Source organism: Dromiciops gliroides, chromosome 5 (assembly GCF_019393635.1).
Source record: "Dromiciops gliroides isolate mDroGli1 chromosome 5, mDroGli1.pri, whole genome shotgun sequence".
In the NCBI taxonomy this organism is placed as follows: domain Eukaryota; kingdom Metazoa; phylum Chordata; class Mammalia; order Microbiotheria; family Microbiotheriidae; genus Dromiciops; species Dromiciops gliroides.
Window position 1 is genome coordinate 182,056,853 of NC_057865.1, and position 72,089 is coordinate 182,128,941.

General features: G+C 37.4%; 1 pseudogene; it reads left to right on the forward strand.

Moving 5' to 3' along the window:
- Positions 1-21,070: 21,070 nt before the first annotated feature.
- LOC122728879 lies at positions 21,071-56,764 on the forward strand (annotated as a pseudogene).
- The last annotated feature ends 15,325 nt before the right edge of the window (positions 56,765-72,089 follow it).

The following is a 72,089-nucleotide window of genomic DNA, read 5'->3' on the forward strand; positions in this document are numbered from 1 at the left end:
CATGTATTCCTCTTGTAATTGGATGGCACCTTGGCCAACTGGCATCTGATAACTCAGAATAAAGGCAATTAATGTCTTAAATGATAAATTCCCATAATCCAAGTCTCATATGGATTTAAAAATTGAGGATAATAAATGATTGCAAAAAATGTGAATACATCTTGACTCAGAACACAATATATAATTATGCAACAATTTCAAATAATACCCCTTTTGTTTTACTTAGTATACAATTACTTTTGTGAAAAATCAGAACACATTTAAATACAAGTTAAAGCATAACAGAATCTCAAAGAAAACTTTTTTTTTGAAAAAAGAAAACTTTTACAAATGTTCCCCTCTTTTTTTTTTTTTTTGGAATATGCTTATTAAAAATAATACTTCTTTACACTTGCCATGGCAACCAATTTGCCAGGGAAATGCTTTAAAGAGTTTGATCAAATAATCAGTTGAGAGAAAAAAAAAATAACAAAAACAAACAACTCAGAATATGAGAGCACAATACTCCTAGAATTAACATTGTATAATAAAATCAAAACCATCTTGCAATTTTTTAAAATTAGATAAATGTATAGAAGAAAATACACATGGAACAATAAAAGACAGTGAAATTCAAACTAAGGAAATCTAAATGAGCATGAACTTAATATTAATGAGTATTATGAAATATAAACTTGATCACATGACTATAAAAAACTTTTACAAATATTCTCCTTGTTTTAGAAACTAAGTATAAGACACAATCTCAAAAGCATGAAAATCTCTATGAAAATAAACCCATACCATTAATTTCAAAATGTATATGTAATGGCATAGAAATCCTATATAACCTCTGAACTGACATTAATACTCTGAGTAAAGTTAGAACACTTTTGATTCCGATATCTAAAATCCCCAATACTCATATCAATACCTTGCTGCTTACTTCCACATTTCTGTAAAATATATACCCTCCCATGGCAAAAGAAGCAGAGTCTTGAACTATGTTGATTGTCATTCTTATTCAGCTTAAGTTTTTCTTCTTTAACCCCTCTATATTGTCTGTCGGGCTTTTCACCATACAAATGCTTTATAAGATTACTAATTAAAGACAAAAGCAGGTTAGCAAAATTATGAACAAAACGAGCATATCTGGAATTTAAAGAGTTTTCTAAGATTGTCTCAAAAGCACAGTCAGGCAGGGGAAGGGCTGAGCCTGAAGCTGCAAATGCAGGTAGAAAAAGTTGAGCATGCGCATCAGATCTCTGGACTTCCCAGGCAGGGGAAGCTATGGGCTTGGCCATAGGAGGAGTAGAGGGTGGGGTCTGGAGAGGAGGGGAGGGATCAGAGCAATTTGAATCAGACTTGATTTTGAACTCAGGCCTGGATTCCTCTTCCCCCACTTTGCCTCCAGGTGCTAGGGGAATAAAAGCTTCTAGAGGGTGGGTCATTGCCTCCAGGCATGCAAAATTAAAGCAACAATTAGTGTTAGAACTGGGAAAAGCTGCAGGAATCTCTTCAGGTTTCTCTGAAAAAGCATGGTTGGGAGAGGGGGAGATATTTCCTTGTGTGAGTAAGTTGCTGGCTCTTTTAACAAAAATAAAAAGAAAAATAGAAAATCCACAAAAACAAAGCATTAACATGATCTTATCTCCCATTTGTCTGGTTAAACAGACTAAAATCAAAAATAGGATAATTAGGGAGTTTAAAAGGTCCATTTGAAAAAATTTAAAGGGAAAACACAGCCAGTACGCCCGTACTTAGCAATTTAAAGGGTAGGGGAAATTTCTTACCCAACCAGAAGATCAGAAGAAGACTGAGGTTTAGCTTTCCTCTTCGTGGTCAGCCATCTGTTAAGGGCTAAAATTCTAGCTAAACTGTCTAAAATATCTAATGAGTGGTCGCCAATAAATTATAAGCTTTAGCAAGAGTTAAACTTTTAAGCATTTATTAAGGAGAATAAGAATTTGGTAAAGAGAGAGAGAAAGGCCTAGATTCCTATCTATTAAAGGGAGAGCACATTTCTAGCTCCGCTCTCCACCAGAGTCCAAAGGAAAAAGCCCCAGAGTCAGCGCCAGTCTCTTCCTTCCTCCTCCCACTAGTCCGCGTCACTTCCTCCCACCAAAGAAAAGACTCGTGGTCTTGCCCTCAAAGACCTTTGCTTCATGGGCAGAACTCTTCTACAGTAAGTATCCAGCAGGTGGCGTCATTCCAATCGTTACAGTCCCCCCTGTTGTTCCTCAAGAAACAAAATGTTTCCTTGACGGAACAGTAAAAACAATATAATAACTATTGCTAACTAATAATATGTGAACAACAATATAGAAAAGGAAGAGAGGAAAGTTTTGTCCAGAGGGGCGATTTTTTTTTTGTCCTCATGAACCGACGCTTTGACATTAGTCTTGCAAAGGGAGGGCCCCTGCAGAGAATACATGTTACAGATGGTGTATATTATAACAGAAAGAGAAAAAAAAACAACAAAAACAACAAATCAAAACTGTTCATTTAAAGTCTCTGAAAGTCTTTTCTCAGATGTCCTCTAGGTGTAGTCGTGGAATGGAAGTCTTTTCAGGAGTTGATGTGTGGATGCTGGTAATCAGCCAGGAAAATTTCCTACAAAATTGAGCTTAACACAACTTTAAAATAGCTTTGTCAATAATCAAATCAAACAATGAAAGTTCTCAAAAACATGTCTAAGGGAATTCAGAATCTTAGTTGTTACACATGAAACATATAATAAAACAAAAATTGAAACATTCTTTAAAATTATAATATTACTATAGTCCCCCCTTATGGAGAGTAATTGAGAAGACAATTGCTGCAATATTAATTTTTAAAAATAATTTTTATCTTTGTTTCATCACTTTTTGCATCATCTGCCTAATTATCCTCATGCCATTATGAGAAATTACAAATCTAATATAATTGGTAACAGATGTCAAGGCCAAATTCAACACTGTTATTTATCATGACATCTGAGATAATTATGGGGGTTACCATAAAAGAACAGAGAAATGATGGGATATGAGCATTCCCACACTTGAGCAATATATACTGTCCATGCAGTATGCCAGGCTTAAAATAGGTGGATGGAATACATGTCCATGCCACCAAACATATTGGAGGAAACTGAGTCAGACTTAATCAGATGCATGGGATTCAGATGTCCATGGCATCAGGCATATAGGAGGGAGCATAGAAGCCAGGTGTAGAAGTGAGATGGGTGGGATGAATACTTCCAGCCATCTGTACAATATTGTGGGGAAAAAGAGAATAAAATATTAAACCAAGAGAATCCAACCTCAACATTTGTCAAAAGCTGTTCCCTCGGCCATACCTTGACTTCATGCATGTCTCCCCTCATGTGACAGTTCAGTGTCTGCTCTTGCATGTATTCCTCTTGTAATTGGATGGCACCTTGGCCAACTGGCATCTGATAACTCAGAATAAAGGCAATTAATGTCTTAAATGATAAATTCCCATAATCCAAGTCTCATATGGATTTAAAAATTGAGGATAATAAATGATTGCAAAAAATGTGAATACATCTTGACTCAGAACACAATATATAATTATGCAACAATTTCAAATAATACCCCTTTTGTTTTACTTAGTATACAATTACTTTTGTGAAAAATCAGAACACATTTAAATACAAGTTAAAGCATAACAGAATCTCAAAGAAAACTTTTTTTTTGAAAAAAGAAAACTTTTACAAATGTTCCCCTCTTTTTTTTTTTTTTGGAATATGCTTATTAAAAATAATACTTCTTTACACTTGCCATGGCAACCAATTTGCCAGGGAAATGCTTTAAAGAGTTTGATCAAATAATCAGTTGAGAGAAAAAAAAAATAACAAAAACAAACAACTCAGAATATGAGAGCACAATACTCCTAGAATTAACATTGTATAATAAAATCAAAACCATCTTGCAATTTTTTAAAATTAGATAAATGTATAGAAGAAAATACACATGGAACAATAAAAGACAGTGAAATTCAAACTAAGGAAATCTAAATGAGCATGAACTTAATATTAATGAGTATTATGAAATATAAACTTGATCACATGACTATAAAAAACTTTTACAAATATTCTCCTTGTTTTAGAAACTAAGTATAAGACACAATCTCAAAAGCATGAAAATCTCTATGAAAATAAACCCATACCATTAATTTCAAAATGTATATGTAATGGCATAGAAATCCTATATAACCTCTGAACTGACATTAATACTCTGAGTAAAGTTAGAACACTTTTGATTCCGATATCTAAAATCCCCAATACTCATATCAATACCTTGCTGCTTACTTCCACATTTCTGTAAAATATATACCCTCCCATGGCAAAAGAAGCAGAGTCTTGAACTATGTTGATTGTCATTCTTATTCAGCTTAAGTTTTTCTTCTTTAACCCCTCTATATTGTCTGTCGGGCTTTTCACCATACAAATGCTTTATAAGATTACTAATTAAAGACAAAAGCAGGTTAGCAAAATTATGAACAAAACGAGCATATCTGGAATTTAAAGAGTTTTCTAAGATTGTCTCAAAAGCACAGTCAGGCAGGGGAAGGGCTGAGCCTGAAGCTGCAAATGCAGGTAGAAAAAGTTGAGCATGCGCATCAGATCTCTGGACTTCCCAGGCAGGGGAAGCTATGGGCTTGGCCATAGGAGGAGTAGAGGGTGGGGTCTGGAGAGGAGGGGAGGGATCAGAGCAATTTGAATCAGACTTGATTTTGAACTCAGGCCTGGATTCCTCTTCCCCCACTTTGCCTCCAGGTGCTAGGGGAATAAAAGCTTCTAGAGGGTGGGTCATTGCCTCCAGGCATGCAAAATTAAAGCAACAATTAGTGTTAGAACTGGGAAAAGCTGCAGGAATCTCTTCAGGTTTCTCTGAAAAAGCATGGTTGGGAGAGGGGGAGATATTTCCTTGTGTGAGTAAGTTGCTGGCTCTTTTAACAAAAATAAAAAGAAAAATAGAAAATCCACAAAAACAAAGCATTAACATGATCTTATCTCCCATTTGTCTGGTTAAACAGACTAAAATCAAAAATAGGATAATTAGGGAGTTTAAAAGGTCCATTTGAAAAAATTTAAAGGGAAAACACAGCCAGTACGCCCGTACTTAGCAATTTAAAGGGTAGGGGAAATTTCTTACCCAACCAGAAGATCAGAAGAAGACTGAGGTTTAGCTTTCCTCTTCGTGGTCAGCCATCTGTTAAGGGCTAAAATTCTAGCTAAACTGTCTAAAATATCTAATGAGTGGTCGCCAATAAATTATAAGCTTTAGCAAGAGTTAAACTTTTAAGCATTTATTAAGGAGAATAAGAATTTGGTAAAGAGAGAGAGAAAGGCCTAGATTCCTATCTATTAAAGGGAGAGCACATTTCTAGCTCCGCTCTCCACCAGAGTCCAAAGGAAAAAGCCCCAGAGTCAGCGCCAGTCTCTTCCTTCCTCCTCCCACTAGTCCGCGTCACTTCCTCCCACCAAAGAAAAGACTCGTGGTCTTGCCCTCAAAGACCTTCGCTTCATGGGCAGAACTCTTCTACAGTAAGTATCCAGCAGGTGGCGTCATTCCAATCGTTACAGTAAATGTCTGAGACTGGATTTGGACTCAGGCGTTCCTATCTCCAGGGCCACTGTTTTATCCATGTTAACACCTAGCTACCTCATTTAGATATAGTAGACATTTGTTAGTTACTCAATGGGAAACAGAATAAGTATATGTGTCTCCATTTCTGTTTCTGTTTCTATCTGCCTATATATGTATATACATAGATATTATGTATATATGTAGGGATATATGTGTATGCATTTTATATATGTGTGTATATTACATGTATATATCTTCAGCTCTCAATAGAACCTGTATAACCATATGCCTGGTCACAAGGAACTCATGGACAAATGCAGAAAAGTGTAGGTATTAATAAGGGAATCTGGAAGAAACATTTCAGAATTAAATACAAATTAAATAATATAATCCTCAAAATGATAGGGTTAAAGAACAAATTTTAGAAATAATAAATCATTGAAGAAATAAAGCAATGAAATAAAATACTATAACTTAGGGGGTGCTATTATAGTATTCTATAGGAGGCAGTTTGTATCTCTAAACCCTTATATGGACAAAGAAGAAAAAAAGTTGATGAATTAAGCATGAAAGTAAAATAACTAGAAAAAAATCCCAATTAAAAACAAAAATAGAAATTCTTTGAACTGATTGTTACAGGGGTTGAACAAACAGAAATCTACAAAGCTGACCTTTCTGCTACTTGCTAATTATTTTTGCCTGACTCAGCCCTGAGTAAGCTTTGTGCTTTGAGATGAGATAGATCATCATTGGCTGATGAGCTGAAAGAGCTGATTATTCAGTGAATATTTAAAAAGGGATGACCCCAGTATCAATGCTACTGTCACTTTTGGTTGTGGATTTTGTCAGGATAATTTCCAGCTGTTCCCACTGTGGGGATGGTGAGCAATGACTTGCCTTACCCTTCATCCCAGGTCTACATGCAACCATAAGCACATGGCATTGCAAGCCCATGTCCTACCTAGGCAATCCTGAGATTGTATTTTAGTCTTCCTCTTTTGTGCTTGTCCTTTCCTGATCTTAGGTAAATGAATATTTATCTTAAGTTGGCAACTTTCTGAGTTTAAGAACTCCAGAAGTCCTGGGTCCTTCTAGTAGAGTTGACTGGCAGGAAGAGTAGAGTCCCTAAGAACTTTTCCTGTACTTTTAGAGAAAATGAGCACTGGTGGGAGAATGACCTGAAAGCATGGACTTGAACGTTGGGGATTTTATGTGTAATTTTTTGTGAAAAAAAGGTGAAATGTAATCTGTACTAATTGGAAAGGAAATTCATGACTCCTGAAACTACAGAGTCTGAAAGTTCATTTGTTCTTTGTAATATCTTCACAGTGAGTTTCCAGGGACTGCTTCTCATCTTGGTTTTGCTCTCAATTGCCAGAAGTCTCACTCTCTGAATTTGCTTCCTCTCAGATAACTATCTTTACCTGGAGTATGTTTCCATTCCCCTCTGGATGCATGGTTTCCTTCTGATCCAATGACTTCAGTGACATGTGATATGGTCAGTGGGGAGGGAGTAGAAGATAAATTCTCCCCTTGCTGCTTTCTGATATAGGTATAGGGGTCTCCTCTACAACTGATTATAGCTTTTAAACTTTCAAACTTGTCCAAAGTCCAGCCAGCTGCCAATGAATTAACCAACCTGCTTGCTCATCCAGTCTCACTGTTTTCTTTTCTTATCACAACATTCAAAGCTCATAAAAGGGTAGATAAATACTCAAAGGAATTCAAAAACAAATTAAAAAGTCAGAGAGAGAGAGATACAAAATTTATTAAATGCTCACTAAGTGTTTAGAGATATAAATGCAAAGAAACAAGAAGGTCCTTACTCTCAAGGAGCTTACGTTCTAATAGAGGAAGGCAACACAAAAAGGGGAGCTAAAAAGAGGAAGGGTAGCGAGGAGGCAGCTGAAAATGTGGATCAGTCTAAAGAGTGTGTGAGCAGGAATAAAGTGGACATGACCAAAGAGCTTCAAAAACTGGTGATCCTAGCCTGAGAATTACCAATTAGGAGAGCAGGCCCAAGGGCAGAACATATACAAGAATATTTCTCAGTCATAAGTTAGTATTTAAATAGTGTTTAAGGTTTGCAAAAAGAATGCTTTATAGATGTTATCTCATTTCATCTTCACAACAACTCTGTGGAACAAGTGCTATTATTATTCCCATTTTACAGATGAGGAAATTGAGGCTGAGATAAGTTAAGTAACTTACTTGCCTATGATCACTGTTTGTAAGAGTCTGATTCAGAATTCTAATTTGTCTTCCTGACTCCAAGACCAGTACTCTATCCATCTATTTGTTCTCAAAGGTTTTTTCCTTACATTTGTTTTTGTAGTAGTAGTGGTTGTAGTAGCAAAGAACTAAAAGCAAGGTAGGTGACCACTGTTTTTTTAATAAAATGTGAGCATAATCATATGAATCAATGAATATTGAGAAATGGCTTTGATTTCTTCATTTCCTATCATCCTATTTAAAAAGTTAAGAGAAGTTTGGGAAGATAAATATAAACTTATGGAAAGTGAAGGAAGCAGAATAAGGAAGGATAATTTATAATATGACCTCAATAATATAAGAGAAATCAACATTAAAACACATCTAGATTCTTAGAGTCAATCAATGTGGTGACCAGTTATAACTTTCAGTGACTGATAGTGAAGCATACTTCCTTTCTTTACACAGAGAAGTGGTGGTACCCACAGGCATTCAATAAAGCATATCTTTTCAGACATTGCCAATGTGATGATTAATTTTTGCTTAACTTTATTTCTTTGTTGTATAGTATTCTATTGGGAAGTGACAGAAATATATTTTTTAAAGGATAGACAAATATAAAATACCAATATCTGTTGTGTATTGTGTACCTAATCTATTCCACTGATCCACAAATCTTTTTCTTAGCCAGTAGCAGATTGTTTTCAATTGTGTCCAATTCTCTATGACCCCATTTCTTGGCATCCTGGAGTGCTTTGCCATTTCCTTCTCCAACTCATTTTACAGAGGAGGAAACTGAAGCAGAGTTAAGTGACTTCCCAAGGTGACACAGCTAGTTAAATGTTCAAGGATGAATTTGAACTTAGGAAGAAGAGTCTTCCTGATTCCAGAATCTACACTCTAGTCACTATAGCACCTAGCTGCCCATTTCACCACCTAGCTGCCCATTGTGCCACCTAGCTGCCATTTGTAAGTAGTAAATGTTAACAAGCCAAAATATTAATAAGATACGTGATTTCTACCTGTAGAAAATAGGAAAGAAAAGAATCTTCTAATGGCAAATAGGAACAATAAGGACTTAAATCCAAGCAAGATTTAATTCAAGACTTTATGAAAAAAAAATTTTTTTGAATTAGCACACTTAAAGGAGCGGCAAGGAAGTGAACAACCCAAATTGAGACTGAAGATTGAAGTGGTATTTACAGTAATAGTACTAACCAAAGCAAAATAATTATGTAAGGAATCAATGAGAGTTATTTGAAGTAACATTGCCCTCTAGACCCAGACCATGTATTTTTGTAATGACCTTTGGTACCAGAAATTTTATTTTTGAAATTTCGGGCTACATTAGGCATTTTTAGCTTTCTTTTTTTTTTTTGCAGGGTGGGACTTTAAAAATTATTTTTTCTTTATTTTTCACCATTTATGAGATATGATTTTTCACATGTAAAGTAAATTCATTCCATATATATATATACTTCATATGATGCTATAGTGTTGTTAAGTAATTGTGACTTTTGGTCCTCCCTGCATAAACCTTTATTCTAAAATAAATTGCAACATAGAATTTTGTCAGTTTGCATTGAACTTTTCCTTCTTTGACTATAACAATAATTAATTTTAAAGAAAAATATAAAAGCCAAAGAATTTGTGTTATTATTAACATTGATGTGACTCATTTTCTTTTTCATGAAATTGAAAGTTAAAGGATATAAAAGTTTTTTTTTTTTAATAGTATCATAGGAAATGGAGAAATCAGGAGGCAGCTAGGTGGCTCAGTGGATAAAGCACCGGCGCTGAATTCAGGAAGACCTGAGTTCAAATTCGGCCTCAGACACTTGACACTTAATAGCTGTGTGACCCTTTAAGATTGGAGGTAGGAAAGAAGATTCCCATACACAGTAGAAGAGTTAGACAGACTATTTAAAAGAGTTAGGGGGGGCAGCTAGGTGGCGCAGTGGATAGAGTACTGGCCCTGGATTCAGGAGGACCTGAGCTCAAATCTGGCCTCAGACACTTGACACTTAATAGCTGTGTGACCCTGGGCAAGTCACTTAACCCTCATTGCCCGGCCAAAAAAAAAAAAAATTTTAAAACATTTGGTCCCTTCTACCTCAATGAGAAGGATTCAACCACACCTTGAGGAAATGAAGAAATCAAAGCCATTCCTCAAGAATGTTGTACTTTATAAGTAATACCTTGAATAATTTAAATTCCAGACACAAAAGGTACCTGCAGATTTCAAACTAGCAAGTTCATCACATCTTTATATAAAGCCATAGCTAACAATAATGTAAAATAATATTGATTTGTTCTTCTGAACATCTTTTCAACACAAATAATCCCACACTTCAAGCTCTATTTATTTTAAAGTTTCAGGAATAACAATATAGTAATAATTTTTTTATTTCAGGTTATCAGATTATATTAGAAATTCCCTTTTTTGCTTTTTATATTTTTTCCTACAGACATTTTTGCTCAGTTTATGACTGTGAAGATTAGACAATATAGTAAAATCCAAATTTCTTATGAAAGAATCTGAGATAGAAAAAAAACACTCCCTTCTTCACAAAAAAAAAAAAGATCACTATCTGATTAGGTGACTAACAGACCTGCACCAGCCCAGGATGGGAGAGGGGAGATGCCTCTAGCCACCAAGGAGCCCTACATCTAGACTTATATTCAATACTGGGGCAACATGGGAAAAAATCTCTTAGATTTAGAAAAAAATCTCAAGTCTAGTGTATTCGGTATATATAAGGTATTGAAAAGATATTTATTTTCCACACATACACAAAATGCTTAAAACATAAAAGACTCATAGGTACATATTGACAAAAACTTCAATGATATGGTAACCCATAATTCATATTTTACTATCCCTGGAAATTGATACTCAAAAAATTAAAGTATGAAGTGCTTTAAAAGACTACTAAAGATAAATTTTTCTTTACCTCAGTTCTCTACTATATGAACAACTTCCTCAAAGCCTTCTGGCAAGCAAGGAATAGATTGGACTCATCACCCTCCTGCCAGTGGTCATCTCAAAGAAGGGTAAAGAAAACTCTCCTGATGAAGGATCCAAGTTCTCCCAACTTCTTGAACTCACAAGGTTATCTCCAAGGGTAGAAAGATCCATCTCAAGATCACTGTTCTGTCACCTATAATCAAGGAAAGAAATATAAGCAGAAGCAGCAGCCAGGTACCCCAGTTTAAGCTCAGGATCCCCTATGTAGCCCATGTGTCTGTTGTCTTACATAAGCAACATTACAGCTGCAAAAGAAGAGAGAAGTCACCTTAGCCCATGTCTAAAGTCTAAAAAGAATCCTTCATGTACCCTTACTGCTACTATGGAGATCAAGGGATTATAATGTCTTAATACAATTTCTCTGTCTTTTGCTTTGATTTTACTAGTAAAAGTTATTTTTTCAATTGTTTTAAAAATTAAGTCCTTTAGGAAAACCACCATACTATCTATAAATAGATATAAATTTGCCTCTATCTATGCAGATACATGGGCAGCTAGGTGGTGTAGTAGATAGAACACTGACTGGCCTTGGAATCAAGAATGCTCATCTTTATGAGTTCAAATCCAGTCTCAAATGTGACCCTGGGTAAATCACTTAACCGTGTTTGCTTTAATTTCCTCAGCTATAAAAAGAGCAAGAGAAGGAAATGGGAAACCACACCAAGAAAACCCCAATGCTGTCAGGAAGAATCAGACATGACTAAAAAACAAAGACTAAACTGAACTAAAAAGAAAGCTAGTTTTACAAATTTCTTCTTATCCTGTTACTATAACTAGAATTTGAAGCATTACATCAAATAGTAGTAAAAATAATTTACATCCTTTCTTTATCCCTTGATCTCACTGGGAAAAGTTCTATTATTTTTCCTTAACAAATTGTGCTAACTCTTGGTTTAAAATAAAGTATTTTGATCATACTAAAGAAAATTCCATTTATTACTATGCTTTTAAGCCTACTAACATAGATGAATGCTTTAGTTTTTCAAAGGCTCTGCACATATATTGTTATGATAATGTGAGTAATTTGGGTATTAATATTATTTATTATGATTTAATTTTTAAATACTAAACTATTCTCAAATTTCTTATATAAATCTAAGTTTGATAAAGTGAATACCTATAACATCTTCTGTAGGTGTTTTATTGATTAGTTTACCAATACCAATAGTGATATCATTTCATCGTCTTATTTATTTTCTTTACCTCTGCATGTTTGGGGCATCAGGACTATATTTATTCTCGCATATAGGGAGTCTTCTTTTTCTTTCTTTGAAAACAGTTTTTATACTTTAAGAGTTCTTTATTCTTTAAATGTTTGAATGAATTCACTTATATAAACCAGATGTGATTTTCATTCTTCATTGAGGACTTCATTTATGATTTGTCCAATTTATCTAAAATCAGACTGTTTATAGTCTCTATTTTCTATTTAACTATTTGGAGTATTTAATATTTTTGTAAATATTCATTCATATAAGTTTTCAATCTTGTTGGTATAAGATTGAGTGTAAGAGATTGTTATTTTACTTTGTTCCTGCTCCAATTACTATGAATTCTCTTCCATTTTAAATTTTTATATTAATCTCTCTCTGTGCCTACTCAAATTTCTGTATTGCTGAAGCTTTAAAGGAAAGACAGGCCCTTTCATTTATCATTTATTTCTCTATTTTTTAAAAATGTGTTTAAAGAGAATAAATTTTACCGTGAAAGTTGTTTTAACTGCCTGAAACAAATTTTGGTATGTTGTATTTAATGTTATAATTTTTGTTCTTATTATCAACAATTACAATAATATCTAGTATTGTAATGGAACTTTAAGCTTCCCAAAGCTCTTTAATATTTTATCTCATTTGATAAGTAACACATTTGCTTATTAATTAAATATTTTGCTTTGTTTCTACTCATTACTTAAGATTATATTATTTAATCTCCATTTCCATTTAAATCCTTTATGCATATTTCCCTGACATTTCTATTTTGTCATCTATAAAAAAGATTTAATATTTCTACATGTTTTCACTTGTTTATGAGTTCTTCATGCTCAGATACATGAATAATTTTTGTTATGGTGCCAGAATAGCATACTCTAGGAAAGATCTAATTCATACTGAACCTAAAAGAAATACCATTCTGTGTTATTTTTCCATGTTATGAACCTGTTTTTACATTTCAACATTATCCTGTGGTTTTAAATAGATGACTTATCTAGTAGTGTGACACAAAAGTCTTTAGAGACTTTAAAGATACATACCTAGAACAGAGAGTTACATATGTAAAGAAAAGGTATAAATGCCACCTAAATATCTCCTGTATGTTGTGTGTATTTGCAAAGACAGTAAATGAGACAGATCTTCCCTGGAAAGCTTTGTTTCTAGTTAGCAAAGGATAAAACTTTTAGAAAGTTTGAGTTCTAGGCCCAGAATTTAAATTTATACTGCTGGAGAGTTATTAAGTGAAGGTTAGAACTAACCAAGAGAGAAGAGGCAGAGTAATACTTGGGAATGAATAGAATCTGCTCCACTAACTAGTTGTTTGATCCAAGATTAATCATTTGATTCCCCTTCTAACAACTATAAAATACTGCCTCAAATCAAATTTTGGAATGGCACAGCCAACAAAAAGTCAGGATAAGATTATTTTTCTGACTTAAGGAAATAGCTAGGCAGGGGAAATCTGTAAAATGAATGTGGAAGTTGTCTCAGCAGCAGTGACAGCAGCCATAGCAGGAGCAACTCCAGGAGCTCTGAGCCCAGAGACATGGACTAGGTCAGCCAACTGCTTAGAAAGAGATTACAGGGGACTTTTTCTGGCACTGGGTACAACTGGTGGTCACTAACAAGGGAGAAGGGCCCTGGTCACAGTACCAAAGCAGAGAAAAGCTCTAGTGTGGGCAGATGGATCTACAGGGGACCAGGGGCACTTCTTTGGTAAAGACCAGAGCTCAGACCATGACAACAGTGACCAAACCTCTGCCAAGATAACACCACCCTGGAAAAACTGAAAATTTTCTGATGATCCTCTCCCCTGAGCTAGCTCTGAAATGAGCAACACAAAAAAGCCTGAAGTTCAGAATAGTGACTCCCCATCCTGAGGTGAGCTGATCTCAACTTTAGTATAAAGTTTAAAGTCAAGAAATAGGCTTGTCTTTTGTTCTGGCTAAGAACTGGAAATTAAAGGAATGCCTATCAATTGGGTTATGGCTAAACAAGCTGTGGTATATGATGGTGATGGAATATTATTGTGTTAAAAGAAATTACAAGAAAGATGATTTCAGAACAGCCTGGAAAGACTTGTATGAACTGATCTATAGTGAAGTGAAAAGAACTAAGAGAATGTTGTACACAGTAACAGCAGTATTGTTTGATGAAGAACTGTGAATGACTTAACTGTTTTCAGCAATACAATGAGCCAAGACAATCCCAAAGGACTAATGATGCATTATACTATCCACCTCCAAAGAAAGAACTAATATTGATTGAACATATACTGAAGTATACTATTTTTCACTTTCTTTCATTTTTTTCTTTTATTCGAGTTTTCTTGTACAAAAAGACTAATATGGTAATATTTTACATAATTTTCCATGTATAACCTATATTTGATTGCTTATTGCCTCAGGGAGGGGGCTGAGAGGGAGATAAGGAGGAATAAATTTGTAAATCAAAACTTTAAATGAAAAATGTTCATTATTTTTAAAAAGGAAATAGGCTGGAAAAATGAACAAATAACAAAAGAATTTGACCATAATAAAGCTACTATTGTGTCAGGGAAGACCAAGACAAACTCAGAAGAAGATAACAAAGTGAAAACAGTTACCAAAAATGTCTCAAAGAAAAATACTCATTGGAACCAAGCCCAACAAGAATTCCTGCAATTGTTAAAGAAATAGATAAGACTGGTATTAGAAAAATTCTAAAAAAGAAATTAGAGTGATGCAAGAAAATTATGAAAAGAGAGTTAAAAGCTTGGTAAAAGAGAATAATACTGAAGAAAATACAACTTAAAAATAGAACTAGACAAATGGTAAAAGAGGCATAAAAATTCACTGAAGAAAATAACTCCCTAAAAATCAGAATAGGTCAAATGGAAAAAAATATAGAAAAATTCACTGAAGAACAAAAATACCTTAAAAATCATAATCAGTCAAATGGTAAAAGAGGTACAAAAGAACACTGAGCAAACTAATTCCTTAAAAATTAAACTTGAGCAAATCAATTGGGAAATGACTTAATAAGCTGTGGTATACGATTGTAATGGAATATTATTATGCTAGAAGAAATAACAAACAGGAAGGAACTGAAAAAAGTATATGAACTGATGTATAGTGAAGTGAACAGAACCATGAGAATATTGTACACAATAACAGTAATACTGTTTGATGAAGAACTGTGAATGACTTGGCTATTCTTAGCCCAAATGACTAATGATGAAGCATGCTCTTCATCTCCAGCAAAAGAATTGATATTGACTGAACACAGATTAAGGCATAGTACTTTTCACTATCTTCAATTTTTACTTTTATTCGAGTCTTCTTATATAAAAAAGACAAATATGGAAATGTTTTATGCAATTGCACACTTATAACCTGTATCTGATTGCTTATCACTTCAGGGGAAGTGGAGGGAAGAGACAGAGGGATAGAATTTAGAACTCAAAACTTTTAATAAAATGCTAAATAATAAAATAATAAAGCCAAGAAAGAAGATATATTATTATCTGCTTTGCTACTGCACTCTAAGGACAACAAGACTTTTCCCTCTGACTTGCAACTGAAACTGTCCATATGTGTCAGCTCCCTAATTAAGAGTCACTTAATTAATTAATTAATTAATTAATCAGGGATTCTCTTACTTTTTTTATTTGTATCTCCAGTTTATCACAGTGCTTTGTACCTTGTAAGGGTTAATAAATGTTTCATTCATTCATTCCATTTAGCTTTGGGCTGGATTTTCAATATACCCTTGCTAAACAAAAGGGATATGGGTAATAAGGTAAAAATTAAAATTGAGCAAATGGAAGATAATGACTCCATGAAATATAAATAAAAAACAAAACAAAGTCAAAAGAAAGAAAAATAGAAGAGAATGTGAAATATCTCATTAAAAAAAACTGACCTGGTAAATAGGTTAAGGAAATATAATTTAAGAATTATTGGACTGGGGCAGCTAGATGGCACAGTGGTAATGCACTGGCCCTGGATTCAGTAGTACCTAGTTCAAATCCGGCCTCAGACACTTGACACTTACTAGCTATGTGACCCTGGGCAAGTCACTTAACCCTCACTGCCCTGCAAAAAAAACAAAAACAAAAACAAAGAATTATTGGACTGTCTGAAAGCCATGATCAAAGAAAGAGCCTAGACATCATATTTCATGAAATATTAAAGAAAAACCTCCCTGATATCTTAGATATAGATGGTAAAATACAAAATGAAAGAGTGCACCAATCACCTCCTGAAAGAGATCTCAAAATGAAAACTACCAGAAATATTATAGCCAAATTCAAGAATTCCCAGATCAAAAAGAAAATTACTTCAAGTAGTCAGAAACAAGTCAAATATCATGAAACTACATTCAGGATCACACAAGATTTAGCAGCTTTCATCTTAAGACAGTGCAGGGCTTGGAATATGATATTATGGAAGGTAAAGGAGCTAGGATTATAATTAAGAATAACTTGTCCAACAAAACTGAGTGTAATTCTTCAGGGTAAAAAAAAAATGGATATTTAATGAACTAGAGAACTTCCAAGAACTCATGATGAAAAGACCAGAACTGAATAGCAAATGTGACATTCAAACATGAGATTCAAGAGAAGCATACATGAAAGAATACACATGAAAGAGTAATCATAAGGGACTCAAAAAGTTAAACTGTTTGTGTTCCTATACAGGAAAATGATACAGATAACTTTTAAGAACTTCACCATTATTAGGGCAGTTAGAAGGAGTTTACATAGATAGAGATAATGGTTGTGAGTTTGGAATGATCTCCAAAAAAAAATGAAGGGGAAAGAAAGAGCAATGCCTTGGGAGAAGGGAGAGAAAGACTGGGTAATTTTTTCTTGCATAAAAGAGGAACACAAGAAAGAGTTTTTAAGGTGGAGGGAGGAAAAGAGGAAACAGGCAATGCTTGAACCTCACTCTCATAGGAATAGGTTCAAAGAAGGAAAAATATATTCACAGTCAGTTGTATATAGAAATGTAACTTTTCCAATAGGGAAATTAAAGGATAAAGGGATATAAGAATGGGGTGGGGATTGTAAAGGGGAAGATGGATTAAGTGAGCCAGTGGTTAGAATCTAAAGAGGGACAGGATGAAAAGAAAGAGGAAGAAAGAGAGGATAATGGAATTGATTAGAATGCACAATAATCATAACTGTGAATGTGAATGGGATGAGCTCACCCATAAAATGAAAGCAGGTATCAAGATAGATTAGAAACCAGAATCCACCAATATGTTTTTTACAAGAGAAACATTTGAATCAGAAAACACACACAGAGTTAAACTAAGGAGCTGGAACAGAATCTAATATGCTTCAGTGGAAGTAAAAAAGTCAAGGGTAGCAATCATGATCTTAGACAAAGCAATAGCAAAAATAGACCTAATTAAAGAGATAATCAGAGAAACTACATTTTCCTAAAAGGTATCAGACCATGGAGTAATATCACAATATTTTACAACATGTTTCTCAAATAAAGACCTTGTTCTCCCAATGTGTACTGAGTATAGAGTATAAAACTGAGTGAAATTTATAAAAATAATAGCCATTCTCCAAATGATAGATAGTCAAAGGATATGGACAGATGGTTTTCTGAAGAAAACATCAAAGTTATCTATAATCATATAAAAATGATCCAAACCATTATTGATTAGAGAAAGGCAAATCAAAACTGCACTGAGTGCCCCCTTATACCTATCAGAAATTACAAGTACTACAGGGGATGAGCTTAAAAATAGGTATACTAATGAACTATTCCAACCACTGTGGAAAACAATTTGGAACTATGCCCAAAGGGCAAAAAAACTGAGCATACCCTTTGTCCTAGCAATATCATCACTACTATGTTTGTATCCCAAAGAGATCAGAGGAAAAGGAAAATGACTTATATGTACAAAAAAACTTATAGCAGCTCTTTTTGTGGTGGCAAAGAAATAGAAATAAAATTAGTGCTCATCAGCTGGGGAATAGATGAACAAGTTGTAACATGTTTTTGATGGTGTACTATTGTGCTATAAGAAATGATAAAGGGGGTGGTTTCAGAAAAACATGAGAAGACATGTGAACTCAGCAGAACAGTAATAGCAATATTGTAATGATGATCAATTGCAAAAGACTTGGTTACTCTGATAAATACAATAATCCAAAATATTTCCAAAGAACTCCTGATGAAAAATGCTATCTACCTCAAGAGAGAGAACTTATCAAATTTGAGTGCAAATTTAAATACAATGTTCTCATTTTCTTTATTTTTCTTGCTTTTAAAAAATATGGCTAATATGGAAACACGTTTTGCATGATTTTCTCATGTATAATTGACATATTGCTTGCACACTCATTGGGCAGTAAAGGGTGTAGGAGGGAGGCAGGGAATTTTGGAAAAATAATTTAAGAAAAAAAGAATGTTCAAATAAATAATTTTATTTGATAAACATTTTTATTTAAAGTTTTGAGTTCCAAATTCTGTCCTTACTCCCCTCAATCCCTTTCCCTGAGGCAATAAACAATCAGATATAGGTTACACATGTGCAATTATGTAAAACATTACCATTTTAGTCATTTTTGTATAAGAAAACTTGAATAAAAAGATATAAAAGAATTAAAGTGAAAAATAGCATGCTTCAGTAGGTGTTCAATGGATATCAATTCTTTCTTTGGAGGTGGATAGTATGCTTCATAATTAGGCCTTTGGGATTGTCTTGGATCATTTCATTACTAAGAGTAGTTAAGTTCATTCACAATTCTTCATCAAACAATATTGCTGTCTCTGTGCACAATGTTCTATTGATTCTGCTCAATTCACTATACATCAGTTCATACAAGTTCATACAGTTCATACAGGCTTTTCTAAAATCATCCTGTTTGTCATTTCTTATAGCACAATAACATTCTATCACCATCATATAACACAGATTCTTTAGCTGTTCCCCAATTGATGGACATTCCTTTTATTTCCAATTCCTAGCCACCACAAAAAGAGCTGTTCTAAATATTTTTGTACAAATAGGTCTTTTTCTCTTTGGGGGGATGTCTCTGGTATATAAGCCCAGAAGTGGTATTGCTGGATCAAAGGGTATGCACAGGTTTATAGCCTTTTGGCATAGTTCCAAATTGCTCTCCAGAATGGTTGGATGAGTTCACAATGCCACCAACAGTGGATTAGTGTCCCAGTTTTCCCATATCCCTTCCAACATCCAACATCCTTTTTTATTATATTAGACACTCTGATAAGTGTGAGATAGTACCTCAGAATTCTTTTAATTTGCATTTCTCTGATCAATGATGATTTATAGCATTTTTTCAAATAGATATAGTTAGCTTTGCTTTCTTTGTCTGAAAACTGCCTGTTCATATCTTTTGACCATTTATCAATTGAGGAATGACTTGTATTTTTATAAATTTGACTCTGTTCTCTATATATTTGAGAAATGAGGCCTTTATCAGTGATACTTGTTGGAAAAATTCATTCCGAGTTTTCTGCTTTCTTTATAATTTTGGTTACATTGGTTTTGTTTGTACAAAAGCTTTTTAATTTTATATAATCAAAATTATTTATTTAATAATTTGTAATGCTTTCTTTATCTTCTTTAGTCCTAAATTCTTCCCCTGTTCATAAATCTCACAGATAATCAATTCCAGGCTTTCTTACTTTGCTTATTGTATCACCCTTTATGTGTAAATCATATACCCATTTTGATCTTATTTTATTATAAGGTGTGAGATGTTACCCTATACCTTGTTTCTGCCATACTGTTTTCCAGTTTTCCCAGCAGTTTTTGTCAAATGATGAGTTGTTCCAAAACCTTAAATCATTGGGTTTGTCATATACTAGATTACTGTAGTCATAAAATAAATAATTTTTAAAAGACAAATCACTTAATTTTTCTCATCCTTATGGTTTTTAAGAATTTAAAATTAGAATAAGGATTTTGAGAATTTATATACTTGCCCTAAATGATCTTTTTTAAATGATCTTTAAGAACTCTTAAAACTCTTAAATTCTGTTATTGTTCTTGTTCTTCCATTTTTCGCGGCACTAAGTTCAGCTTAATTCACTCCCTACCCCAACTTATTCTTATATTTAAATATCATTTTAATATGGTCTTTAAATGTCAGCCCTAATTCTCTGTAGGCTAATTTTCTCTACTTATCTTGCTTTTTTGTCTTCATATATTTTATCAATATGGTCATACCAGTTAAGATGCTTTTCTTTTGTTTCTAATAGTGATCTCTGCTTGACTTCATCTCTTCTTACCTTTTCCTTTCTTATTCAATCTTTCCTACCCTTTCCAAATGTTTTTTGAGGTAGTCTACAAAAGTCCTGATATCTCACCACAATACAGAAGTGAATCTAATTTTTTTTTGGTGAGGTAATTGGGATTAAGTGACTTGCCCAGGGTCACACAGCTAGTAAGTGTCAAGTGTCTGAGACCGGATTTGAACTCAGGTCCTCCTGAATCCAGGGCCAGTGTTCTATCCATTGTGCCACCTAGCTGCCCTATGAATCTAAGTTTTTAAAGATTATGGCAGTATAAGAAACTCTCTGAAAGATTATAAGCAGATAAAAAGACTTTTAAGCAGGGTCCCAGAAATTAATTCTGCCTGCTCTCTGAGAACCAAACTAACAAATTACAGACAGGGTTTTATCAGCAGAATTGCAACTGTGATTAAATCTTTGGTCATGGTAACTTGTGAAAGAAAGAAAAATAGAAAATTACTTTTAGTCCCAAGTTATCTCCTTATACTTCCTCAGTGGCACTGGCAAATGTAAGGAGTAATTTTTTGATTATCTATAAAAGTTAATTGAGGGGTGGCTAGGTGGCGCAGTGGAAAAAGCACTGGCCCTGGATTCAGGAGTACCTGAGTTCAAATCTTGCCTCAGACACTTGACACTTACTAGCTGTGTGACTCTGGGCAAGTCACTTAACCCCCATTGCCCTGCCCCCCCCCCCAAAAAAAAAAAAAACAAACAAAAGGTAACTGAACTGTTGGCCATCTAAATAAGATAGATTTGTCCAAAGAAAAAACAAATTTGAACATGAACGACATTGATATAGCCAACCTCACTATGAATGAAATCAGAAGACATAAAAGATCTGCAGGTAAATGGAAAACTGGTCAATGAGTTCTACTCAAAGCACTGAAATAAAATAAATGGTTTCATTGTGTGATTAACGAAAACTACATTTATTGTGATGCTTTGTCACCTCCAAATTTGCCTCACTTAGAGATAGTGAACTCACCATCTTTCATAACTATTCAACTTACATCATCCAAACTCTGAAATGCCTCTCTCAAGCCATAGACTCTCTTCCAAAATGTATTTTTTACTTTAATTGTGACTACTAGTCACTCCATCGCTCCTTAGTTTCCCATTTCTTTTAACATTCCTCTGGCTTCACTTTTCTCACCTTAAAATATTGTTCTTGCAGTGCCTGTCATATACTCTCAAATCCCTTGCCCCCTTCTCATGCCTTGACAAATACCTACCATATATTATTTCCACTCTCTGCTTTTTTGGGATCTTAGTTTCATGAGAGAGGCCACTAGGTGGCAGAGTGCTGATCTTCAAGTGAGGAAGACCTGAGATCAAAGGTCTTGGGAACTTAACTAGCTCAGTGATCCTTGGCAAGTCATTGAACCTCTCTGTGCCTTAGTTTTCTCGCCTATAAAATGGGACCTAAAAATGTATATAATTTCCAGGGTTATTGTCAAGATTAAAATGAGATGATATTTGTAAAGCACTTTGCAAACCTTAAAACACTATACAAATGCTAACAATTATTACTAATATATATTTAATACTAATGGAGGAAGTTACACAATCATACTGACTGGTTCCTGACCTTTGGGCCAACTCTATGTCATACTGCTTCTAAGTAGAGATTGGATACTATACATTTGTAGTAACCATGTCATCCCCATCTCCTTTTTCTCAAAGAGCTTCAGCAGTTCCCTATCACCTCTAGAATCTTGTCAGCTTTTTAAAGGGCTTTATGATCTGGAATCAGTCTACTTTCCACACTGATTTCACATTACTCCCCTTTATACACTCTACATTCCAGCCAAAGTGGCTTACTTGTTATTCCCTGTGCATGAACCTTCCAATCTCTACATCCCTGCCTCTGCACAGACTGTCCCCTGTGCCTGGAATACTCTCCCTTCATTCAACAAGTATTTGTGAAATATGTATCATGTGCCAGGCACTGGGCTAATTGCTAAGGATACAAGTTCAAAGAATGAAACAATCCCTACTTACAATGAGCTTATGACATCATTAGAAGAATACCATTTTTAAAAAATGTGGATTCTTGATTCAGGAAGAGACTTGAGGTGATCACAAGAACTGTGAATTTCCCTAAAGGTAATTCAGCAGACCTGCCTCCTCCTCCTATTCAATTTTCAGATCTCATTGTTCATTTGCAGTGTCTGTCCAAGGTAACATGGCTGATGGATGATCTCTGTGGACTATACAATCAACTGCATATCATAGACTGTACAAGAAAAATTCTTCATTCACTTAACTTTTCCTGTGTCAGGAAAAAATCCTTTAAAAGGTTGTTGATCTCAAATTACCCAAAAAACAGGAATAAAACAACCCCTGGAGCAGTAAAACCCACAAAAAGATGAGCTGAGATTATTTTCCAGTCAAATACAGATTAAAGGGGGTTGTGCTGGGCTGTGAGAAGAGTCCAACTCCTCAACCCCACCAGAAGAACTTACCCCCAAGCCTCCAAATCACCTGTAGCACCAGTATCTTCTGGAATGTAGTTTGTGGTCTGGGGAGAGGGCTGAACAGCTGGCTTGTGAGGGGGGGGAGTGGAGGAGGGGGAAGAAGGGATAAAAAAGCTCTCAGATTGAAAATAATTGCCTAAAACTAAGGATTTAACAAATGGGAAGCTAGTGATTTTATGAGAAACCAAGACACAGTAAAGCAAATCCAAATGAATAAAATACAGGGGTGTCTGCAGGACCTAAGGAGGAATTTGGCTGTCCCACCCCAGCAGGGAACCAGGAAGAAATCTTGACCAGTGGGAGGCCCAGGTGGTGGAGGGGCTCAGGCTCCTCAGAGATAAGAACCACCATAGCACACAAAGTTCTGCTGGCTGGTTAATTAGCAAGTTGGCTTGAGGTTATCTTCAGACCAGAGAACAGGCCAGGTGAGAGAAAAACCTGCCCTCCCTCAAACTGAAACACCTGGGACCCTCTGAAGCTTTGGGATAGTGTAGCTTGGAAGTAGAGCCCCACTGTAAGATGAAGTTAAAAGTCAAGTAAAAGATGGTAAGATGAGCCAACATAGAAAGTTGAGAACTATAGAAAGTTTCTTTAGCAGCCAGGAAGATCAAGGTACACCCTCAGAAGAGGATAACAACTTCAGGGCCCCTACATCCAAAGCTTCCAAAAAATATGAATTGGTCTCAGGCCATGGAAACATTCAAAAGAGACTTTGAAGAGAAAGTAGGACAGACAGAAAGAAGATTTAGAGAGATGGAGGAAAGAATGGAAATCGAAATGAAAGCAATGTATGAGAGTCATGAGAAAAGAGTCAATAGCTTCAAAAGTCAAATGGAAAAGTAGATACAAAGGCTCTCAGAAGAAAATAATATCCTAAGAATTAGGATTGAACAAATGGAAGCTAGTGACTTTATGAGAAACCAAGACACAGTAAAGAAATTCCAAATGAATAAAAATATGGAGGGCAATATGAAATATCTCCTTGGAAAAACAGCTGACCTAGAAAATAGGACCAGGAGAGATAAATTGAAAATCATTAGACTACCTAAAAACCACTACCAAAATAATAGTTTAAACAGCATCTTTCAAGAAATTGTCAGAGAAAATTGCCCTGATATTCTAGAAGGAGAAGGTAAAATGGAAATGGAAAGAATCCACCAATCACCTCCTAAAAGAGATCCCAAAAGGAAAACTTCCAGGAATATTATAGCCAAATTAAAGAGATCCCAGGTCAAGGAGAAAATGTTACAAGCAGCTAGAAAAAAGGAATTCAAATACTGTGGAGCGACAGTAAGGATAAAACAAGATCTAGCAGCATTTACATTAAAGGACCAGAGGGCATGGAATATAATACTCCAGAAGGCAAAGGAACTAGGACTACAGCCAAGAATCACATACCCAGCAAAATTTATTATAATCTTTCAGAGGAAAAATGGGACTTCAGTGAAAAAGAGGACTTTCAGGCATTTGTGATGAAAAGTCCTGAACTGAAAAGGAAATGTGTCTTTCAAATACAAGACCCTAGTGAAGCATAAAAAGGTAAACAGGAAAAAGAAATCATGAGGGCTATTAAAAGATTAAACTGTTTACATTCCTACATAGGAACATAACACTTCAAACTCATAAGAACTTTCTCAGTATTAGGGTAGCTGAAGGAAATACACTTAGAAGACACAGGTCTGAACTGAATATGAAGGGATGCTGTCTGTAAATCATTTATTTTTTGTTTATCCTTGTTCTTTGTGGGGAAGGCTGGGGGGGGTCTTATGTCTGGGGCCAGATTTGCACTCAGCGCCTCCTGGGTCCAGGGCTGGTGCTTTGTCCACTGTGCCACCTAGATAACCCATGATGACATCTTTACAATAGGGTTGAGGGGTTGGATAAATGTGCTGGGGGAAGAAGAAGGGGAGAGGTGGACTGGGGAGAAGTAGCTCACATGAAGGAAACAAGAAAAAAGCTTATGGAGGAGAGGGGAAGGGGGGGGAAGGAGTGGGGAATGAATGAACCTTATTATAATCAGAATTGGCTCAAAGAGGGAATAATATACATACTCAAGTGGGTATAGTAACATATTTTGCCCTTAGGGAAAGTGGGAGGAGAAGGAGATAAGGCAGGGTGGGAGGAGAAGACGGAAAGAAGGAAGGGCAGATTGGGGGAGGAAGAGTAAAATGCAAAACACTTTCAAGGAAGGTGAAGATGGTCTGCCTAACTGCACATGTATGACTTATATTGAATTACTTGATTTCATAGGGAGGGAGGGAGGAAGAAAAATTTAGAACACAGAATTAGCTCAAAGACCTTAATCTCATCAGAGTGGGCTCAAGGAGGAAATAACATATACACCCAATTGGAAGGATTAATCTATCTAACCCTGCCGGAAAGTAGGAGGGAAAGAGGATAAGGAGGGAAGGGTGAAAGAAGGGACAGCAGAGCGGGGGAGGGAACAGTCAGAAGCAAAACACTTTTGAGGAGAAATAGGGTAAAAGAAGATAGAAAATAGAGTAAATATCTTGGGAAGAGAATAGGTTGGAGGGAAATAGTTATGATGATTGACTATAATGTGTAAGGGCCAAATTTAGTATGGGGAGGGTTAATTGGGTGGCTCATCATAATATTGGGGTAAGAAAGGAGATTAACAGCCTCTTTTCCAGAAACAAAACAGGTTTTATTAACGAGAACAAATTTAAAACACAAGTGAGGTTAATAGAGCTAAGGACAATGAGAAAGGGAATAGGGGAAGGAAAAAAATATGACCTGCTTCCTAGATGATTAGAATCTAAATCTGTGGGGTAAAAAGGTCCCAGGCACTCTGAACCTGCCTCCAGCTCAGCTAGCTCCAAAGAGCTAGCCTCACCTCAACAACACAAATTCACCACCACCTGGAATCTGAAGTTCCAAGGAGAACCACCACACCAGCATCTCTCTCCCTCTCTCCCACATGCCAGAGTGCCCGCTCTCCTCCCCAGCTTCCTCCCAAAAACTTCTGTGAAAACCGGAAAACAGGGCCATCTGCACACCCAGCCCCAGCTAATTGGCTGGAAACTTTGATTGACAGAACTAACAGGTGGCTCTACAGCTCCAAGCTGGCCAGCTTCTGGATGCTAACGTGGCATGGCTTTTCAAGATTACATCTTTTAAGTCTAACCATAATGAAGCAAAGATGTGGTCATGGAAACCCTAAATCAAAATTAATTCCTTACAAATGGCAAAACATAAGGTACCTACTTTGCTGGTCTATTGTGAATAAAATGTTTTGTCAAGTTTAAGGTACTATATAAAAGTTATGATAAACAGGATGCTATCAGAAAAGCCTGGAAAGACCTACATGAACTGAAGCAGAGTGAAATGTACTGTATACAAAATAACAGCAGTTGTGTAAGATGATTTGCTGGGAAGCATGTGGTTATTTTCAGCAATGCAATGATCCAATGTAACTCTGAAGGACTTATGATAATTGCAATCCATCTACAGAGAAAGAACTGATGGTATCTGAAAACAGATTGAAGCATATTTTTTTTACAGTTCCTTAATCTGAAGTTTTGTTTTTACCTGTTTTTTTCTCCCAACCTAGCTAATGTGGAGATATTTTCCATGACTACTCATGTATAACTTATATTGAATTGCTTGAGTTCTTGAGAGTGGGGGGTAGGAAGGGAGGGAGGAAGAGAAGTTGTAACACAAAGTTTTATAAAATTGATGTCAAAGAAATTTACATGTAATTTGGAAAATAAAATTCTAAACAAGAATAAAAAGATTATGGATCTCAGAAGGTTCTGCAATTAAGGAATCAGCATAATCATTCACAAAAAAATATCTGAAGGACCTCATCACCTAAGGAGAATAACGATATTTTCCCTATCATATAAATAAGGAAACTAAGACACTAAATCATTAAGCAACTTCTCATAGTTACCCCTCTAGTAGACATCTAAGCCAAGGATTGAACTTAGATTCCCTGGCTCTGAGTCCACCGTTCTCTTCATTATAACACCAAATTAAAAGAAAGGCTAAAATAAGAAAAAGTTTATTCATGCAGCTACAAAAGATCTGGCTTGACCTCCATCAGATTCTATTGATTCTGATAAATGGGAAATGTATAAAAATGAGGACATGGGTTCATTATTTCTTAGGGAAGTATAACCAATGTAAAGTAATCACCTTAAAAGAGGTAAAAAGATCTCAGAAACCACTTCTGACAAACATTTGATCTCCTTGTCAAGCATAGAGATGTAGCAGCCAAAGGCAACATTGGTTTGGAGTATACTGCCCATGTGCAAATCATCAAGGAAGAAGATGACTAAAGATAATATGCATTATAGCCTCAAAAGTAAAAAGCTGTGGAACGGAAAATGAGCCAGGAGAAAACTTGAAATGTGACTTAATTAAATCAGATCACGCCAAGAGCAATTATAGATGGAACTTGAAGGAAAACAATAATGCTTTAATGCTGATACTTCAGTGGATTTACTGACTCGGAATTCATTTGTAAATCAGCTGTATTCAAATTGACCATCAACTTTTTAAAGGTCAAAATTCAATTCAATGCAATTGAAAGACAATTTATTGTTTGCTATGTGCCAGGTACTATACTGGGTACTGCAAATACAGAGGGAAAAGGGAGACAGTTTCTGTCTTCAAAGAATTCAAATTCTACTTAGAGGATACAACATATTTAAAAAAAAATGTGTGTATTAATAGGTGTGTGAGTATCTGTGTATCTTTCACCCTGTATGTACATGCATGAAAGGCAGTATAGTGTGTAATAAATAGAATGTAAATAAATCTGACCTCATTGTCAGGAAGACCTGTGTCCAAGTTTTTCCACTGATTAAAAACTAGTTGTGTGAACCCTATTCACTTTAACTCTCAAAATTCTAGGACAGTGGTGTCAAACTCAAATAGAAATAGGGATCACTAACCCTTATGTGGGTGTATATATTGACTTATAAAACCATGTATTAATTCTGTTTTATTATTTTTATTGTTATTATTTTCCATTGTATTTTTATTTATTTTGTTAAATATTTCCCAGTTACATTTTAATGTAGTTTGGACTGTACTCTGGAGTGTTGTAGAATATTGTGGTATGTTAGGAACCTCTGCTCTAGGAAATTCTTTAAATCATTTAGCTTCAGAGTAGTTATATTGGTAGAGGAAGTTCCTCTGGTGACCTTCCCCAGTGAAATCACAAATCTAATCCTTATACATATGAGCTGAACCTTGAAAAAAAGCTAGGAGTTGTATAAGGAAAAAGCAGGAAGAATATTTCATGTCTGGAGGACAGCCAGGACAAAGGCATGGACTCATGACGTGCAATATTATTCATAGTGAACAGAAAATAGGCCAATTTGACTGGAATGTAGTATATGTGAGGGAGAATAATAATCCATAAAGAAAAAATTTATTGGAGAAGGGCTTTAAATGTCATGAAAATGGCTGTATTTTCACCTAAAGGCAATAGGCTGTCATTAAAAATCCTTGAGTAGCAGCCAGAATGAAGCAATTCAAATACTGTGGAACCACAGTAAGGATAGCACAGGTTCTAGCAGCTTCTACATTAAAGGGATTGGAGGGCATGAAATATGATATTCCAGAGGGCAAAGGGATTGGGTTTACAACCAAAAATCACCTATCCAATAAAACTGAGTATAATCTTTCAGGGGGAAAATGGGACTTCAATGAAAAATCATTTTCAGGTATTTGTGATGAAAAGACCTGAACTGAATAGAAAATTTGACTTTCAAATGCAAGACCCTAGAGAAGCATAAAAAGATAAACAGGAAAAAGAACTTATGAGAGATGTTATAAAAGGTTAACATGTTTACATTCCTAATGGGAAGATGATATGTCTAAATCATAAGAGACTTCTGAGTATTAGGGCAGATGATAGGAATAAATTTACACAGAAAGCACAGGTGGGAAATGATTATGAAGGGATGATACCTGTTTTTCTCTTTTTCTTGGGGGGGGGGTGGTCAGGGTTATTGAGTGTCTTGTGTTTGAGGCTGAATTTGGGCTTGGGTCCTCCTGGGCCCAGGGTGGGTGCTTTTTCCACTGTGTCACCTAGCCACCCCATGATGACGTTTTGGGGGTAAAATTGAGGGGGGAGAGGAATACACTGGGGGAGGGGATAGGGGAGTGGCAGAATGGGGTGAAATCTCACATGAAAATAAAATTCTAAACTGAAAACTAAATAAAATAAAAATCCTTGAGTAAAGTTGTGACATGATCAGAACTGGATTTTGGGAATATTAATTCTAGAGCTTATGGACAGTGGGTTCGAGAAGGTAGAGACTGGCTGGAATGTGATTAATAGAATGCTTTTTGGAATAATCAAAGTGAGAAGTGATGAAGTCCTAGGCTAGGATGACTGTGGTGTTAGTAGAGAGAAAAGAACAGATGTGAACAATGTTAAAAAGAATTTTTTAAATGTGTCAACCGATTGGTTAAGAGATATTAAAGATAATGAAGAATTGAAGACAACTCTTGGGTTGGGAACTAGAATAGCTATAAGAATGATAGTGCTAAAAAAGAATGGTAGTGCTTTGGTAGAAATAAGGAGGTTAGAAAGAGTAAAAAGTTTAAGGGGAAAGATAACAAGTTTAATTTTGGATATATTGATTTTTATTATGCCTGTGGGAGATGTACACCAGAAAGTTAGAAATGTGAAAGTAGACAATGTAAATTTGGATTATAGTTGAACCCACTAAAATTAATAAGATCATCAAAAGAAAGAATATAGAAAGAGTAGAGAAGAAAACCTGGAAGAAAGCCCTATGGTATACCAAACTTTAAGAGAACAGTGACTATATCACTTCCTTTCCTTTCAATCTCTTCTTAACTCTGTACATTCTAGCCTACATTTACATTCAAATGAAACTGTTTTCTCCAGAGTTACTACTGATCTCTTAATTATCAATACTTTTAATTTAAAAGATGTGTCTACTGATTGGTTAGGAAGTTACCAAATCTAATGGCCTTTTCTCACTTTTCATCCTTCTTGACCTTTCTGTAGCTCTTAGATAACCTTTTTTTTTTTTTAGTGAGGCAATTGGGGTTAAGTGACTTGCCCAGGGTCACACAGCTAGTAAGTGTTAAGTGTCTGAGGCCAGATTTGAACTCAGGTACTCCTGACTCCAGGGCCGGTGCTCTATCCACTGCTCCACCTAGCTGCCCCTCTTGGATAGCCTTTTGATCATTCATCCTTAATACTCTCTTCTTTCTAGATTTTTGTGACATTCTCTCTCCTAATTATCTTCCTCTCTATCCAATGGATTTTTATCAGTCTCCATTACAAGACTTTCATCTTACATCCCCAATTGCCCATTAGAAATGCCAAAATTCAACATGTCATAAAATGAATTCATTCTATTTCTCTTCAAATTCTCCCGTATTCCTAATGTCCTTATTTATCTTGAGAGTACCACCATCCTCATGGGGATGGTGCAGTATGGCTGGCAGAGAACTTCTATTTTCTTGGTGTTGATTGTCAAGCCAAAATTAGCACAGGCCACAAACTCTGTTGCATCTTAGCCTCAGAGGCTGCACTGAGTGCAAAAATCATCTGCAAGGGGCAGCTAGGTGGTGCAGTGGATAGAGCACTGGCCCTGGAGTCAGGAAGACCTGAGTTCAAATCCGGCCTCAGACACTTGACACATACTGGCTGTGTGACCCTGGGCAAGTCACCAAAACCAAAAATCATCTGCAAACCAATTCCCCTTCTACTTTGGTCTTGGCTTATAGCCTTTTCAGGTTAAATAGTTTACCATCATTGCAGAAGATCTTAATGATGTTTTCATCCTGGGTATGGGCATCTGACAACATCACAGAAAGATGAAGAACATAGGAGTAAGTATATAATCCTGTTTCACTCCGTTAGTGACTGAAACACATGAGAGCATCACCATTCATCTAGAACCCATGCAAACATGCCATCATGAAACCATTGGTCACAATAAATGGAAAAATTTTGAATGCTATGGAAAATGTAACTCACCTTGGAAATACACTCTCCAGGGCTGTCCACATAGGTGAGTTTGAAGCACATATTGTCAAAGCTATCTTCATGTTTGGGAGGCTTTGAAAGAAAGTATGGGAGAGAAGAGGTATCAGTGTGTATAACAAACTGAAGGTTTACAGAAGTGTTGTGCTGACTACACTGTTATGTGGCCATGAAACCTGCACAGTCTATCAACACCGTGCCAGAAAACTGAACCTTCTCCACTTGAATTGTCTCAGGAAGATCCTAAAGATTACTTAGCAAGATAAAATACCAAACACTGAGATTCTCTCTAGAGCTGGACTGCCAAGCATTCAAACTGTATTGCAATTCCTGTAGGCTGGCCATGTAACCTGAATGCCAAAACCATGTTTACCCGAAAGACTGTTTTACAGAAAAATCACACAAGGTAACCATTGACCTGGTGGCCAGAAGTCTAAGCTCTTTTTTGTGAGGCAATTGGGGGTTAAGTGACTTGCCTAAGGTCACACATCTAGTAAGTGTTAAGTGTCTGAGGCCGGATTTGAACTCAGGTCCTCCTGACTCCAGGGCTGGTGCTCTATCCATTGCACCACCTAGCATGGTTTTTAGGTAGTTCAATAATTTTTGACTTATTTCTCTTTAATCTATTTTCCAGATCAGTTGTTCTTGCAAAGATATATTTTACATTTTCTTCTATTTTTTTCTTCTTTTGTTTTTGGGGGGGTTTTTTTTGTTTGTTTTTTGCTTCTTGATATTTTATGGGGTTATTAGCCTCTACTAGCCCAATCTAATTTTGAAGGAATTGTTTTCTTCATTGAGCTTTTATGCCTCCTTTTACATTTGGCCAATTCTGCTTTTTAAGGAGTTGTTCTCTTCATTTGAATTTTCTGTGTCTTTTACCATTTGGCCTATTTTGTTTTTAAGATGTTATTTTCTTCAGTGTTTCTGTGCCTCCCTCACCAAGCTATTGACTCTTTTTTATGGGCTTCTTGTATCACTGTCATTTCTTTTCCCAATATTTCCTCTACCTCTCATTTGATTTTTAAAAATCCTTTGTGAGCTCTTTCAGTAATTCTTTTTGTTCCTGATACAAATATAAATATAAATTTAACTATTTCTTTGAAGCTTTGGATATAGCAGTTTTGATTTTATTTTCTTCTGAGTTTCTATTTTGATCTTCACTGTTACCATAGTAACTTTCTATAATTAGGATCTTTTTGTTGTTTGATCATTTTTCTGACCCATTTCTTGACTTTTAACTTTATGTTAAAGTTGGGTTCTGCTAGTGGGTTGGATAGGGCACTGTCCCAAGCTTCAGGTTTTTTATGCTGCTGTTTTCAGAGCTAGGTCTGAGAGTCTGTAAAGACTCTTCCAAAGTGGTGTCATCTAAGGAGAGGTGTGTTCACTGCTTTCTTGGTCTGTGCTCTGGTCTGTGAGTAACTACAAGCACTCTTTTCTGCCCTGCAACTATGACCGGGGTCCCCACTCCCTTGCAGCTATAGGCTCTGGTGACAAAATGTTCCTCTTCACCCTGGACCCAGATCCATGTATCAGCATTGCAACACAATCCTATACTTAGTGCTAGCAAAGAGACCCTTATAATATCCTCTTGACCACTTATCTGGCCCCCTTATTGTCTGTGGGATGAGAGTTCTGTATGCAGCCATTGCTGTTGCTAATTCACCCCTAAGGCATGCTGCTGGTTTACCAGGGTGCATCCTGTGAAGACTACCTCTTCATAGTCATGCAAAATTGACTGAGAGGCATGAATACTACAAGATCATGGTTCACTTATTGTTTGTTGCTTCCAAAAGAAAGACAAAAAGGAGAGCTCGTAAAGCTGCATTCGTTTTATTAATGATGAGAGCCCTTAAACTATGTGTTTTTTTTTATTTTGATACTACAGGATTCCTTGATGCAATAACCAAGATATCTTTGTTCAATAATATGATTCTCAATATTAAGTTAAGAATAAATAAAGAGAAATATGCTTCCTCTTGTTACATGTCCAGCTCTTTTTCTAATTGTTTTATGATGTACTTTACACTGATTCTGAGATCACTTAAAAGAACTTTTCAAGGGGCAGCTAAGTGGCACAGTGGATAAAGCGCCAGCCCTGGATTCAGGAGGACCTGAGTTCAAATCCAGCCTCAGACACTTGACACTTGACTAGCTGTGTGACCCTGGGCAAGTCACTTAACCCTCATTGCCCTGCAAAAAAAAAAAAAAAGAAGAACTTTGCAGTTTCCAGGGGAAGTATCATTTTCCTCTGATCCTCCTATTTAATTCTAGATCCAGTACATTATGTTTTAATGTTTTTATTATGAACTTAACAAACATAAGCAAACACGATAATGTCCAAAGAACAGAAAAACATGCGAAACTGTAATGCTCTATTAAATTCATTGTTTTGTTTTTATACATTTACCATGTTAATTCTATTGTTATCTTTGTCTCTTTCTGAACTTTCTTCTGCTCTCTCTTTTATGTTTCAAATGTTTCATTGTACTTCATTCTTTCCCTCTTGTTTATGTAACTCTATTATTATGCTTCTCTTCTCCAATAACTCTCCTCCCCACCGTCCTTCTCTTTAATAAATAGTTAAAGTTAAGCAAAACAAATTCACACTTTGGCCATGTAAGATGTTTGTCTCATTCTGTACCTCTAGTCCACTACTGGTCTGTCAAAAGGTGAGAGCATCAGGGCAGCTAGGTGGCACAGTGTATAGAGCACCAGCCCTGGATTCAGGAGTACCTGAGTTCAAATCCGGCCTCAGACACTTAACACTTACTAGCTGTGTGACTCTGGGCAAGTCACTTAACCCCAATTCCCTCACAAAAAAAAAAGGTTAGAGCATCATTAATCTTTGGAAGTCATGGTTGATCATTGCATTTATCAGTATTCTTAAGTCTTTCAAAACTGTGTTCACTTACGTTGTTTTAATCGTTAGAAGATTGTTCTAGTTATACATACTTCATACTTCATAGAAGCAAGCCAAGGTTTCTCTGAATCTCTTCTTTTGATAATTTCTTATGACATAGTAATATTCTATTATTTTAATAAACTATAACTTCAGCCATGTCCCAAATAAAGGGCTGTTTTGTTTCCATTTCTTTGATATAGTGTGAAAAAACCACTATAGATATTTTTGTACATATGAACTGTTTCCCTATTTCTTTTATATTTTTGAGTTATAAGCTCAATAGTAGTTTTTCTGGATGAAAAAGTATTCATAGTTTGAGGATATTTGGGCATAGTTCCCAAATTGCTTTCTAGAAAGGCTAGTGCAGGGTTGCACTCATCATTCTATGTCAATCAGTACTCATGTATTCCTTTACATATGTAGCAGCAAGCAAAGCCACTTTAGCTTGGGTGGAAGCCAGCTTACATTTATTTCTGTGTTTATTCTGGTGTTATTGACTTCTTGGTTTTCTACTTTTTTTGGCATTATGCCATATCCGCAATTCTTTCTTCTGTTGTAGACTGCATCCCCCAAAGTTTTGTTATGTTGTTTCCTTTTATTTTCTTTGAACATTGATTCTATGACTTGTTATTTGACCCATAACTTTTAGAATTTAATTTTTAATCTTTATTGTAACTGGTGACCTTTATGGATTGTCATTTTATTTTGGGGGTAGATTTTACACTAATGGATAAATGTTTAAGTTTTTCATACAAATTATTTCATATTCTGAAAATAGATATATTTCATCCATGTACTTTTCCTTGTATGAATAATTAGGTCAAACTTGTTTGAATGAATAGTCAGCACATTTAAGGTGAAATCGGCAGGACTTTGGTAACAGGTTGAATGGGGGGGCAGGGGCAGGGGCAGTGAGAGATGGCAAGAAATACAGAATGACTTCTAAGTTGTGAGCCTGAGAGACTGGAAAGGTGGTGCTGCCCTCTATAGTGATAGAGAAGGTAGGCAGTGGGGAGGTTTTAGGGGAAAACATAATGTGTTCTGTTTTAGAAATATTGAGTTTACAATGTCTACTGGACATCCATTTCAAGTTTCTGAAAGGTAGTTAGAGATGTGAGATTGGTAGTCAGCTGGGAGATTACGGTGAAAAAGGTTGATCTGAGAATCTTTAGCATAGAGATAATAATTAAATCCTTAGAAGCTGATGAGATCACCAAGTGTAGTAACATAGAAAGAGAAGAGCAGAGGCTGCCAGGACAAAACCCTGAGGGACACCTACATTTAGAGGGTATGACTTGTATCCAACAAAGGAGATAGAAAAGGAGCAATCGGATAGATATGAGGAAATCCAAGAGAGAGGGTGTCCTGAAAACCTAGAGAGAAGAGAGTATCAAGGAGGAGTGAGTTATTAACAATACTCAAGGATACAGAGAGGTAAAAAACAATGAAGATTGAAAAAATGGCCATTGGTTTTGACTACTGTCATAGTTCCCAATTTATTATGGAAACTAAGTGTTTGATAACCATTGTGATTTTTCTTATGGTAGTTTATACACATTTACTCAACTTTATGAAATTGTGTATTTATGAATTTTATTAATTGTGTATTCACTGTTGATGTACTTTTCTTCTCCACTCCCCATTTTTCAGTGTCCAATAACTTATTTAAATAGGTCAGATTGGAGTGGTTTAACCACATGTCACATATCTTTCTTATTTAAATTTTTTCTTCTAGTTTCGTATAATTCTCTTTCCTTTAAGAAGTCAATGAATCTAGCTGGTACAATTGGTATGGATAATAGGATACTGTGCCTAGATTCAGTAAGACCAGAGTTTCAAATCCAGCCTCAGACACTTGCTAGCTGGTAACTCTGAGAAAATCACTTAACTCTGCTGCTATCAATTTCCTCAACTGTAAAATGGGGGTATAGTTCAATGTTGTTGTGAGAATCAAATGAGATACTATTTGTAAAGAGCTTAGCACAGTGCCTGATACATTGGAGGCCACTTAATAGCTGCTGGTTTTCTTCCTTCCTTGTATAAGCTCTAGTGACTCTTACACCTTTCATACATTTTAATTACTCTTCTTTACATTGCTGTCAATTCTCAAGCATGTCTTCCCTTTAACAAACCCCTCCCTTGTAATGAAATATAATTGAGTATATTGACTAAAACAAACATTATGCCATCTTTACATTTTTTAATTAGGATCAAAGCTCTAAAGCTGGGAAGTACCTGAATAGCCATCCACTTCAGTCACTTCCAAAAATAGAGAAACTGAGGCCAGAGACATGAAGTGCCTCAACATAACCCTCTGACTCTTCTCACATTTGTAGGTAGAATTGGTCACAGATTAAACAGTACTGTCAATTCCCTGCCCTGTGCCATTTGTTATTTAGAAAAGTTTGGATAGACACATGCAAGTCTCAGGAAAGTCATTTAAACACCAATTCCTTTTTGTATGTGAGGAATATCCATGACCTTTGTCAGCATTTTAGACAGTGTTAAGAATACACAAAGATCTTCCAAAAATCACTTATCCTATTTTCAATACATTCATTCAAACACACCAGTGAAAAATATTTATCCTGATTTTACGTCAGTAGTATACACATTTCAGAAAGCTGGCTCCGCTATTATATCCTTTCTTATATATACACAGTATTAATCTTTACAGTGTCTCTGCTCTACATACTAATCCTAATATTTAAAGGTACAAAGGAAACATTCTTATATTCTTAAAATGCCTTTTGAAACTGAAACTGGCAGTCAAGCTTTAAACAACAACAACAACAACAAAAACTTGTTTTGAGTCTTTGCAAAGTGTTTTTTTGCTAATGAGGCGTTTCAACCCTTGCACCAAGAACATGAACTTCCACCAAGAGTCTGCATCTATTTGAGAGAATGCTTGTATTATCTTCATGGTTCTGTTTGGAGAATAAAGGCTTTGTTCTCGAATTTGGGGACATTCCTAAGGGAGAAAATGAACCCCTAAATGGCTCAGCTCTCACCAAGAGCCCTCTCATTCTGATTGAAATGTTTCTGTTTTGGAAGAGGAACTAAGAAATTAAAGGGGGCAAGGAATGATGTCAAGACTTGATGTGAGCAATCTTCTCCTCTCAAAGCACAAACCCATAGTAAATGTAGTCCTATTTCCATGAAATATGCCCCAGATCTGGAACTGCTATCCATGCTGAAATTCACAGTGGTGTTGTACCTATTGTTTAGAGATACGATTTCCCATCCACCCCCCAACCTTTCCTCTAAGATTGGAGGTAGGAAAGAAGATTCCCATACACAGTAGAAGAGTTAGACTGACTATTTAAAAGAGTTTTCAGGATCTCTAACTTAGTATCTAATTGGGGATTTCTAATTTGTTCTTTTTCTAGCTTTTTAAGTTGTATGCCCAATTCATTAATCTCCTCTTTCTCTTTTTTATTCATGTAAGCATTTAGAGCTATAAATTTTCCCCTAAGCACTGCTTTGACTGCATCCCATAGATTTTGGTATATTGTCTCATTATTGTCATTCTCTTGGATATAGTTATTGATTGTTTCTATGATTTCTTGTTTGGCCCATTCATTCTTTAGAATGAAATTATTTAGTTTCCAATTGATTTTCATTCTACTTTTCCCTGGCTCTTTCTTACATGTAATTTTTATTGCATCATGATCTGAGAAGGATGCATTTACTATTTCTTCCTTTCTACATTTGACTATGATGTTTTTGTGCCCTAATACATGGTCAGTTTTTGAAAATGTGCCATGTACTGCTGAGAAAAAGGTATATTCCTTTCTATCCCCATTCAATTTTCTCCAGACATCTATCATGCCTAACTTTTCTAGTAATCTATTCACCTCTTTCACTTCCTTATTTATTTTTCAGCTAGATTTATCTAATTCTGAGAGGGGGATATTCAGGTCCCCCACTAGTATAGTATTACTGTCTGATTCCTCTTGTAACTCATTTAACTTCTCCTCTAAGAACTTGGATGCTATACCACTTGTGGCATACATATTTAATATTGATATTACTTCATTATCTATAGTACCTTTTAGCAAGATGTAATTTCCTTCCTTATCTCTTTTAATGAGATCTATTTTTGCCTGCACTTTGTCTGAGATAAGGATTGCTACCCCTGCTTTTTTTACTTTAGCTGAAGCATAATATATTCTGCTCCAGCCTTTTACCTTTACTCTATGTTTATCTCTCTGCTTCAAATGTGTTTCTTGTAAACAGCATATTGTAGGATTCTGGTTTTTAATCCACTCTGCAATTCACTTCCGTTTTATAGCAGAGTTCATCCCATTCACATTCACAGTTATTATTACTGACTGTCTATTCCCCTCCATTCTATTTACCCCCTTTGTACTTTCCCCCCTTCTTTCACCCTATTCCTCCTCATCAACGTTACTATAGCAAAAAACAAAACAAAACAAAAAAACAAGCTTTTTTATTAGCACTGAAGGTCACTAACCACCATCATGTCTCTACCAAAGAATCAGATGTTCTTGATCTGGAACTGTCTCTATTCTCCACCAGGAGGGTGAAATTTGTTCATGGAGAATAATAATAATAAATAGAATGTTTAATGTGCTTTTCAGTGGAGCCATGTAATATGTTATGACAGCATTTGCACATAGTGAAAGCATTCACATCTTAAGCCTACTTCACGCACAATTGTAACTTGTTCACTTCAATAGTGCCATCTACATAAAAGCATTTTCAGCAAGTGGGCTACTGAAATTTCTCTATCTGATTTTTTCTGTTATATATCACTTTGTTGCATTAGTGGAACCCTAAGGTGCATTAACTTGCTCCACTGTGATCTCTGTCAAGTTGATTTTTCTGACAGTTATAAGGAAGGCCGGTCTGTTTCCAAATGCTTCCCTATCTATTTCTTTGACTCTTAGGAGTAGTTGCATGACACTGACCAGAGCCTAATTCATAAATTTTTCATAGTTCCTTCCAAGCCTTTTCAAATATTATGGTACTCTCAGTGCATAATACATCCTTTCTCGATATCCCTTGGCAAGCATCACTTCCCTAATCAACACAGCATAGAAAAATGGGCTTTCATAGGGATTTCTTCATCTCATAGGATCTTTTTCAAATGATGTGAAAATATCTCTTTAACTCTTTAAATATACAGCTAATATATGCCAAGGGACAAAATGAGGCTGGTGAATTTGAGCTTAAATCCAAAAAGCAAAATGAACCAATGGATAAATTCAATAATAGTAGTTCAGTCTCCACTAGATGAGACACAATGAACATGAAGCTATTAAGGAGAAAGCCAATGGTTGTGTATGTCAACAGACATAATGGCATCCTAAAATCAAGATGGATTCCCACTACTACCAGTGCCAGGTGGTAAAGGCCAATGACACAACCTCAATGAGTAGGCAATCATTAACAAGGGGCCACTAGATGGTACAGTAGATACAATGGAATATAATAGCTGAGGTATTTAGAAGTTGTGTGATACTGGACAACTTCTCTGAGTCATTTTCCTTATCTTTAAAGTAAGGAGGTTGGACTTGAATGGTCTCTCAGGTCCCTTTCAACTCTAAATCTAAGAGCTTTTGAATTACAATCCATTTGGTAAGATGGACGTTGGGGAGAGGGGGAATAAACAGATAATGCCTGCTATGTGCTAGACATTGTGTTTAGTGGTTTACAAATGTTATCTCGCTTGATCCTCACAATAACCCTTTGAGGCATGTGCTTCTATTAGTAACATTTTAGAGTTGTAGAAACTGAAGCAAACTCATTAAGCGATTTGCCCAGGGTCAAACAGTTTGTATCTAAAGCTGGATTGAAACTCAGGTCTTCCTGACTCTAGGGACAGCTAGGTAGTTCAGTGAATAGAGTGCCAGACCTGAAGTAAGGAATACATCTTTTTGAGTTCAAATCTATCCACAGACACTTACTAGCCATGTGACCCTGGGCAAGTCACTTAATCCTCTTGCCTCAGTTCCTCATTTGTAAAAACGAAATGGAGAAAGGAAACCATTCTAGTATCTCTGCTAAGAAAACCACAAATAGGGTCACAAAGAATCATATGTGACTGGAATGACTGAATAATAACTTCTTGAGTCTAGGCCCAGCACTCTATTCACTGTGTCACCTGACTGCCTAAACTAAGATGATTGGGCTTTACCGTCCGCCCTGCCACTGTACCCCAAGTTCCACTGGACCTTACCACATCCCCTAAAACTACACCTTCCCGATTCCTCAAGCAACATTACTTCATCTACTACAGGACCCTGAGGACCCCCAAGGACTTGCTATCTACTTTGCAGCTTTGACCCTAGGAACAATAGACCCTTCCATCTGCCCTTCATCTGGGTCCTCCTACATGTCTCCACCAATTATGTGAATTCCTTGAGTAAAGGGGACTGTCCCTATTTCATAACTTGTATATTGCTTGAAACATATTAAGTCTTTAATAAATGATTTTTCATACATTCCAAAAGCCTGGACATATTGATCAGTATAGATTATTCAAGGAAATAATAGGAAACAAATAACTGTCACAGATTACAGAAATTTGACAACCACCCAGAAAGACATGATTTGGTGGTCAGAATCATACACCAGAAGATCACTATCTTTAATAAACTAATGGACAACAAATCCATGTACTACAAATGCAGGTTTCAAAATATCTTTCATAATTCACCAAATACATTTTACTGGAATTGGAGCATTTTCCCAGACAAAACTGCTGCCCACAATCATCTGGACACAACATTAATCCATAAAAATTTAAGAGCAATGTTTTTAATACATGTTGCCATGTCAAATACTAATAATTGCCAAGCTAAATGGAATGAAAAGTTTTCAAAATATAGACGCCTAAGCAGAAGAAACCAAAACTGTGTAAGAACAGGATGAGGTACACATCCTCCCTGTGGGTCTGTCTGCTACTGGACTTGTTCTGAAGATGAATTCAATGAGTCTACAGAAGATGAACTGACATCATAATCCTTTTATTCAGTTACAAAAAGCAGTTATTTTAACCTCCAGTGTTATAGTCTGAAGAATTTTCAATAAATCAACTTTTAATAAATAAATAATAATAACCATATATCAATTGAGATCAATTGTTTAGGACTGTTCCTTCTTTACTTAATTAAAAATTATGAGAATGGGATTATTATTAGTAATATAAATAACGATAATCACTAACAACATTCATTTCATGCTTTATGGCTTCTAGAGCACTTTCCTCCTAACGACCTTATGAGATAAGTAGCATAAGGATTATTATTCCTCTTTTGTTGATGAATAAACTAATGATACTCCAAGATTTATCCAAGGTTATATAACTAGCAGTGTCAGTGGTGGGATTTCAATTTGGTTCTCTTGGCTCCATTTCCAGAACTCTTCACTACTGTAAGATTGTGACTTAAGACTATAAGCCCTGGAGGGAACTGTGAGACTATTAACAGGACACATCTACTGGCAAATGAAGTAATAACTGCCTCTAGCAATGTTATGATATAACAGTGGTCTTGTCACAGTGGAAACCATATGCCTAGAAGCGAATATGGCCTTCCTTGAAGAAAGTCACTAATATTCATTTCTTATGACCTCTCTCTGTGACCTAAAAGATACTTTGGGACCAACCATATGTCTGATTCCTTTGACCTTAACAATTAAAATATACCAATATCAATAAACATACATCTCTACATTTAGAATCTTTGCTGGTTTCATTCTGATAAAGTTGAAACCAGATATAGCAGAACACAACTTGTATTTAAATGGACAACCAAAGGGTGATGGGTTTTGGAGCATGGGGGAGGGAAGTTCTTTTCATTTGTAATGGGGAAAAGAAGAGGATCAAAAAAGGGATGAAACAGTGATTAAAGCAGATGAGAAATATATAACTAATGATGGAGAGAAGGACACTGTCCAATTTGGTTTCTGTTATATATCTGACAAGGACAATGATCTTTGGACTAAAAAAGAAGAAAATGGGACTTGAAATCAAAAGTAAGTAGAAAAATAAATTCTTATAAATATAGGTATATTATTATTACATGATTTATTTTAATTACTCTCCAAAAATGATGGAATTATAATTTGGGAAGTCTATAATAGGAACAAAAACCCATTATTGAATCTCTTGTATCTGGCACTTTGGCAATGGGTTGCTATAGATATCAGAAGGAAGAGATAATTAGGGAAGTCAGATTATGGTCTCATATTATCTTGGATATAAAATAAATAATAAAAATAAATTGAATTCTTATAACATTTAATTCAAAATAAAAAATAAATTATTCTCTTTCTTCATTCCCATTCATTGCCCTAATACAGGTGCCTTAAGGGCAGGAATCATACATTGTTCATCTTTTTATACATTAAAGTTCTTTGCCTATGCTTGATACTCAATAAATATTTGTGACTGAATGAATGGAAAATTACAAATCAATGAAAATTTTTATGAACCTAATGTCTCAGGGTTCCCTGAATAAATCAAGAGTTATATTTTATGATATCCTCTCTCTCTTCACCCCTCAAAAAAAGGTTCCTGTTCATATTTCCCATCTTCTTCATTTTCTAGATTATGTATCCAATAGGTATAAAAATAGAACGGCTTCAAGAATACCTGCTGTAAAAGTGTTTCTTAAATATTACAATCTATTATTCATGTTCTGTTTGTTTGTGAGGCAAAGGGGGTTAAGTGGCTTGCCCAGGGTCACACAGCTAGTAAGTGTCAAGTGTCTGAGGCCAGACCTGAACCCAGGTTCTCCTGAATCCAAGGCTGGTGCCCTATCCACTGTGCCACCTAGCTGCCCCTTTATTATTCACATTCTAGTAGGACATTTGAAGGGGCCAGACACATTGCACTGTGTTGTTCTTCTTTCGTCTCTGGTATACATTCATGATCAAGGACATTGCTGGTCTTGTGTTTTGAAGCTTCCTTGAGACTCATTTGCCAAGGTTCCAGATCTCCAAATTTGCCTAAAAGGTGTACAAAAGTCATCTTAAACCCTAAAATCAATATTCTCCCCCAATGGAATGAAAGGAGATAGTATAACCTATAATGTAGTAAGCTGTGGGTTTTTCCCCACTCTCCACTTTGGTCTCAGACTGAGATTACTTGATAAAACAGAGGAGAGGATTTGGGTTAAAAATTTAGGCTTTATTACAAATAACTGTGGTTTATTAAAGTAACTTTGGACTTTGGCAGAGTCTTTGTTCTTTTGATTTCCTTTTGGTTAGCCACATTTAAAACCGGATTCTTAACCTGGCTTTTGTGAACTTGAATGGGAAAAAATCGCATCTTTATTGTTGCTAACCTCTAACTGAAATTTAGGATTTCCTTCACTATGAATGTAGGCAACAAAACATTATTTTGCAGAGAGAGCCATAGGCTTCACCAGACTGCCAAAAGGGTTTATGATACACACAAAAAGTTAAAAATCTCTGATTTGGATTCAGCATGTCATAGTGAATAGAGAGCTGGCCTTGAAGCCAGAGAGACCTGAGTTCAAGTCCTACCTTTGACACATACTGGCTGGGTGACCCCAGGCAACTTAAACCTTACAGTGCTCTAGTGACTTTCTAAAACTCTAATACCATAAGATGCAGAGAAGGTGCCAACCTGAATGGGTAGAAGGAGTTTCCTCATCTGGGAATCCTCTATACCAATGAAATCACTGCTCTAGTCCCTATCCCTATCTCTAAGTTCCAGTTAGTCTAAATGTTGAATAGGATACTTCTTTGAGACTATCCTAAGAAGTCCAAGCAAAATTGAGGATGGTAATATGGGAAGGGAGATTAAAGTCATTTGACAAATTATTATTTTAAAGGAATTAACTTGCACAACAAAACTTGAATGTGACCCATTCCCTAGAATGCTTGCAAGTGAATTTGTAAAACAGAAGACTAGGAAATGCATTGGGACATCATCATTTTGTAGTAAACTGATGTAGCTCAAATTTCAAGTGCCACCTGGTGGCTGGCAAGGATATAGCACTCTATAGTACCACTTTCTTGTCCTTCCTTCTTGAAGAGGACCATGACATCAGGAGGTGATGTCATGACTTGCAGTGAATTGGATTTAAGTGAGGGAGGGACGTGCAAGGTCACAAACCTCAATCTCTCCTCCAGAGCCATCTGGGTCCAGTGGCAAGATATATATGAGAACAACAGGAGATGGCTCTGGATGTTTAAGGAAATTTGGGTTAAGTGACTTGCCCAGGGTCACACAGCTAGTAAGTGTCCGAGGTGAGATTTGAACTCAGATTCCCCCAACTTCAGGGCCAGTGCTCTATCTACTGTGCTACCACATGGAGAAATGACTATGCCTGTTCAGGTCATGTGCCACATGCCCCAAATATATCATATGGAAAAAATGATCCAAAATTTTATATATATATATATATATATATATATATATACATATATATAAAGAATAAATGAAATACTTATGTAATCTGTTGCCAAACTGCCTTTAGTTCCATAACAAGCCAAGCACAACATTTTTCTTGCACTCTTCAGCCCCCTTTTACTTCCTTGACTTCTGCTCTAGTCATTGGCTTCATCCTTCTCTGACCAAAATCTGGACTATTACATTGGGATCTTGATATTGGATAGGTGAATTGTCTTGCCTTAAACATAGGCCATCGGGGCTGCTAGGTGGCGCAGGGGATAGAGCACCGGCCCTGGAGTCAGGAGTACCTGAGCTCAAATCCGGCCTCAGACACTTAACACTTACTAGCTGTGTGACCTTAGGCAAGTCACTTAACCCCAATTGCCTCATTAAAAAACAAACAAACAAACAAAAAAAACCATAGGCCATCAAGAAATTTATGACAATTCCCAAATCAAGCTACTGCAATATAATCCCCTTCCCTTTTCCAACTGTATTAGTTTCCCTAATAAAGTATAAACCTATCAAGGGCAAGAACTGCCTTTTGGCCTTTTATCTGTAGTACCAGCACTCAGGACAGTGCCTAAAGCATAGCAAGGGCTTAATGAATGCTTTTATTTGTTTGTTTTGCTTTTTTTTTTCTTTTTTTTTTTTTGCTGGGCAATGGGGGCCAAGTGACTTGCCCAGGGTCACATAGCTAAGCAAGTGTCAAGTGTCTGAGGCCAGATTTGAACTCAGGTACTCCTGAATCTAGAGCTGGTGCTCCATCCACTGAGCCACCTTGCTGCCCCCAATTAATGCTTTTTAATATGTTTATTCATTCTTCAGTGATGGTAACAGCATCAAAATGGGCAGGGAAGTTGCTAAGAATCACACACTTTCAAACCCATATATAAACTTTAATTCAAGGGTTGTTACACTAAATATGACCAATAAGGAAGGCACTACTTGTAAAATTGATTCATATCAGTCATGACATTTTCAGTACAGATGTAACCAGAATAAGGAAAGAAGTTGCAGCTAAATGGGAGGAGGCATCACAAGTTGTCTGTGAAGAGGGAAAGTCCTGATTTTATCATGCTTCCAAAAGTAACAAGAAATAGTATTCTATGGGACATTTGTTCATCTCAAATGCATAATAAGTAATTGTAAAAAGCCCACATGGAAAAAGATGAAAAATCAAGCAAATTCTATGATAATTTGATAAAATCCTCCTAACTAAATAAACATATGCTTCGATACTTGATGACTTCAATGCAAATATGGGCACAGGAGAAGATGGCTGAAAAATGTTGGAAAATATGGTTCAGAAGTAAGAAGTGAAAGAGGCACCAAACTTGTAGGTTATATGAAAAACAAAGTTTACAATATCATGAATATTTCCTTCAATAAAAATAGAGATAGAGAGTGGATTTCATTACTATATTGAATTTGCAAATTAAAAAAAAAATCTTTCTTTACCAATGCTGCTCTGCACCTCCTTTGCCCTTATAGACTTAGAGTTGCCTGGAGCACTGAGAAGTTAAGGTCACGTGACTATTATGTGTTAGAAGTGGACCTTGAATGCAGATAGATCTTCCTGGCTTTAAGACACTCCTATGTATCCATTCTGACACACTGCCTCTCTTTTTAGAAAAAAAAATACTAGATATGGAAGTAAAAAATCATATCACAAAAGATGATATTGGTAATATTTCAACAGACAGGAAATGACAACAGGAATTATTGCTGAGCCTAACTGTGGATCTACAGTCAATCCACTGATTTTTTTTTTTTTTGGTGAGGCAATTGGGGTCAAGTGACTTGCCCAGGGTCACACAGCTAGTAAGTATTAAGTGTCTGAGGCCGGATTTGAACTCAGGTACCCCTGACTCCAGGGCCGGCCCTCTATCCACTGCACCACCTACCTGCCCCAATCCACTGATTTTTAGAGCAAAAATCAAAACTTGTATAAGTTTGAATGAAAAAAAAGTGAGATAAAGACATAGCATGCAATAAAACAATGCTATCCTGAGCTATTTAAATGTCAATGACACTATTAATAAAATAGACCAAATAAGCACAATATCCCAAAACTACATGACGATCTCAATGGGTATAGGAAAAAAGACTTTGATAAAATATAACACATTTATGCTAAAAACCCTACAAAGTATTGACATAGAGGGACTTTTTAATATTAGAGTCCCTAATAGATAAGTGGTCAAAGAATATGAACAAATAGTTCTCCAAAGAATTGCATATTATTCACAATCACTTTTTAAAATGCTCCAAATATAATGAGAAATGCAAATCCAAAAACCCTGAGTTTTTACTTCATACTGTGAGGTATAGAATGATAGGCACACTTATACATTGTTAAAGGATCCATGAAATGGTAAACCATTTTGGTTTTTGTTTCTTTGTTTGGTTTTGGTTTTGGTTTTTTTGGGCAGGGCTATGGGGGGTTAAGTGACTTGCCCAGGGTCATACAGCTAGTAAGTGACAAGTGTCTGAGGCCAGATTTGAACTCAGGTACTCCTAAATCCAGGGCCGGTGCTTTATTCATTGCTTCACTGCACCACCTAGCTGCCCCACCAAAATGGTAAAACATTTTGGAAACCAATTTGGAATTACAAAAAAAAAAAAAAAAATGATCACTAAAATGCCCGTGCCCTTAATACCAGAGACTTCATTTCTGAGTTTATACCCAAAAGAAGCCATTGATAAGAAGAAATTGCATATATACTAAAAAATATTTATAGCAGAACTTTTTGTGATAGCTAATAATCAGAAATAAAGTAAAAATCCATCAGCTGGGGAATGGCTAAGCAAATTGTGGTACATGAATGTAATAGAATATTATTGTGCTATAAGAAATGATCTGTGTGATGATTCAGAGAAGAATGCAAATTCTATATGAATGAATGCAAAGTAGCCAAAGCCAAGAAAACAATATATTGTTGCCGTTGTACAGTTGTGTTCAATTCTCATGACCCTATTTGGGTTTTTCTTGGAAAAGATACTGGAGTAGTTTGCCATTTCTTTCTCCATCTCTATTTATACATGAGGAACTCAAGTAAATAGGCTTAAGTGACTTAAACGGTCACAAAACTAATAAATGTCTGAGGCCATATTTAAATGAATGAAGTTGAGTGTTCCTGATTCCAGGGCCAGTATTCTATCCATTGTGCCACCTAGCTACCCAAGGGGGAAATATATATATATATATATATATATATATATAGTAACTATAGTAATGTCAAAGGGGAAAAAACTACATACGAAAAACCCCATAGTAAATGTTATTGTTGTTTGTCATTCATTCTCAAAAAGGACCATGACATCAGGAGGTGGTCATGACTTGCAGTGAATTGGATTTAAGTAAGGGAAGGCTGTGCAAGGTCACAAACCTCAGTCTCTCCTCCAGAGCCACCTGGGTCCAGTGGCAAGATATACATCAGGACAACTGGAGATGACCTTGGATGTTTTGAGGCAATCAGGGTTAAGTGACTTGCACAGGATCACACAGCTAGTGTTAAGTATCTGAGACTAGATTTGAACTCACAACCTCCTGACTCCAAGGCCAGTGCTCTATCCATTGTCATCTAGCTGCCCCAAAGAAAATGGAATAAAATTATAAACATCAAGCATGACTCATAAGATATGAGAGATATGAAAGTACATCCCCAGCCCAACCCTTTCTGGAGGTAGGAGATCCACAGATATTACATATTGCACAAGTTTTCAGACTTTTTCAATGTACTGGTTTTTTTTTTTCCTCCCTAAAAATACTATTTATTATATTAGATGGTTCTCTGGGATGGAACGGGAGAGATTTTTTTAAGTAGCTATGATAATATAAGAAAAAGAAGATATTAGTGACACTAAATAACAGAAATGTAATGACACTAAAATCAGACACTGACAAATTAGAAATTTAGCTAATATATAAATCAACAATAAGAACCTAAAGAACCAAAAAGCCATCTTACTTAGGAACACTAAATGTACTTGCCAAGTGAAGTGATTTAGTAGCCAAAGACAATACAAGCTTAGAACATAAATGTGGCTTTTTAAAATACTATGGGAAAGAATAATGGATGATTATGAGAAGTAGCATCTCATTAAGCAGCAGAAAGAGTAGATGAAAATACAATATAAAGAAAGCTGGGAAGAGACTTAACTAAACAAAGCCATTCTAAAGGCATTTGAGGATGTAACAAATAAGGACAACAAACAGATGAAAGATGAAAAAGATCTGCAAACTCGCTCTTACGTGGTGGCAAGGAATTGGAAGTTGAGGGGGTGCCCATCAATTGGGGAATGGCTGGACAGTTGTGGTATAAGAATACAAGGAATACTATTGTGCTGTAAGAAATGATGAGCAGAGGAGTTCAGAAGAACCTGGAGGGTCTTGTGTGAGCTGATGATGAGTGAGATGAGCAAAACCAGAAGAACATTGTACACAGTATCATCAACATTGAGTGCTGATCTACTGTGATGGACTATATTCTTCTCACCAATGCAATGGTACAGAAGAGTTCCAGGGAACTCATGATGGAAGAGAATCTCCAAATCTGAGAAAAAAAAAAAAAGAACTGCAGAGTATAGATGCTGAATGAACCATACTATTTCTTTTGTTTTTGGTGCTGTTGTTTTTTTCTATTTTGAGGTTTTTCATCAGTGCTCTGATTTTTTCTCTTATAACATGATTAATGCAGAAATTATGTGTATATATATATATATGTATATATGTATATATATATATATATATAACCTATATTAGATTACCTGCTGTCTAGGGGAGGAGGAGGGGAGGGGAGGGAGGGAGAAAAATCTGAAATTGTAAAGCTTGTATAAACAAAAGATGAGAACTATCTTTACATGTAACGGGAAAAAAATAAATACTTTATTAATTTTAAATAAATACATTCTTCTTACCAACAAGGGTATTTGAGTCATAACTTTTAAGTACCAACATGAAGGTTCCAGATGTGCTTATGAAAGAAATGGAAATGTAACTAATGGAAAGAAAGATGGTTCACTAATCACTGGCAGTTTTCACTAGAAGGAACATTCTCTTGGCTTGAGCCAATACTCTAATATCAGGGATATGCCTAAAACCCTGAGGAAGAGATGGCAGTCTATGTCTGGGACTCAAGTTGTCTTTGAGAGTTGGGATAAGGATCCTTAGGCTTTATAAACTTTACATAAGTGTCAGAGGTGGAATTTGAACCCAGATATTCCAGGTTCTAGACTCAGCACTATATCTACTAGGCCATGATCTCTTAAATGCTTTATAAAAAATAAATTATCATCAAACAGTGGAGTGGGATATTGTGTACTTTTCATCTTTCATTCCATTATATGATACTAAAGATGTATTCTGCTGTGAAAAGTTCCTTGTGAAGTTTTTTTGGGTATGAAATCTACTTCTTTCTAATACTCTCATCAAGTAAGACCTTGTCAAGTACTCAGATTATTTTCATTTAAAATTTTACATTTATAGGAAAGAAGCTGTATAGGTTGGTAGTTATTGATATTTTCTCAGTTGTCTTTTTGTGGGCAAAATAATAAGGCCTGAGATTTCACATAAGTATTTGTTGCTCTCCTTAAGTATCTATCTCTCGGTGTTCTAATAATTGTGGTCCCTCCAACAGACTTCTTTCATGTTTTCTTATTCTATTCCAGATGCTTTCTCCATCTTTCAGCTCACACAAGACCCTCCAGGGGTCTTGTGTTTTTGTTTTTTTTTTTTTGCAGGGCAATGGGGAACCATTGTCTCTTAAACAATTAACATCTGTTTAAACAAAGAATATTTACTAAGCAGATATAGTAAAAACAGAAATGTGAAAATCCTTTCCCCTATACTAACTTGGTCCCTAGGAATGTGGGCTCAAGCTTAAAGCAGTTTGTTCATAGCATTCATACTACCAAGTTCACTTTCCAAATGTGGCATAGCTGATGGATAAGTTACTGTCATTTTATCTCAGCTGTCTTTATTCATACTTCTATCCTGGTTCAGACAGGTATTTCAGAACTTTTCTCTTCAACAGCCATTGCTGTATGCAAAATTGGCATAGGCTCCAGCTCCCAGACCTCTGGCTAACTCACTCTCCCAACCTTTCAAAACTCATGAAGTTGCAACCTAGTCAAAAAACTCTTTCACCTATGGGTAAGAAAGAACAAGTTCAAAGTGGCAAATTACAGAGGCAATGTTCCAGCTTACATGTGGGCCTGGAAGATTAATGTAATGGAGCCTTTCTCCCCATTCAGAGATTTACAGCATGTCTTGCCTTGATCACATCCAAGAAATAAAGGAGGAAATTTGGCCAAGTTATTTTGTAGGCAATACCATTTCTGGCTCAGTAGTCAACAAAAAGGCTGTTTCATTACCACATTGTTAACAGACTATAAACAGTAATAGTTTGCATGCTCTGAAACTCACATAGGGGATTTCATCATCCAACCATAATGCATATGCTCACGAGAGCTTTAGGTGGTCAGTCTTTCCATTTACACTTACAAGTTCTGTGACTCTGGACAAGTACTTACCTTCTTTTAGTCTGTTTCCTCATATTTAAAAAGAGGAGAGTTAGACTAAGTATTCTCTAAGGTCCCTTCTAGCTCTAAAACTATGATTCTGTAATTTGGTAAAGCAGAACACTGTTTTAAAGGCCCTTCCTCCAATAAGGTGTGTGCCCCATACATGTCAAAATTTTACAAGATTTTGAAAGATACAGCAATAACAATGACCTTGCTAGTGACCCCTATGCCACTAACATCAAGCAAAACATAGACCAAAAGATAGGCCATTTGCCAAAGATACTTGTCAGAGTTGCAGAAAAGACCCAGCACAGAGTCCATGTCAAAAAGGGATTCCTAGGAGATGGTGAAATTCTCCAGATGTTCCGGTTTACAGAGACATTGTACAGATTTCATCAAGCCCCCAGATACCGCATAGTCTCCTAAATGAACTCTATGATGCACCAAGAAAGTATAGCTTAACTATCCAAGTAGAAAAAAAAAACCTAATAAAGAATGACTATAGTTCAGACTATGATATGCAGTTGATGAGCATTCACACTAGTCGACTTGCTTTTCCTCAAACACATACTCCACCTCTCATTTCTGTGATTTTGCATGGCTGTTCCCCACACTTGGAATGTTTTCCTTACTTACCTCATTGTTTTAATCCCAGATTTCCTTCAATACTTATCTCGAATGACATTTTCTACAGGAAGCCTTTCTTGAGCCCTTCAGCTGCTAAAGGCCTTTCCCTATAAAGTTACCTCCCACTTATTCTGTATGTATTTCATGTAATTATAAATATATTATAACCATTATATATAATGTATATAAATATATCATATAACTTATGTGTATACATAAATTATATTTATAATATGCTATAAGTGATTTATAACCATTAGAATACAAATTCTATGAGATTAGGGACTGTTTTTTGTCTTTGTATCATTGACACTTAGCTGATCACTTAGACATAATAAGTGCTTAATAAATGTTTGTTGATTGATCGATAGGTCTTGGGTGGGTTTGGAGGGAGAACAAATTTGTTATTTCATCAGTACAGAAAATGTCTTAAGGAAAAACTTTCTCTACCAGTGCAGACTGGTATCCAACAATGATATCAGCCCAATGGCTCTGCAGACCTTCAGTTTGGGAGGGTAGTTTAAAACCTCTTGTCTCCCACACTTTCCTTTGGAAGCTCCCAAATACTGAGCTAGCTCTAGTGATGTGTCAACATCCTAACCTATGTGGACATCCCTGGAAAATATATTGCTAAGGTAAGTGAACTTATCCACAGCATTGAATATTTCTCTATTTGCTGTAACCAGTGGTTCCACGTGTGAGTGGGGTGGTGTTAGCTCTGTTTTCTTGTTGCTATTGTCAAGTTAAAATGAACACAAGAAGCAGAGAACTAATTCATACTCTGTTCCGTATCAGCCTCATAGACTACAGTGAGTGCATGATCATCTGTGAAAAAAGATTTGCACACCAATTCTACTTCTGCTTTAGTATGGCTTGTAGTCTTTTCAAGATGAATAATTTACCATCAGTGCAGTAGCTGACCTTGATGCCCCTTTCATCATCACTCAAGGTGTCTAACAACATTGCTGAAAACATCATGCTAAAAAGCATGGAAGCAAACAAATAGCCCTGCTTCACTTTATTGGTTACTAGAAAAGAGTGAGAGCATTTTCCATTATCCAGAACCTGGGCAAGCATGCCATCATGCAACTGGTATACAATATTGATAATCATCTCCAGGTAACCAAATTTGCCATAATCTTCCATGAGGCTTTATGAATGACAAGGCCTTTGTCAGATCGACAAATGTTATGTACCCCTGTTCTGCTCCTTGTATTTCTCTTGGAGTTGTTGGGCAACAAATACCCTATCAACCATTCTTTAGCCTTTTCTGAAGTCACACTGGCTCTTGTGTAGATGACCATCTTCAAGGTAAAGGATCAGTCTATTCAGAAGAACTCTGGCAAAAATCTTGCTGGTGAGATCCAATCATGAAAATGGTGGAGGAAATGCAGTGACTTTCTGAGCTCTTCCCAAGACCCACCCCCCAAATGCCTTCAAATAATGCAATAAAATCATTCCTATAGCAGCAGAACCCGCAAAAAGACAGGGTGACATAATTTTCTAGCCAAAGACAACTTTGAAGGTTGGTGTGAATGGTCTGTTGTACCAGGGTGAGAGTGGAGTATGTCAGGCACAGGCCCACGCCAGCACAGACCCAGACCCAGCCCAGCAAACCAGGAGTAAGCCCCTGGAGCCTCTGAATCAGAAGCAGCAGCAACTATTTCTAGAACTCAACCCACAGATGGTAAGGGGGTCAAATAATTGACCAGAAGGAGATTACAGGGATCTCTTTGCTAGCACTGAGGTAGAACTCTGTTGTTTTGCCCATACTTGGATCTAAGTAACAGTTTTGGCAGTGGTCCCAGGAGGCGGAGGAGTGCAAGAACACAAGAGCTTGCATCAACAGTGCAGCAGGACTCTCTTCATAGTTCAGGGCAGAAAAGCAGACCTATGATTGCTTGTAGACCAAAGCACAGGCCAAGAGAGTAGTAAACATACCTCTCCTTAAATCATACCACCCTGGAAGAACTAAAAACTTACAAATTCCTAAAAGTATCTCTAAAAACAGCTGCACACAGCCCCTTGGGACAGTGCACCCTTCACCCTGGAAGCAGTGCCCCCACTTTAACAAAGAGTTAAAAGTCAAAGAAATAGGCTGGAAAAATAAGCAAACAGAAAAAATGCTAACCGTAGAAAGAAAATAACTCCTTGAAAATAGGATTGAGCAAATGGAAGCTAATGACTTTATGAGAAATCAAGAAACAATAGAGCAAAAACAAAGGAATGAAAAATAGAAGGCGATGTGAAATACCTCATTGGAAAACAACTGACTTGGAAAATAGGTCCAGGAGAGATAATGTGAAAATTATTGGGACTACCTGAAAGCCATGATCAAAAAAAAGGAGCTTAGACATCATCTCCAAGAGATTGTCAGGGAAAATTTCCCTGATATTCTAGAAACAGAAGGTAAATTAGAGATTGAAAGAATATACCAATCGCCTCCTAAAAGAGATCCTAAAAATAAAACTCCCAGGAATATTGTAGCCAAATTTCAGAGCTCCCAGGTCAAGGAGAAAATATTGCAAGCAGCCAGAAAGAAACAATTCAAGTATTGTGGAGCCACAGTCAGGATAGCACAAGATTTAGCAGCTTCTACTTTAAAGGATTGGAAGGCAATGGAATATGATATTCCAGAGGATAAAGGAACTGGGATTACAACCAAGAATCACCTATCCAGCAAAACTGAGTATAATCCTTCAGGGGAAAAATAGCAATTCAATGAAAGAGAGGACTTTCAGGCATTCTTGATGGAAAACACCTGAGCTGAATCGAAAATCTGATTTTCAATACATGACTCTAGAGAAGCATAAAAAGGTAAACAGGAAAAAGAAACCATGAGGGATATTGAAAGGTTAAACTGTTTACATTCCTACATGGAAGAAGAACTTTCTCATATTAGGGCAGGTGGATGGAGTATATTTAGACAGAGGGTATAGGTGGGAGTGAATATCAAGGATGATACCTTAAAAATTAATTGATTGATTGATTAATAAAGGAAGTAAATGAATAAATGAATGAACAAATAAATAAATAGAGATTGGCCTATGAAGAAATAAATAAATGATGAATAGATAAATGAATAGATGCATGAATAAATTAATAGATAAATGGATTAATTAATTAATATAAGGCGTGAGAGAGGAATTCACTGGGATAAAGGAAAAGGGAGAAGCGAAAATGGGGTAAATTATCTCACATAAAAGAAGCAAGAAATACTCATACAGTAGAGGGGAAGATGGGGGAAGTGCTGGGGAGTGATGTGAACTTACTCTCATCAGAATTGGCTCAAAGAGGGAATAATATACACATTCAATTGGTATAGAATCTATTTATACCCGGCAGAAAAGTAGGAGGGGATGGGAATGGGGGCTGGGGGCTTATAAGGGAGGGCAGATTGGGGGAGGGGGAAGCAGCAGAAACAAACACTTTGGAGAAGGGAATGGTGAAAGAAGATAGAAAATAGAGTAATGTAATGGGGCTTTGGGACTCCCCCAGAGGCCCCTGCTGAGCCTGGTCTGACCTTTCTTAAGGTCAGCCCAGAATCAGGAGTTACCTCACTCAAAATCACACCTACCTGAAAGCCTTGTTCCCATCATGGGGTGTGTTCTCCTTCTCTGACATCAGCACATTCTACTCATAGATCGCCCTCAAAATCCAGTGAACCAATAGAATCAAGGGATGCTGGCCAATTAGCTTGGGTCAGTGTGTAGGGACTGCCTCTCTTCTGTACCCACAGGTAGCTTCCACTCTGAGTGGCAGAAGAACTTCTCATTTTGGCCTGAGACTCCAAGGTGGTGGGGAGCCTGGTTGTAGGGTATGTAGGGCTTCTGAACTTTCTGAACTCCACATGTTCTCTCTTTACTAATATTGAATATACTTTAATAAAGTATATTGAATATATTTTGATAAATGCTTAATGCCCAAAACTGCTGTAGTAGCCTCTAATTTCTAAGTAACAAACATATTAGAAACCCCTGTTAACCCCTACACTTGGGACAGTAATAGGGCCACCACATATAGTTTTACTTGTCACAATATTCTATGACCTAGTAATACCACTACTAGGTCAGTATCCAAAAGAGATTTTAAAAAACCCAAAAAAGGGGCTTTCGGTCCTGTCCACCCTGTCGGTTGAGTGGGAACGTCGGGGCCGGAGGCCCGCCAGAGCCGCCGCCCCCCCTCCCAGCACCCGCCTGCTCTCCCTCCCCCCTGCTCTCCTTTCCCCTCCCGGTTCTTGCCGTTGAGGCTCCGGGGTCTGGTCAGAGATGCCTTCGGAGAGCGGGGCTGCGAGCCCGGACGCAGCAGCGGTGGCGGCGGCTGCAGCGGCGCCCCCGGCCCTGGTCACCCCCGCGGCAGCCCCTCCGCAACAAACGAGATGGGCTCAGCGCGGAGCGTTGCTCCAGCGCCCCACGACGGCGCTTCAGCCGGTTGAGCTGGACGCAGGGTGCAGAGACTGGACGCCCTCCTGGCGAGGAGGTCCCCATCCAGGCCGGGGGCAACTTCCCCACGCTGACCGTCCAGCCGCGCCAAATCGTGCAGGTAGTCCAGAGCCGCCTGGAGCCGCTGAGGGTCCCTATCCCACAAGCATCCGCCTGAACGGCTCAGCTGCCAGCCACATCTTTGCACCAAGACAATGGCCTGGGCTACAAGGATGTGGATCTCATCTTCCGAGTGGACCTCCAAGACGAGGCCGCCTTCCAGCTGGTGCGAGACGCAAGTGCTGGCCTGCCTCCTGGACCTCCTTCCGGCTGGCGTGAACCGGGCCAAGGTCACGTCGCAGACCCTGACCGAGGCCTACGTGCAGAAGCTGGTCAAAGTGTGCACGGGATGCGGACCGCTGGAGCCTCATCTCCCTGTCCAACAACTGCGGTAAGAACGTGGAGCTGCGGCGCCAGTTTGAGTTCAGCGTGGACTCCTTCCAAATCATTCTAGACTCTATGCTTTTGTACAGCCAGTGCTCCTCCACCCCCCATGTCTCAGGCCTTCCACCCCACGGTCATGGGCTAGAGCCTGTACGGGGACTTCGATGAGGCGCTGGAGCACTTTCGGCACCGGCTGATCGCCACCCCGCAATCCCGAGGAGATCCGAGGCGGGGGCCTGCTCAAGTATTGCCACCTCCTTGGTGCGTGGCTTCCGGCCCCGCCCTGGCACGGATGCCCAGGCCCTGCCAGCGTTACATGTGCTCATGCTTCTTCATCGACTTCCCGGACTTGGGCGAGCAGAGCGCAAACTGGAGCTCTACCTGCATGCCCACTTTGTCGGAGGCTCGGGCCCGGCCTGCTCTGCCTGCCTGGTGACCCTGCACCGCGTGGTTAACGAGGAGCACTGTCGGCCTCATGGGTCACGAGCGGCGACAGACGCTGGACCTCATTGCCATGTAGGCCTTGCGGCCTTGGCCTGGCACTACCAACCCACTTCCTACCCTGGCAGTGACGGGGCCACCCCTTCCCTCAACTACTATGTGACCCCCCCCCTCCAGCCGCTGCTGGCTTTGTGGCCACTCATCTTTACCCGACCTGGCTGCCTTGTAAACTGAGCTGAGAGGGGTGCAGTTATAGTTGGGTTGGGGGGGGGGAATCTGTCCCCCCAACCCCAGCAGGCTCCAGCAGTCGCACACTCTGGCCTATTTGCTGTTGGGTTGAGGGGGGGTGTGGTTTGGTATGTCTAAGGAGTTGGTTTCTGATCAAGCCCAGCCAGAGGGGGCAATGGGGGCCGCAGCCTGGGGGGTGGGGGAGTTATTTCACAGCGTGGGTGTCAGTCTAGTCCTCAGTTCTGTTAAGTCTTGTCAGACCTACCCCCAAGCAGGACCCCATCCTTCCAACTGTGGCTCACCCCCTCCCCCTGCAAACCAGGCTCCCTGCCCTCCAGAAGAACAAACTTGGGCTCCCCCCAAAATGTGCTTTGGGGGAAGAACAACTAGAAGCTGCTCAGAGCCAAGCCTGAGGAACAAGGGGGGAGGGTGGCAGCAGATATGGGGCTGACAGGTGTGTGTCCAAAACAAGGCATGCCTATGAGGGGTTGGGGGGGGGGGTGAGAAATTTCCTGTACAGGAATCTGGCCATGTTGGAACAAGACTCAGATGAGGGAATTTCTGTGTAACCTCCCCTGGGGCTACTGCTGGGTGGCCTTGATGAGGGCCTGTCACTGCCCGTGAGTATATGTCAGGTAGGCCAAGACAGGCCCTGGAAGGAAGAATTTGGGGGGGACGGTGGGGTGTGGGAGCCAATGAAGAGATTTGCCAGCTTGGCTTTTGAAGAACTTGTTTAGCTATGTGGGCTGGCATGCTCAGAGGGCATGATGCCAGCCTGGCCTGGGCAGGCTCAGCTGTGGGCCTCAACGCCAGTGCCAAATGTTACCCCCTGGTGCCCTGCACACAGCAACCTGGGTTTCCTCCTCCCCCAAACTCTCCCCTCAAGAAAGACCTGACCCTATGGGAAACTGGCTAGAGATCTGGCCATAGGAAGAGATTGGTTATTATTATAGGGTAAGACAGAGCAGGGACAGTAGGTGCCACAATGGATAGAGTGCCAGGCCCTGGAGTCAGGAGGACCTGAGTTCAGATACTAGCTGTGTGACCTTGGGCAATTCACTTCACCCTGTTTGCCTCAGTTCCCTGATCTATAAAATGAGTTAGGAAAAGGAAATGGGCAAACCACAACAATAGCTTTGCCAAACCCCCATGGAGGCTTGGACACAACTGGAAAACAGTCACAGATCGACCTCCATTTGTGTGTAGTGCTCCTGACCCTTCCTGGGAAGGGGATTGGGGCCACCTGGCTTCCAGAGTCAGAACCTTTTTTGATTCTTTTTATTATCTGGGGACCGGCTAGGGTTGGGAGGGCCCCCCCCTGAGGATAAAGAGCCTGACTTGCCCCCACCCCACCCTAGCTATTCCAAATCCCCCAGTGTTTTTTACTCCTCAAATGAGTTAGCTCTTAGACAATGAGGATTTCCCTTTGGGAGTCAAGCCTTGCCCCTCCCAGGAGTGATTGGTGTGCTTGCCTGGGGGTGTAGAGGAATGTTACTTTCCTAAGGTGACTTGAGTGCCTCAACTGGTCTTTCTCTTCCTCCCTCCCCCAAGATTTGAATTGTTTTTTTTCCCAGGACTCCTAGGCCTGAGGTTTTTCCTGAAGTTGAGACTATGAAGATCCCCGTTTTATTAGAGGGCCCTAGCAGCTCCCTGACCACTGAGAGGAGAAGGGCTTGCGGGGCAGGTAGGTGGCCAGAGGTCGGACTTGCAGCCAATCACACCCTGGAGGGGGGTGGAGCTGGGAAGGTGCTGATTATTCTGACTAGCCCTTCCTTCCCTCTGGAGCCCACCTCTGGGTGCTAGGTATTTTTGAGGGGGAGGAGGTCATTAAGGAGGGAGGGAATCTGGAGTCCAAGCCTGCTGAGAGCATCCAGGATAATGAGCACAAGCCAGGTACAGATTGAATTGAGGGGAACCAGAGGGTCTCGGGTGTGGGAGGGAGAAAACAGACAGGGCAACTGAATCCAGGAACCTCTCATTAAATGAAATAAAGTTTCTATTTTCTCTAAAAAAAAAAAAAAACAAAAAAGTTAAAGTACTTGTATATACAAAAATATTTATGCAGCATTTTTATGGTTCAAAGAATTGGAAAGTGAGGAGATGCCCATAAATTGGGGAATGGCTGACCAAATTGTGGGATGAGATTGTGATGGAGCACTATTATGTTTTTAAGAAATGATGAGCAATAGAGTCTGGATCTCTTCTGATCTACTGTTCTCCAAATAATATCCATGAAGAAAACGAAGTCAAATGAAGTGTGAACAATCATTTATTAAGTAGATACTATGTACCAAGAGACTGTACCAAACATTTGTATCACCACAAAGATGCTGATCAGGAAAGCCACAGGGAAACCACAATGGATTTTTTTTCAGCCCAGGTCAATATAGTGAGGCTACCAGAAGCCTGATTCACTGGGAAGGTTCATCCAGAAAATCCCATGAAAAGTCTTCCAGCAGAACATCCTGATTAGTTCTTATTGTTACATATGACAGGGACCAGGAAGAAGAGTAGATCCCAGAGTAGGACCAAAGTTCTAGCAATACAGAGTCTCAGACCTGTATGTGAGTAATTAGGGATTTACTTTCCTTTATATTTAAATTTCATTAACCTGACCACTTGAAAAAGTTTGTTGTTTGTCACTGAAATTCATAAATTTGGCCATTAAATATCTTGGAATGGGAAGCAGCTAGATGACGCAGTGGATAGAGCACCAGCCCCTGGACTCAGGAGAACTGAGTTCAAATCTGGCCCAGACACTTGATACTAGCTGTGTGACCTTGGGCAAGTCACATACTCCCAATTGCCTCACCCCCCCAAAAAAAAAAATCTTGGAGTCAGAAATGTGCTTTTTTTTTCTGGAAATGATTTAGATACTCCTCCTTTTTTTGTTGTTTGATTTGGGGAGGGGCAACGAGGGTTAAGTGACTTGCCAGGGTCACACAGCTAGTAAGTGTCAAGTATCTGAAGATGGACTTGAACTCAGGTCCTCCTGATCCAGGGGCCCGGTGCTTTATCCCCTGCACCACCCTATTCTGCCCTAATTTAGATACTCCCAATTGCTGCTTTACTACCTGTATTTCAGAAGTTTTAGACAGTTTACTTTTATATTTCCTGACTCGTGGTGTGTAAGTTTTCTGACATGTCACAGCCTATGATTTTTATCTTTTCTCTTAAATTTGACTTCGAGGTTTATCACATTTTCTTTGAGTAAAAATTTTGTATTTCTTTTAATGAGAATTTTGCTTCTCTTTTGGCAGATTTTTCTTCTTCATGTCATTTTTATATTCCAAATACGTTAATCACTCTTTCATTTCTTTAAAGAGACCCTCCATCATGAATTCATTTTTTCTGTTTAATTTTAAAATTAATTATTGTAATCTCTAAATTCTAAAACTATTTGTGTGTATACGTTTCTAATTTCTTCTCTATGGATTTCATTTCTCTTTTGAACCAATCTGCGTCTTCTGTTTTTTTTCCATGCTCTCTTGAAAGTCCCAAAAGTTTTTTTCTTTTTCCACAAGCATTGGTTTGCTTTCCTTGTCTTACAATATTTGTTAAGAAACCTTTGTTCTTTGTGAAGATTTATGACTCTATCCTTCTTTGTGGATTAGGATCCTCTCTGTTGATTTATCTACTTGTACTGTTTTTTGGAAGGATATTCTCTTTAAATATTTGGTCCTTTTCAGCCTTTTTTGGTATTCCACATATCAGTCACTTTATCAATCCTTCCCCTGCCACCTTTGTGATAGGCACATACCTATGACTTTCTTAGCTTCCTCTTTTGGGGAGATATAGGATTAGATGGCCTAGGTTCTTACCCTGATTATATTCTGTTTAAATAGAACTGACTCCAAAATGAGTGTTATTCTTCCTTCTTTAAGCTTAGGGAAGCCACAAATGCTGTACCTAGCCCTGAGTTTTCCCTAGGTTCTTCTCCTTTTCTTCTTGCAACTGTACTAAATCAATATCTGCAGCTTCTTACGGAGTGGGAGGAGTTTAGAAAGAATCCTTCTGGTAAAGTCTTTACAGTCCTGTGGGGCAGAGTTCCCTAATGTAATAATTGTCCCTTGTGAGAAGGGAGAATGTTTTTAGACACACTCACTTTCATGTGGCTGGGCAGAATCAGTGTCTACTACTTGTTGCATGGTAGTGTGACAGCACAGTCTTTTCAATTGTAAGAAAGGTACATTAGGGGTTCCTCTCCCTGGACCTTAGGCATAAGCGTGTGAGTAAATTTGAGTCCCTGTTGAGAGCATGTGAAGGCTGGTGGGGAAAGGAGTGCTGAATATTTTAGGGATTAGAATTAGTTAGCTTTTGTCAATTCATAAGGATTTCATCTTGTCAGAGTTCTTCATTTTGTTGATTCATCTGTAACTGCTCTGCATTTGGTACTTTATTCTCTTTTTTTTTAAGTTAGGGAGTTAAAGGAGATTAGTGGAAATGGCTACACTATCATCATGCTGGTCATGTAATCCAGGTTTCTTTACTTAAATATAGGATGTGAATATAGTCATTAGTTACTGAAACTGAAGGGAATTTAAAATAGAAAGATTATGTTTGTAAATTGTAATTTTGACTAGTAAGGTCAAAGGACTCCCTCCTTCCAAACTTAGACCATAAAATCTTTTTTTTAAGTTTATTTATTTATTTTTGTGAGGCAGTTGGGGCTAAGTGGCTTGCCCAAGGTCACACAGCTAGTAAGTGTCAGTGTCAGAGGCTGGATTTGAACTTAAGTCCTCCTGACTCTAGGGCCAGTATTCTATTAACTACTCCACCTAGCAGCCACCATAGACCATAAAATCTTTAAGATGGAGAAGCAGTATAGGCAGAGGTGTGGCAAAAAAAAAAGGGCACTTAAATTGGTATCTGAGTCAGATACCAGGATGACCAGAAATATAAATCATAGTTACTCAAGTGAAGAAATCCAGGTTTATACCCGACAGTAATGGGTGATCTAGGAAGACAAAAGAAGTTGATTTGGAGAAACGCTGTCTATAACTGACTGTGACCTGAGCACCATGCCTTAGTTTTATGACATCTTTTGGAGCTAAGCCATCCACTTCCTATGTGCTGAAATCCTACTGGCATTAGAGCTGCTTTTTCTGTCCAAAATTAGATATGCAGTGGAACTTCCCAAATGGCTTCCCTCTCTACCCTTCCTCGTGGCAAGCTGTTTATCACTCCTGGGCATACATCCTCCTCTCCAAGGGGTCTGTCACATTCCATCCAAATTTGGCTCAGACATTAACTCTGCATTCTTTCTTGATATCTTTTCCTAAATGCAAACCAATGTATGAAATTTCATTTTCTGTTGACTGTGACAGCTTTGCTACTTTGCAAAAAGCTCTATTATCATTTCATTGATGAAAGAAAAATGCCAGGGCTTTAGATAGTTCCAAAACCTCACTGAAATTCATTGCGAAAGGATGAAGACACATGAGAAAGAGAAACTAAACCAGCCTAGAAGAGGTTAAAGGAATGGAACACCACATGTTCTTTTAAGTGCCTATCTTGAATAAGAATAGCTTGCACTTCTAGTAAAGTTTTAGTTATCAGAAAAGGCAGAATTTGATAGTTCTATTTAAATCCAATGAGGTTGAGCATTACACGTATTAAGTGTATTACTTTTGTTGTTGTTATGTCGAGACATGGCTCATATTAAACTTAATTTTCCCATGCTCCAGACATTGACTTTTGATATCATTCTTATTTCTTCCCCCCTAAAAAAAAAAAACCAGCAGTGAGGTGAAATGGACCACCAAGATCCAGTGGAAAAAAATATTAGACTGAATGCTCTCAAGAGACTTCCACTGCTTTTGTTTTAAAATCAGTAGCACTGGCACAGTGACGCATAAAGTATTTAATGAAAGCTGTTTATTAGTTCAGATCTCTGATTTTAGTTCCACCAGCTCATGACACTGCTTATAATGTTCTTGACCTACCTCCACCCACAAGTCATATTTATATAAGTTACACCATTCCTTAGGGGTTTTTTTTGTTTGTTATCTTTGTAATTCACAAATCTCTGTGCCTCTTGATGTTCTAATTTACAAAAGATAGATGGATTCTTATGAAGGTCGTGGGAAGGGTGGTCAGGATGGCAAAATATTCCCTGATAAAAGCTGTACCCAAGAGATATAAATAGATGAATTTTCAGGACAGCCAGCTTGATACTAAATTGGGAATCATGTAACATTTACAACCTATCCAATGCAAACAAATACTGTGCCAAACTGTAGCTAAAAAGACAGTGCCTTTGGAGTTTCACCATATGGGATGCTAGGATTAATGGCCAAATAAAGGTCTAAGGCTAACTTTCATTGTTAGCCTGGGAAATAGTTTCCTGATTTCCTGTTGACCCAGACTGCAGAGCTGTAAGAAGCACAAAAACTCCTCTTGAGACCACACTTTCTTGGTTTGTATCTAAATTGGTAGAATTTAAATGCAATTATTTTGAAAAGCTTTTAAATCATTTACTAATGGTCATACATTTGTGGAAGTTGTACTAGATTCACTGGGGGAAATAACAATTAGCTAAATTTGCCAAACTCTACTGTCTATTGGTTGAGGAACTTTTTTGAATGGGTTGCAATAATTCCTTATATTCTATATGTAGAGATAATAATTTTAACTGTAACATTTAATTGTAATATTTTTACTGTAATTCAATTCTATTTAATATATGTTTATTAAGTGTTTAGCCTGTGCCAGTCACTGTATTAGATGCTTAAGGTACAAAGATACAAAGGAAAATAGTTCTTGCTCTTAGTGTACATTCTACTGGGAGAATATAATATGTGTTCTGTTACATAGTAGGTAGTTAATAAATGCTCTCTGGATGTGTACACAGACAGCCAAATACAAAGTAAAACCATGTAAGTTCAAGAAGATAGCACTATCTGCTGGGAAAATTAGGAAAGACAGCACCTAAGCTGTGCTTGAAAGGAACCTAGGAATTCTACTAGGCAAGTAGCACAAGAAACCAAATTTCAGTCATAAAGAAATCACTATCTTTGCAAAAGAAAGCATAAAGACAGAAGATGTACAACTCGCTTTTTAAGGAACTATTCCAATACCAATCAAAAAACCTTTGCATAACTTTTACATTGTATTGTAGCTTTTGAAACATTTATTAAGCAGAAATTTTACATCTTATATGTGGGAAACAGATGCTTTGAACTAAGATATTTAGTGCCTGTTTTTCCCCAACATATTTTTTTTTATTATTTTTTTTTTTTAGTGAGGCAATTGGGGTTAAGTGACTTGCCCAGGGTCACACAGCTAGTAAGTGTTAAGTGTCTGAGGCCAGATTTGAACTCAGGTACTCCTGACTCCATGGCTGGTGCTCTATCCACTGCGCCACCTAGCTGCCCCCCCAACATATTTTTAATCTCATTCGAGGATTTGTGCTGTAATGGATGGAGTATTTGAGTGGAAGTCATAATGATGTGGTTTCAGATCCTGCCTCTGATACTGTAAAATCATTTAGCTTTTGTGAGTCTCAATCAGTTCTCTGAGCCTGGTCTGTTAAGTTGTAGATAGGTTACCATCTGTTTGATGAAGTGAGTTAACATGCCTAAAAAAACACATTTCCTTGATGTATTAAATCAATGCTATATTGCGGAATTTTGTACTAGTGGGATCTTAGTATTACAAACCCTTAGATGGATTTGTGATCCATTCGATAGGAGTATTCCCTCCAATTCATCTCAAGCCACTTACCATATGAGAGGACACTGTGCTAGATACTAGAGATACAAATTCAAAATAGTTCCTGCCCCATCCCACCGACCCCAACCCCCAAAACTATATTCTACTGAGAGGGAGGGGAGTAATGAACATTTAAACAGACAAATAAAATATAATTTAAGGAGGCAGAAATTAGTAACACCTAGGGGGATCTTGAAGTGTTGAGGACAGGAAATGGCACCAAAATTAAGCCTTGAAAAATACAGAATTTAATTGAAGATAATAACATGAAATGAACCCCTCATTTCAGTTGGGGTCAAGGTATGACAAAGCCCTGGGAGAATAGGAAAGTTGCCAGATATAATGGGTAATGGGCGGAGGGTGGGGCTAGTCTGGGGAAAAGCTCACTTAGGGTATAATCACTAAGTGAGTTATGGGAGAGGAAGCTACCCCTGGTAGCTTCTACTTTAAATTAAAACTGATTATTTCTACTAACTAGGCCCTAATCACAATTGGTTTTAGACTATTGAACACCTGAAAGTGATGTGCCACGTTCAAATTATATTTCTACCTGGTTCTTCTCGTAAGTTGTGTGAACTTGAATGTTTTTTAGCCTCTGTGCTTTGCTTTCCTTATATGTCAAATTTAGGATATATGCAAAATTATTTCTGAGGTCCTGTGAAGCTGCATAACTAGAAGAAGACACTCAAAATGTTAGATGTACCCCCTTGAGAAGGACTTATGGTGGTTCACGGACTAGAATCTCTCAGAATGAGAAGGCATAGATGACCTTCAATTTTTACTTGTAAAAAGCCTTGCAAATCAGTTAGTTCACTGTTCCATCAAAATAGTATCGGAGCAAGAACATATCACTCCACTTTGAAACTTGAGATTTTCCTCTGGTCACTTCCATGTTGGTTGGTTTGCTACTAAAGATGCAGAAGCTGAACAATGCAATAAATGAAAATAACTATAAATCTTGTTGGCATCAATACCAGGATTAGGGGACCAGATCATCCAGCATCATCAAGATATAGTAGTATTTACTTGGTAGAAAGTTATAAGGCCTCTTTCTCTGCCAGAAAAGTAATCCACTTTGGGACAGCTGGTGGCGCAGTGGATAGAGCACCAGCCCTGGAGTCAGGAGGACCTGAGTTCAAATCCAGCCTCAGACATTTGACACTTATTAGCTGTGTGACCCTGGGCAAGTCACTTAACCCCAATTGCCTCACCAAAAAAAAAAAAAGAAAGAAAAGTAATCCACTTTGCCAAGGTTAAGGACATCTCAGTAAGAGAAGAAAACCAAAGCTCCTCGATCCTCTCAGCTTTATCTGAAAATATCCTCACTTTTCTCAATTGTTAGAAAAGGGATAGGGAAGAGAATTAAGAGGGAGACAGGATAGGGAAGAAAAGATAAGGAAGCAGAGAAGAAGAGAATGGAGAGGAAGAAAAGGGATAGGGAGAGAAAGAGAAATAGAAGAGGAGGAAGAAAGGGAAGGAATGAGTGGGGTGAGTGGGATGACTTTTTAATCCCTTGTGCTCACTCCTAAACTGTACATGTTAGGGGTAAGAAGTTAATTTGCTCCTCACCACAAAAATGTAGGAGAATGCTGATGGGTGTGGCTTGTATTGACAGTGCCCATTGTCTTTGTTCTTGATGCAATGAAGAGCCCAAAACCCCTGGTCTTTTATATCTTTACCATCCCCACCCCATTGAGCCTCCATTAATTAAAACATGCATTAAATTTTATTTTTGAAACCATCCTTGACATTATTTAAATTATCTTCATTTTTGAGAGTAGTCATTAATCCAAGCATTACTATATTAATCTATAATATCTAGTGGTTTATTGTTGGTAAGTTGTTTCAGTTGTGTCCAACTCTTCATGACCTCTTTGGGGGTTTTCTTGGCAAAGACACTGGAGTGGTTTGTCGTTTTCTTCTCCAGCTCAGTTTTACTGATGAGCAAACTGAATCAAAAAAGGTTATGTAATTTGCCCACAGTCACACACAGAGTAAGTGTCTGAGTCCAGATTTAAACTCAGGCCTTCCTGACTCAGGCCTAGTATCCTATCCACTGTGCCACCTAGTTGTCCCCAATATTTAGTGGTTTTCCCTGATATAAACCATGGTGAGGTCTTTTGGCTTTCTCCACTGCTTCAATTAATTTCTTTTTCACAAAGATTCTTATAGGTCTTCAGTTTTTTAAAGAAAAATTAGACAAAAGAGAGAATTTCAAATACCTTGCCTGTTCCTTGACATATAGATATGACTTCATTTGTCTTCTCTGCCCAGGATACCTATGCTGAGGAAACAGGGACTCTGTGTGGATAAGCATACAATCGCTGGTTATTTCTAAAATAAGCCTGGGAGAAGAAGAGGGAAGGGGAAATGAGAGAAGGGAAGGGAAAGAGAGGATAGAGGAGGGCAGGGAAGGGAGCAGTGAAGAATAGAAGGGAGGAGAGGGGAGGAGTGCAGAGGAATGAAGAGGAAGGGAGGGAGAATGAGGGAAGAAGAGGGATCAAGGAAGGAAAATGCCATGATGTGCTTCTTGCTACTGAGGGTTTTGAAGACTTTGAGAATTCTCACCCCCTCCTAACAGGCAGGTTTTAAAAGTTTTTTAAAAGAAAAATCAAATATAAAGAAAGATGTCTGGCTTGTATAGTTGATATGATTTGAGCTCTTCCAGACCCTTGGTAAAACTTACCTTATTCATAGGAACATAGATCAGCCAGCAGCTTCCAGATCACAAAGACAACTGTGTCCCAATGGAGAAGAGCAAGTCCTAAAGAGGGCAGTTGAACGCACCAGTGGATAGAGCTTGAACCTGAAATGGGAAGACCTGAGTTCAAATCAGACCTCAGATAGTTGTTAGTTGTGTGACCCCTGGCTAATAACTTAAATTCTGTTTGCTTCAGTTTCCTCAAATGTAATAATAATATCTATCTCCCAGGGTTGTGGTGAGAATCAAATGAAATAATATTTGTAAAAAGCACTTACCACAGTGCCTGGCACATAGTAGATACTATATAAATACTTATTCCATTCCTCCTATATCTGTTTCATCCATTACTGACTAAGTTGAGAGTAATCTTGAGACTGGTGTACTGGGATTGTCAACACCTTAGATTTCTGAATGCCCAGAGATGGGGAGCAAAAGAGATGAGCTTCATCCTTGGTGTATGGCTATGTCTACTTCATTTTATTGCTTGATATTGCCATACTTTTTTTCTGACTGAGTTATTTTCCTTTACTATTATATATAGTCAAAGTAATTTGTTAACAATAGCAAAAGAAGTTTCTTGTTTGGGTGAGGGTCTGAGTCAATGTAGAGTACGTTGGATCTGGGACTTAAAAAGAGCCTCAAAAGAATAACAGAAATAAGAAAAAATTTTAGTATATTTTGCAAACCTATTTGATTTTTTAATCAAACTGAACCCCTGAAGATTTTTTAAGCTTCTCTAAGCTGTAATTAAAAGTGGTTTGCCTATATCGGATTGCCAGCTGTGTGGGGAAGGGGGGAGGGAGAGGAGGGAGGGAGAAAAATTTTAAATTGGACATCTTATGTAAACAAATGCTGAAAGCTATCTTTACATGTAACTGGAAAATAATAAAATACTTTTATTTTTTTAAAAAGTGGTTTGCTTTGGTTTGGCCAGCCTTCCTGACCAGACCAGGTACTTTTTCACTCTACCCTCAATTCTATGGTGTATAAAGTGTATATATTTTGTATGCTATTTCAGTGTTGTTGTTATTATTGATAAGCCTTGCATTATTGTGGTACATTGTGATTGAGACTAAGCTAAAATAGTCAACCTGGGCAGAGAAATATTGAAAAAGTTAGGTATGAACTAAAAGGGATTAGAAACTTAACAAGGACTATTAAATTTTAGAGGTACTTATGAAATGCTCTGATGAATTTTTTAAAAATATTCTATTGTGTCTCATGTACTATATATCATAATCAAAAAGAATGAGAGAATACTGTCTGTACACTATAAGTTGTTTGATGAAATAGTATGTTCCAGCAGTCTCAAAGGGAGAATATACGAATAAATATCTGAAATTAATTACGAGACACCTTACAAAGGACATCGAGTTGGCAAAAAAGGTTACAGGCAGTGGTGTCCAACTCAAATAGAAACACAACCTTACAGACAGCTTGTTGACTTGGAAACCACAAATTAACATTATCTGTGATGTATTACATTTTTATTTATTTTTTTTAAACATTTCCCAATTACATTGGAATCTGGTTCCATCTATCCTTGAGAGTTTTATCTGAGAGTTTGACTTCTTTGGTAAAGTATTCCTAGAAAGAGAAGGTTGCGGGGCAGCTAGATGGTGCAGTGGATAGAAGCACCGGCCCTGGAGCAGGAGTACTGAGTTCAAATCGGCATCAGAGACTTAACACTTACTAGCTGTGTGACCCTAGGCAAGTCACTTAACCCCAATTGCCTCCACTAAAAAAAAGAGAGAGAGAGAGAGAGAGAAGGTTGCACTAGAGATGCTACAAGGTGCTTTCTAGAGGGAAGACATATCTATGCTGGTAGTATCAGCTGAAATGGAAAGCATAATTGCTACTGAAAATGCAAAGAAGCAACTCTAAAAATGTTAGGATACTTTTCAGGGAGCTTCCCTGTCTAGGGATTCATTTGAGTCTGGACTAGGACATGTCACCTGATCTAGTAAGTCATTGTCAGAGGACTGATACAGATTAATGAAAGAGGTGAATGGAAAGCCTCCAAGGAACTTCAGTTATTCTTAAATGTGCTCTGAAAATGAAACAGGCCGAGATCGCACCATTGAAATACTTTAAAAGCCTACTCTTGATAAACAGAGGCTACATAACAAGCTTAAGTCTACCCATCAATACCTTTAAGCATAAGAGAGATTATCTCTGAATTTTTGTCTCTATGTAGAAAGAATGTTTCAAAGATTGATGAGAGTGTCTGTACCTGTGCGACAAATCTACAGTATTAGACTGAGGGAAATGAGCAGAGGGTTGCAGCATAACACAGACAGACTCATGAAAATACTTGAACTAAAAGGGGAGATTAGGTTGGATATAATTACTTTGGATAGTAAAGTTCTTCTAGGAAAGATGAGTAGAGAGATATCTCTAATGAAGAATAACCTATCTTGGCTAAATCTTAGCTATTTTACGGGCCACTGAAGCAATCTAAGAGATCATTCCAGGTCACCTGAGTCCAAAATCTTGTGAGAAACTTTGGTTGAAAAATGCAACAGAGATGGGTTAAACCTAAAGTTAAAGTAGCCCATTTAAAAAAAACACAAAGTAGGAACAGCATATAGGCGGAGAAGTATATCTGCATTTACATATATATGTGTGTGTGTGTGTAATTATATTTGTACTATATCTATAAATATGGATTAGATAAATATGTAGTGCTGTGATTGTTTCAAAGTAGATATAGTTTCTCAAAAGCTGAATTTCACTGAATTGGCATTGTTAAACAGAGATCAGACAGGGAGCAGCCCAGACCCCAACAGAACTTAAGCCATACCCAACCAACATTCTTCCTTGTTCCTTTCCACTGCACTTACAAACCTCTCATACAACAGTAACAATGTACATTGAAAATGTAGAATGGGGACATCTTGGTGTTGCAGTGGATAAAGCACCGGCCCTGGATAAGGAGGACCTGAGTTCAAATCTGACCACAGACATTGACACATACTAGCTGTGTGACCCTGGGCAAGTTGCTTAACCTCATTGCCCCACAAAAAAAAAATGTAGAATGTTCAGATGTGTTGGGCAATAGATCCTAAGTAACTATTCCAGTAACTTATGGAAAAACAATTGGAGAGAGACAGAGACACTCAGAGACAGAAAGACAGAGACAAAGGACAGAAACAAAGAGAGACCGAGAGAGAGAATATAAGAATATGTAGGTCTCTGTTGCCACAGAGTGAAACCTCTGATACATACCGGTTGTGTGAACTTAATAAATCACAACTTCTAAGTCATCTGTTCAGCTTTCTAAGACTATAAATGCAAGCCATGGTAGAGGAAGCCCCTTACCAGGGACCCCCTAAACTAAAAAGAATCACAAGTTCTGCCCCTAACTTTAATCCCATGCATCCCAAGCTCTGTATATTGAATGATGACTTCCCCACTTTATCCATGAAATTGAAGTTCTTTGTATAAGTCATAGGAGTCAATAAGAAGGTCTACTTTCAGCCCTGGTTTACATAGAATCTATGAACATGTCTGCTGTATCCTTGTTGAACGGGATGAGCTGCAGTCTCTTCAAAGTATTAGCAAACTATAACAGGTAGGAAGCTGCAGCTTAATAGCTAAACAACCCTGATAATCCATGCCACCTCTGCAAAAGTTTACAAAATAGTGTCCAGTATGATAAAAGCCATTGAAGGAGTATTAAACCTTCTACCTCATGGGCAGATCAGAGAAATTAAATTCTGGTGATTCTCAAGGGCCTGAAGAAATTCAAAAAAATTCAGTAAGAGGACACAAAGACACTAATTACTAGGGAAAGGAATCATTGTTTGACAAAAAACTGCTGTGAAAACTGGGAAATAAACCTGGCAGAAATTATGTTTAGACTAACACCTCACACAATGCAACAAGCTGAGCTCCAAACAGATGGTATGACCTAGACATAAAGGGTCACATCGCAACAACTTGAAGAAACAAGGAAGAAATTAACTCTCAGATCCATGGATAGAGAAATAGTTCATGAGAAATAGTTCAAGCGAAAATCTTACAAGATAAAATAGATGATTTTGATCATACAAAATTAAAACACTTTTGCACAAAAAATCTAATGCAGTTAAAATTAGAAGGAAAATAAATAAAAGTGAAATTTTTTCAAGCATTTCCCTAGAAAACCTAACACTTAAGAAAAAGAATTTGGAAATGCTTGAGGATTCTAATCAAAACAATGATAAACCATGGATCCAAAGGAATGAGGATGAAATATGTCACTCCCCTCCTAAGACAAAAGTGATGAAATGAAGATGCAAAAAGACATGTACATTTTTAGATATGAAAAATGTAAAAGTTCATTTTGCTGGAATATGTAGTCACGTAAGATCTTAATTTTTTTAAACTTCCTCTTTAGGGAGGTGGGGGAGTAGCAGGAGGTACAGATTCATAAAAGAAAAGAAAACAGCAAAGGATATCTATGCTCTGATATGCTCCATTTATTTCAGCATAATTTATTACCGTATAGTGATGTGGCTCTGAATTAAAATTCAATCACTGAACCACATAGTCAAAGAGGAATGAGGAAAATGCACTGCATCATCTTTTGCTAAAAATAAAAAAGTATTTCAGTGCACTGGACTGGTATCGATGTTGCTATCATTGATGATGAATGAGAATATTAATTGAAGAAAATGTGTTAAATGCACAAGATTTCAAGAGGACACCAGTTGTATTTTTAAATCACTGAATTGTTGACATATATGCTGTGTAATAACATAAGATTTCAAATTTTTGAAGGACTATTCAATCACTGACCAAATTTATTTATGATGCTCCAGGTGTAACAGGTATGGAGCTAGATTGTTCTCATTATTAGAGTCCATATAATGTACAATTTATATATGTTGTTTATGATTTGTATGCTATGCATTCCATCATAATGTGTTTATATT